At 35.2% G+C, this 60,948-nt stretch overlaps 2 protein-coding genes across 3 annotated transcripts; both read left to right on the plus strand.

The window, feature by feature from the left end:
• Positions 1 to 41,910: 41,910 nt before the first annotated feature.
• Positions 41,911 to 43,691, plus strand: LOC106454233 (cytochrome P450 94B3-like). The gene is made up of 3 exons (XM_048749659.1): positions 41,911 to 41,914; positions 41,977 to 43,127; positions 43,344 to 43,691. Exons 1-3 carry the CDS (start codon positions 41,911 to 41,913, stop codon positions 43,689 to 43,691), a joined length of 1,503 nt encoding a protein of 500 aa, XP_048605616.1.
• Positions 43,692 to 45,057: 1,366 nt separating this feature from the next.
• Positions 45,058 to 47,361, plus strand: LOC125582893 (cyclin-dependent kinase G1-like). Of its 2 annotated transcripts, XM_048749333.1 has the most exons (2): positions 45,070 to 46,904; positions 46,978 to 47,361. In XM_048749333.1, exons 1-2 carry the CDS (start codon positions 45,416 to 45,418, stop codon positions 46,983 to 46,985), a joined length of 1,497 nt encoding a protein of 498 aa, XP_048605290.1. In that variant the 5' UTR covers positions 45,070 to 45,415; the 3' UTR covers positions 46,986 to 47,361. The 2 variants fall into 2 exon arrangements, with proteins under 2 accessions (XP_048605289.1, XP_048605290.1); XM_048749332.1 differs by having other exon boundaries at positions 45,058 to 47,361.
• The last annotated feature ends 13,587 nt before the right edge of the window (positions 47,362 to 60,948 follow it).

Genomic DNA, 60,948 nt, shown 5'->3' on the forward strand with positions numbered 1-60,948 from the left:
TGCTAGACAGCTCCAGCGCAAGTGGAGGAACCCACCCATTGAACCCTCCAACTCAGGAAACAAGTCCCCATCCCTAGCCTCTTCTGATAATGAGGTTGAGATTGACGAGGTTAAGAGCCAGCCATGGTTTGGAGGCTACAGCTCAGCACCAGGTGTTTACTACACAACATTCCCACCTGACGACGACGATGTTGGGGCATCTACCCCTATTCACTATCTGTAGAAGGTACTTCATTACTTTCCCTTGTATATACCATTTCATTTTTTGCATATTAGCTTTCTTTTGGGTATCTCTCTCTACTTGACAACACAAAGACTGTGTAACTTAAGTTTGGGGGAGGTACCAAATATTTGATCATGTTTTCTTTGATGATTTTGCATTGAGTCTTGCATACATACCTTTTTGCATAAAAAAAAAATCATATAGATTACATCACTTGCATTTTTAGGAGAGTCTATAGCATATAGGTTGCATTCACTTGCATTGGGATCAATGATTTAAAATGCCTTGTAAAGAACACTACCTCGCGCTCGAATAGCTATTGCATCTCTCAAAAAGCCTTGTATGTTTCGAGCCTTGAAAACGCTTCATGAATCTCATTAGTTGCTGAAACTCAATCTTTGAAGCCAACTACAACCTTATTTGAACTGAACGAACTTAATGCTTCTTGCTCATGGTCCCTTGTGTACTGAGTCATGGCTATACACACTTGAGTTGTCACATCCTTTACGCCAATCTTTTTGACAAACTCGAGTGGTAGACCACTCCCAAAACCCTTTCCTCCTTTTAAGCTTTCATTGTTTGATGAGTGAGGCCTTTTTCGGAAAGTCTTACATGTGCATAATGTTGAGAGTATCGGGAACGACAATGTTTGATCTTCATTCTTGCTAGATTAGGCACTCTATTGTCTAGCTATAGGTGGGGGGTGAGTGTTGTGATTATGATTTGGGAGCATGAAAAGTTTGAAGGAAAAGAATAGACTCTTTGTGTTTAAGTGAATAGTCTTATTGGGATAAGTAGATAAACATCTAGCTCAAGTTTATGAAAATTCTTGGCCCCCAAAAATAAAAAATAAAAAAGAAAAAAAAAAGAGAAAGAAAAAAAAAAGGGGGCTAGCAAAGTTGTTAGGGGCTAAGAAATGTTTTTAAATTGTGAAAGAAAAAAAAAATCCCTTGTAGATTTCAAAGAGAAAGAGTTTTATGTGAAAAATGTTCTTAGGATCTTTTGGTGAGAGATGTGAGTTGGATTTGACATTGGGAAATGATTGTGTAACTTGTATGTTTGGGAAAAGGGTAGAACAATGGAGATTGAGCATTGTATGCATGAGTTGATCCCTTTCTTAGATATATTATATGCAATGTCAAGGCTACTTGTCTTGAGAGTAAACCATCTTAAAGATCATGTATCTTGAACCTCTTGACTCACTTGAATAAAAATCCTTCCCTTACCCAACCAAATGATTTGGTCCAATTGACCATTTGCAAGAATTCACCTGATGTTTATTGCTTAATGAATGTGAGAGTTGGTTAATTTGAATGTGTGGATGCTTGATGATGATTGTAAGGGCAAAAGGAGTTGAGATAGGCCTAGAAAAGCTAGAGTATAATAAGAGAGTGTGCTCATGTTGGATTTAGATGTTGAATTGAGTGGTAGATGTGTTTCTTTTGGCTATGAGCTCCCACCTTCAAACCTCTCTCCCTATGAGTTCTAGAAAGTTCACTTGTGGACAAGTAAAAGAACAAGTTTGGGGGAGTTGATATCTTGCATATTTCCATTGTGTTATCCATTCACTCATGTGCATTTTGATCATATAGACTAGGATTTAGCCATGTTTAGGTTGCATTTTGCATACATGAGTCTTTATTAGGTATTGGAGTACCACATGGAGTTCTTGGAGACATTTGAGTGCATTTGGAGCTCAAAAAAGATGATAAAGGTGATCATTGGACGAGCAGTGCATGGGGGCGACCTTACCGGAGCGACGCCATGAACTCGTTGTGCCATACCTCTCTGAGCGACCTTACCAGAGCGACCTCACGAGGTCCCTCGCCATTTCATCATTTTGGAGTGCAAAAATAGACCCGGAGCGACCTCCTAGAGCGACGACACGAAGTCGCTCCAGCTCCAGAGCGAGGTCAGCACAGCGACACCCCGAGGTCGCTCGGGTTTGTGTCGATTTGAGAGCGACGAACAAGCCGGGAGCGACGTCCCACAGCGACTACTTGAGGTCGCTCCCAACACCCAGAGCGACCTCCCGGAGCGACGTGCCAAAGTCGCTGCGCTTCAATTATTTGGTCGAACTTATGATTAATCAAGGGCCTTTTGGTCATTTCTTATACACGTTTTACACTTTCTAAACCTATGTTTAAGTACGTTTTGTAATCCATTGGAGGCTGATTTATCTTTGATCTTAAGAAAACCACCAAAAACCTCTTGGAAAGTTCATCTCTTTGATTCAATTGATCATTTTTGTTATTGCAATCTTGTTGTTTTCATATCGATTCTCTGTATTTCTCTACATGATTAATCTGAAATCCAATATGGGTTTAAGAGGAATCGTGGAGATTAGTGAGTAATCACCTTTTGAATTCATGGGTTAGGGAGATTAAGGGTGATTAGGTTAGAGATAGGATGTTTTAGTGTAGATCATTCTTAGTCCTTGCTAGTAGAGTATTCATAATGCATCTTCTGAGTTGGCCTCTCAAAAGTTGATCTTTACGCATTTTCCACCCAAAAGGTGTTTGATGAAATGCCTGAGACAACTCTTCTAAGCTTTTAGCATACTTTGCCAAAGACATTTGTTGTTAGAGGTGCTAAGATAGCCATTAGACTTGTTAGTAATGATTGCTTTCATATTATTCAACCAAAGACATTTGATGTTTGAAATGTGTTAGTAAATGAACATTCATCTAGACATAGAGGTTGTTTAGAACTGTGTCTAAGCTTAAGGTTGATAGTTTGATTGATCGTTTGCCATCCTTAGTTCGAAACTTGATCACCCAATGTCTAATCCCTATGCCCATGACTTATATTTTCCCTTAGTCAAGAAAGTTACTTCATTTATCACTTTTATTAGTCTACAACTGCATTAGCATTAATCATTATTTTAGAAATCTTTTACACTACAAGAAAACAGGGGGATTCTGATGGCCGAAATCGTCGGAAATTCGTCGGAATCGGTCTATTCCGACGAATTTCCGACGAACCCGTCCGTCGGTATCGTTTCGTCGGAAAAAAAAAATTCGTCTGAATTTCGTCAGAAATTCCGACGACTTTCTGACGAATACCGAGAAACGTCATTCTGACGAACTTCCGACGATATTACGATGCGGCTACACGAGACCAGAGTTCATCGGAAAACTACAATTCCGACGAACGTGGTTCCTCGGTTTATTCCGACGAACTTTGGGCGTCGGAATTTACCGACGGACATCGGTCGTCGGAATATACCGACGAACCACGTTCGTCGGTATATTCCGACGGAAATGAGTTTGTCGGTAAATTCCGACGGATATATGTCCGTCGGTATATTCCGACGACCGTTGTCCGTCGGTATATACCCTTTTTTTTTTACAAATTAATTTTGCATTTTTATATATTTTTTGATATTAATAAATTTAAAAAATTGGAAATTTAAAACTAATAATATTATAAAATTTAAATTCATAAAAACCGAAATAGGAAAAAAACATTCATAAAGTTTAAAATTCATACAAACCGAAATAGAAAAAAAAAACATTCCGAAAGTTTTATAAAGCCGAAATAAACTAAGATGAACTCGAAGACATCAAACGATCTAGCTTCTGCATAATCTCGGTGTTGAACTTCTTCTGGGATGCCAACTCAGCAAGGATAGTGGCATTCTCCGAACGGATAGTGGCATTCTCCGAAAGGATAGTGGTGTTCTGCTCCTCCAATGCCCCAATCCGTTCATCTTTGTCATGTAGCTCCTCGAGAATCATGGGATCGGCATACGGAGCTTGCGAAGAAGATGCCGGATACGAAGAAGCACGACGGGCCAACCCAACTAAACGGCCTCCTTTCCTTTTAGGAACCGCCTACAAAAATATTTAAAGTAAGTAAATATGGACAAGTAAGTAATCGACATTATAAAAAAAATATATTAATAAAAAAAATTACCTTTTCAACCATCTCATTTATTTGCAATAGAGACAGGTTGGTTGAAGCTCCCGTGGAGTCGCCGTCATCAGAGAGAGGCTGAGATTGAGAAACTATCTCAGCTTCCACCAAATCAACTACACCTCTGATCACGGGGTCCTGAATTTGACCCGTCGTCTTGTTAGTGTGAGCCACCTTAATGAGTTGGAGACGATCAACGGGATTACCGTCATTTGCTTCGATCTAAAAAAACCGCCATTATTAGCCAAAAAATATATAAAATATTTATTTAAAAAATATAAAGATAAATAATAATAAAAAACTTACAAGTTCATCCTCCTTAGTAGACATGGAGCAAGCGCCGAGGTTGTGCACATACATACCTTTCCCGCCACGATCGCTCTTCCGGTTCCTGGAGTTCCTAGAAGACGTCTCTGCAGTGTCTTCCCTCTCCCAATGAGCTATCAACTGCTCCCACACCCCCCCGTTGATGAACCGTGGCTTCTTGTTCTTCTGCCAAACTGTCTTCCACGCGTTTATCTGCTTTGTGTAAGAGTCCATGGCCTTTTCGTTGAATTTCTTACGGACTGTTTCCGTAAGATCGGAGTGCCAGTTGAACTCTTGCTACAAAACAAACACAATTTAATAAGTAAATATATGTAAAAAAATGTAAAAACTTAAAAAAAATGAAGGGTTACTATACCGCAAACTGACGAAACCACAACTCTCGTTCGTCGGAAGGGATCACACTCCACTTTGGATATCCAAAACGGAGCATGGAGTACATCATCTGGTTGATGCTCCGGCTAATGCCATTTTTCGACTTGGTGAACCTTTTAAAAAAATACAAGTTAGCAAGTTAATTAAAGCAAAAAATATAACGGTACAAATAAAAAAAATACTAACCAAGTGCTATGGCCTCGTCGTGGGTTGAGTTGGAGAAACGGGAGATGCTCTCGACCTGGTTGTTGAACCAATAGATGAACCGGCATGACCCCCGGATCCTGTTGAGCAGCAGCGTGAGGGGCAGCGTGAGGGGCAGAGGGAGCTGGAGCGGGAATATATGCGGGAACCGAGTCATGAGACGATACCGATGCACGGGAACCGCTCACCGAACTACGTCGAAGACGGGCTGCGGGGCGGGCTTCATCCTCGGCCCTAAAAAAAAAAAATTAACCCATCAAACATATTTTCATTTATATATTTACAAAAGGTTTTATAAACGTTTTAAAAAAAAACTATTAAACCTTTTATATATATATATATATATGTATACAAAATTATAAAAAATTTATAAATATAGAAAAATGTTGTTAAAAATTTATAAATGAAGAAAAATGTTGTTAAATATTTATATTTTAAAAAAAAAATGTTGTTAAATATTTATTAGTGGAAACTTAAAAAAAATTATAAAAAATTTTAAAATTTTAAAATTTTTACTATACATGATTTACATATATATATATATGTATACAAAATTATAAAAAAATTTATAAATATAGAAAAATGTTGTTAAAATTTATAAATGAAGAAAAATGGTGTTAAATATTTATATTTTTTTCAAAAAAACGTTTTTAAAAATCAAAAAACGTTTTTAAAAATCAAAAAACGTTTTTAAAAATCAAAAAACGTTTTTAAAAATAAAAAAAAAACGTTTTAAAAAATCAAAAAACGTTTTTAAAAATCAAAAAATGTTCCAAAAAAAACTAAAACAACAATCCTAACTTATATATCCTAAACTATCCATTCAATCCTAAAATGTTCAATCAAACAACCTAAAATCCGAGATCAACTTCCAAAACCCTAAACAATTGAAAAAAAAAAGGTTTGGGATGATTCTTACATGATTTGGGGTTTGGGGAAGAGATAGGAGGGTGAGGAGAGGATTCGCCGGTGAAGAGAGGCCGGAATCGCCGGAGAGTCGCCGAAATCGCCGAAATCGCCGGAGAGTTTTGAGAGAGAGAGAGGCCGCGGAGATAACGAAGAAGAAAGGAGAAGGGTTTTTATTTCCGTGGATTCCGACGGACACGGGTTCGTCGGTATTCCGTCGGTATATTTAAAATATACCAAATGCCGATTCGCGAAAATTTTCAAGCGGTTTGGTTCTCCCGGGCTAATTGAAATTCCGACGGAACGTGTCCGTCAGTATTTTCCGACGGACACATTCCGTCGGTATATTCCGACGGAATTCCGACGACTTAGTGTTTAGGGTGTTCTTTTCAAGTTTCTAAATGCAAAATCCAAACCTTTGATAATATATATAGTATTTGCATAAAGATTTAACAATAAAAATGTTTTATAACACGATTTTACACAACAATATTTTTTGTAGTGTAAGCTTATATAAATATGATTGTATAAGTACATAATGTTAAGATGAGATGTTATGAAAACAATGATATGCATACATAAATATTTTAATGAGTTGTTATATTTGAACGGTTGCGATCTAATACTATACTAAACACTTATTATGTGTTATTTTCATAGTTTTGGCATCTAAATTTATAGATTTTTATGATTGAAACTTTATAGAAAAACATGTCGTCGGTATTTCGTCGGAAAATACCGACGACATTCCGACGAACTCGACAAGTTCGTCGGAATGTCGTCGGTATTTTCCGACGAAATACCGACGACCTTTCCAATTTTCAATGAAACCCGTTGTCGTCGCTATGTCGTCGGTATATTGCGAGGGATTTCCGACGGACCATTAAAAAAAAAAAAAAAAAAAACTAATCAGAATCTTCTGAATCTTCATCAAACTCCCCAACCTCGGCTTCCGGCTCTGAATGTACGACAGCATCATGTCCAAACACAGTCAAATTCTCAACGAGTTGAACATTTTCCAAATCTTCAACTGCCTGGGCGTTGCTGGTAGACTCTGGTTGCAATGGTTCATCATCATCAGAAGTTCCATCCACTCGTCCTCTTGGGTTGATTTGCGTTACAGTAACCCATGGATCGTCTCTGTACGTCACCCGAGGGTAACTGATGTAGCACACCTATACATATCAATTATACAAAGTATTAGTTCAATATATAACATTAATTAATTATATTGGTAAAAAATTATGAATATATTGACATACCTGATCAGCTTGCGAACCAAGAATGAAGGGATCATAATATTGAAGTTTCCGCCGCGAATGAACTGATGTAACACCAAACGCATCAATCTTCACTCCTCTATCTGGGGTGGTGTCATACCAATCACAATAGAATACTACACAACGCAATCCAACCATTCCAGGAAATTGGATTTCCAATATTTCTTTTATGTTGCCGTAGTAGACATCGTCACCAGAAGAAGATGAAACACCAGCATCATATGTTGTCTTAGAATGACCTTTCCTTGTGAATGCATATCCTCGCGTACAAAATTTAGGATATGATTTGACCACATAGTTTGGTCCCTGCACAAATTCGCGTATCCAATCATCGAACACAAGACCTCTGGCCAAACCATCATTCACCTATAAAAAAAAACATATATGATTGCAAAATTAATTAGTTTATATATATTAAATTTAAACTAATCATTTGCATAGGGTAATAGGATATATGACTCACATAACTACGAAGCCACGCAGCAAATCCGTTATCTCTAAGTTGTCGAAGCTCATCTTCTGTTGCATGCCTGTGAGTCATACGCAACTCCGCCATATATACACTATATACAAAAATATTATCAATATGAAATAAATTTATTGAATATTAATCTAACAATAAATGAATAAATATTTTTACCTCTCATATTGTAGAACATCTTCACAGTTGGTGAGCAAATATGTTTGCAAATGAGCGTTCTCAGTGTCCGTAAGTCTCCGCTTCGTGAATTTTCCACTAAGTCGTCCTATTTCCTTGAACATGCTTGGGACAGTAACATGATATGTTGCTCTCTCCCCTCTATCATCATGCCGAGCAGGTCTTCGGTGTTTTGTTTGCACTTCTGGTGGAAAATAATTTTCAGCAAAGATTGCAGTTTCTTCATTGATCACCTGTGCCACTATAGATCCTTCCACCCTGCTTTGATTTTTGACCATCTTCTTCAGATGATGCATATAACGCTCAAAAATATACATCCATCTGTACTGCACAGGACCACCAAGTTCCAATTCTCTTGCGAGATGAATAGCAAGATGTTCCATTACATCAAAGAATGATGGAGGAAATATCTTCTCAAGGTTGCACATGCTGACTGGTGCGTTTGTCTTCAAATTATTAATACCCTCTTCAGTCAATACTCTGCTGCATAAGTCACGGAAAAAAACACTAATCCCTGCAATTGCTTCATGAACATTACGTGGCAATAATGCTGAAAAGGCAAACGGAAGGAGGCGCTGCATAATTACATGACAATCATGACTCTTCAAGCCAGTAAACTTTCCTTCGCTTCTATCAACGCAGTTCCCCAAATTTGATGCATATCCGTCAGGAAATTTCACTTTCTCTGTAATCCAATCAAAGAACTCTTCTTTTCTAGCACCATCTAGCCGATAAATGGGAAAAGGGGCCGTACCGTTCTCATCAACGTGAAGTTCAGAACGATCACAAATATCGACTAAATCCAACCTTGACTTCAAATTATCCTTCGTTTTACCTTGGATGTTAAGGACTGTGTTCATCAGATTATCGAAGAAGTTCTTCTCAATATGCATGACATCTAAATTATGCCGCAATAGATGACTCTCCCAATATGGTAGATCCCAGAAAATACTCTTTTTGTGCCAGTTATGTAGCTCTCCAACCGCATTGACTCGAATGTTTTCATGTCCACCTACATCTGGCGTCCTTTCTGCATCAAAATACCTAAACTGCTTCAACAAATCTTTCCCACTAACTTCCTCAGGTGGACCATCAAACACCTGCTTGTTCTTCGTAAACGAAGTCTTACTCCTGCGGTATGGATGATCAGGTGGTAGAAATCGTCTGTGACAGTCAAACCAACACGTTTTCCTTCCGTTCTTTAGTTGGAAAGCATCTGTGTCATCTTGACAATATGGACATGATAGCTTCCCATGTGTTGTCCATCCAGATAACATACCATATGCTGGAAAGTCACTTATTGTCCACATAAGTACTGCCCGCATCTGAAAGTTTTCTTTGCGCGAAACATCGTATGTCTCAAAACCATGCGCCCATAGTTGTTGCAACTCATATATTAGTGGTTGAAGAAACACATCTAGTGATCTTTTAGGATGATCTGGCCCGGGGACTAGAATTGAGAGAAACAAAAACTCTCGTCGCATGCACAAGCTCGGCCGTAAGTTGTACGGTGTCACAATAACTGGCCATAGAGAATACTGCCTTCCATGCTTTCCAAATGGGCTGAAACCATCAGTAGATAATCCAAGATAAACATTTCTTCTCTCTTCCGCAAATTCTGGATATGTTGACTGGAAATGTTTCCAAGCCTTTGCATCTGAAGGATGTCTAATCTCACCATTTGTGGAATGCTCTGCATGCCATCTCATTGCTTTTGCTGTGCGCTCACACTGATACAACCTCTTCAATCTTTCCGTCAAAGGCAAATACCACATTCTTTTGAATGGGATCGGAACTCTTCCCCTCGTCTCCTGATAACGAGGTTTCCCACAAAATTTGCATACATTCCGTGTCTCATCCGCTCTCCAGTAGATCATGCAGTTGTCAATACATACATCTATCACTTCATACGGTAGTTGAAGACCTGCAACAAGTTTCTGAACCTCGTAGTATGAACCCGGTGCAAGGTTATCCTCAGGTAGAATACCTTTGACAAAATCAGTAATCGCATCCATACATTCTTCAGCCAAATTATAGTCTGTCTTAATACCCATTAATCTAGTTGCAGATGATAAGACTGAATGACCATCTCTACAATTTTGATACAAAGGTTGTTTTCCTGCATCCAACATGTCAAAAAATCTCCTAGACTCGGGGTTTGGTTCTTCCCCTCTATAATGATCATGTACCATCTGCTCAGTACCTACACCATAATCTATATCCGTTCTAGATTCTTCTAACCTAATATCAGGCTGAGGTTCACTAACAGGCTGAGGTTCGCTAGTACTACCATATTCATAACCAGTTTCCCCATGAAGGTACCAAACTTTATAATTACGTGAAAACCCTTTCATATACAAATGAGTCCAAACATCAAATTCTTTTATAACCTTATTATTATTGCAAGAAGAGCAGGGACATCTTAACATACCACTTTTTGCATCCGGTTGCTGTTGAACAAGCCTCATGAATTCTCCAATCCCTTGAACGTATTCTTCCGTAAGCAAATTGGTGTTCGGATCCAAATGAGGTTTATCCATCCACGAACGATAATAAACTTCTGAAGACATGATTTTCACGGAATTGTTATGACTAAAGAGAATGAAGAGAGAATGAAGTGTGAATGAGTTGAATGAGGAGGGGTTGTATTTATAGGAAATTGCTTACGGACCTCCGACGACTTTCCGACGAAATTCCGACGGATATAAAGAAGTCCGTCGGAATTCCGTCGGAATTGTCCAATCCCAAACGGCTATACAACGGTCATATGTATTTGTCGGCAACGATCACATGGTTCGTCGGAATTCCGTCGGAAAATACCGATGGAATTCCGACGACTTTGCTGTTAATCGGAATGTCGTCGGAATTCCGTCGGAATATACCGACGAACTTCCGACGACTACAACGGTTACATTTTTTATCGGAATGTCGTCGAAAAGTCGTCGGAAAATTCCGACGAACCGTATGTCGTCGGAATTCCGTCGGAAATGGCCGACGGAATTCCGACGACTTAATTTTTTTGGATTTGGTCGGAAATTTGTCAGTATTCCGTCGCAAATGTCCGACGACCTTGGTGTCCGTCGGAAGCTCCGTCGGAATTCGGAGTGTTTTCTTGTGGTGTTAAATCACCGGTTGCACTTAGATTAAGTGAGTACTTCCATTCTCAATGCTTTGAAATCCCTTAGAATTGGTTCGACAATCTTTTATACTACATCATTTGTCTTAGGAGCCGTGAAAACTCCTAACATCACTTCTACACCCAGGTATGGGGTTCGAATCCCAGGCAACACAATTTCTACAGGAAGAGGTCTGGGTTTCAATTCCCCGAGGGCAAAATATGCAGAAAATTAGAGGAAATGCTTACAAGAGATCTTCAGCATGGCGCAAGGAGTACCGTCAGGAATGGATTTCATAGGGCTACTCAAGGTGATGCAGTCAGGCATGAATCTTCATAAGGCAGGTAGAATTGTCGGCTGTAATATCGTCTATGTAATATTTCTCATAATTTGTAATAGCATAATTAACCAGACAAAAAAAAAGACATAGATTATCTTTGCTACGAAAGTTGATTTAATTGATTGTACTGCTTTGGGTTCAAGACTTGTTCTTCATAAATCCTTAGCAATTGTTTAATTTGTGATCACTCAAGTTTTAACCCGATAAATTAACTGCAATGGCACAGTATAAAGTATTCCGTAGTAATGCGGAATCGAATCCACAAGGACCAGATATACACTTCAATTCTCAGTTAGAATCAATGTAGAAGACACAGAGATTGGTTTTTAGAGAAACTAAATAATGTAATAAATAAAGAGCGATGTAAATTATAAGATAAAATCGTTATGCATCATATAATTTTCATGAAATCAGATCACTAATGCATGTATTATGTCAGGAAATTAATGAAGGATCATTCTTGAAATCAAAACACAGTTGTATAATAGTTCCAATACCGTGGCTCCAACTATTATGCTTTATTCTATCTTTTGAGAACTTTTTGGAAAGACAAAACAAAACTCAATAAAGAGAAAAAATTTGAACTCCTTTAGTTACTCTTTTGATCTTTAATGAAATTTATTTAGAATATGATTTGTATTTTTCCTATGAAGTCTGAGTAACCCACCTGTTAGATTTAGGGTTCTTCAAATGAATGATAAATAATTAGATTGAATTTAGGGTTATTTCAAGAGTTTGCTGAGCTTCTTGTGGATCAATGTCATATTCTTTACCTAGATTGTTCTTAATGCTAGTTCTTGATTGACAACCTGAAAATAGATCTTAGGATAATTGGTAGACCAAAAGTGTTATTGATTGCATGAATTAATCGTAGGTGAGCTAAATATCTATCTGCAAAGAGATTTGATTTAGGGATTTAGTGAACTTATTAAATCTGATATTAATGCTTGTATTAACTGATTTAATTCCCAAAGAGATCTGGAATTCTAGGATCTAGACATAGATTATCTTTGCAACGAAAGTTGATTTAAATGATTGTACTGCTCTGGGTTCAAGACTTGTTCTTCATAAACCCTTAGAAATTGTTTGATTTGTGATCACTCAAGTTTTAACCTGATAAATTAACTGCAATTGAACAGTAAAGTATTCCGTAGGAATGCGGAATCGAATCCACAAGGACAAGATATACACTTCAATTCTCAGTTCGAATCAATGTAGAAGACACAGAGATTGGGTTTTAGAGAAACTAAATAATGTAGTAAATAAAGAGCGATGTAAACTAGATAAAATTGTTATGCATCATGTAATTTTCATGAAATCATATCACTAATGCATGTATTTTGTCAGGAAATTAATGAAGAACCATCCTTGAAATCAAAACACAGTTGTATAATAGTTCCACTAACATAGTTGTATAATAGTTCCACTATCGTGAATCGATCTATCTGAAATCTTGATTGATCGATATGAGTTCTTGTCATCCTTCTGCTCACGCGTCAGACAGATCACTCCTCAGTAACATTACTTTTAATACAACTCTCAGATAGACTTCAAACCAGTGGCATAGGAAAAATAACTCAATTCTATTTAGTGTGTCCAAATTTGAGCTAAAGCCGCCAAAGAAAATCCTCCATCAATTGCTAAACTTTTGACGTATTTGCATAACTCTACATCTCCAATTGTCTTTCTACGTCTAATTTAACATAAAACCTGTAAAACACAATATAACACCAAACAACTCCAAAAGACTTTAACATTCATACTTTAACTCGATAAAAGATTCAAAATATAGATTACAAACTAGTAAAAACAGTGATATATCAATTCCCCCATACTTGAACATTTGCTTGTCCTTAAGTAAAGATTAACAAAACTCAAAATCCCTTTAAACTTAGATCTTATGATTAATTGAGATCAAGCTATTGCTTGACTCAATACCTGAAAATAAACAAGTATGATCTAACTGACTAGATACAAACGAGAGTTGATCTAGTGAGTTAGAGAATATAAATCAAACATGTCTGTAAAGCTTTCTGGAAGAAGCATCGATTGACGCAGCGATAGTTCTGTCGATCGATATTTTGAAAGGTGTATTGATCGATGATTCGTTATCGACCGACGTAGCGATAGTTCTGTCGATCGATATTTTGAAAGGTGTATCGATCGATGTTCTTAACGAATCATCGATCGACACTTTCTCGCGATTAACATACGATAGTTGAAATCCAAGATCCAGATTTGATAATTATATCTTGGTTTTAATTCAAGAATAATTAATATCAATAAACCCCTAAAAACCCAAATTAAATATTTACTTATTATACTTGAGAATATACATGAATCTAGCTATTCTCTCAACTGTTAACAACCTCAAAACAAACCAATCGAGCAATACCCTTGCTCACCAATTCATTTACTACTTTAAAACCTATAAACCAATTAATCTAGCCTATTTCGAAGACCATAATCTATTGTGTAATCCTAGAATCTCTGCGGATTCGATCCCTAAGTACTACATTTGAACCTCTTATTTGAGAGAGTAATTCACTCCTTAGGATAATTTGAGTGATATCAGTTGCTTCCACCTTTGTGTGATAATTCCATTCAAAGTAAAATAATGGAATCATGAGAAATTTTCCTACCCCTTTACTACACAGGAAATCATCTCAATATTTTCTCTTATTTTTTTCAACTGAAAGGAAGAGAGATGGGAACCATACTCACACATACCCGCCTTTTCAGACCTAAACAAGGAATCCAATCTAGTGTATACCAAGGACCAAGATAAGAGAATCAAGTATGTTATGTTGGAAGCCAGTTTGGATATTTCAGACACCCTCATAAGCATGGATGTTATTGGTAGATCAATCTACTTTTTCTTTTCCATGCTGTACAGTTTGCAATGAATAGCTGGAAAAATGGTCACAATGCGTCAGTTAAATTGTTTGTTCCACGAAAATCTCATAGTTCCCGACTAGCTCTGACTGAATAAAACAACTGACTAAAGGAAAAAGAAAAAATATTTGATCAAACAAGTTAGTAACCATCAAAGACCCTCTCTAAGCTTACTTTACACTGTGGTCTCGGTGTTAATAAAAGAAGAAGGCATAAAAATAAAGGAAGGAAGTTTTTTTTTTTGTCAGACGACTTGCCTAGGAAAGATCAATCGATCTGGAAGTAAAACGAACGATCGCTATCTCACTGCCTTCTTGGATCGACCAATTCTTAGAGATGATCGGCCATTCTCAGGTTTTTTCGAAAAAATCTGAAAAACACTAAATCCAAAACCAAAAATTAGTGAAAAAGTATATACACTTAGCAATGAGTTGCGTCCCATCAAGTGCTTTTTAACGTCATTAGCTCAGATTTTGGATCTCAGATTCAGTCCGGATGAGAAAGGGAACTTGCTCCAAAACAACACCCAATATCCAAATATCTTCAGCTTTAGAACACTGCTTATGAATCGTTTCACATCATCATGTCCTTTGTCTTTAAAATCTGATGTGAGAATAGCTCGAACTTTTGCAAAAGGTTGTGAGATACCTTTGCTTTTCACCTTATTCTCAATCACAACATCAAAAAAACTCTGAGGAACCAATAACAAATGAGGATTTCCCTTGTATTTTCTATACTTCAGCTTCTTCTTGGACTTTCCACCAGATTTATGTGATTTGATAGTAATTTCTCCATCCATAACTTCCTTGACATCACTCTTGTCACCTAAATCTTTTCTAAAGCACAACTACATGCAAATGACCATCAGGCTTACCAATGCATGAAGTTAGATAGATGTCCTTGTCTTGAGAAACTGCCTTATAAAAGACATTCTCATAGATCTTTGCAAAAGATATTCCAACCTTATATATATATATCAATGATTACACCAACTGTAGCCAAAAAGACTCTTCCAAGGATTAGAGGTTTGTTTGCACCAATTCCCATCTCCACAACCTGAAAGTCTAAAGGATCAAGACAGTTTCCCATCACCAACTGAATGATATGTGGCTTGATCTCATAATCCACAATCATGGGCCGCTTCTTTGGACCATGTTGCTCAACATGAGGTTGTATCAGTGAATACTCAGTGTGTTCATGCAGTCCAGATAGTTTAACTTGTTGATTATGGTTGATGTTACCCATCTCAGCTTGTTTCTTTTTTTTCCTTTCGGTTTCTCGCTATACTCTTGCTAGTTCCTTGTTATCCAATGAAATCAAATCTTTAGAATGTTGTCCACTTCTTGTCATGCACCTGAAACACCAAAGATAAGAAGAAAAGAGCTTGTAAGTACTAAAATAAAAGAAAAATATATACTAAATCCTAAATGAAAAATAGAAGGCGTTATTCGTCCCAAGCAACGGCGCCAAGAACTTGATCACTTAGGTTTTAATCCGATAAACTAATGCCAGTGCACAGTAAAGTAAAGTACATAGCAGTAATCCGGGATCAAATCTACAAGGACCACATACACACTTCAATCTCAGTTTGAATCAAGATAGAAGACACAAAGATTGGTTTGCAGAGAAACTAAATAATAGTACAGTAAATAAAGAGTGGTGTAAACTATAATGGAAATTCGCAAGGCATCAAGTAATTCTCAGGAAATCATATCATGGATGCATGTATTTTGTCAGAGAATTGACGAAGAACCATTCTTGAGCTCAAAACCCAATTGTATAATATTTCCACTCACATGGCTCCAATCATTATGCCTAACAACCTAGAGAACAAACACCCGTTGAACGTATGAGATTAGACATGGATTAAGTTTTAGTTTTGATATGTTCACAAAGCACAATAATATCAACTCCTCCTATTGGTTAATTAAGGACACTTTGCTCACTAAGATTTATTTCAGGCAATTAAATCAATTCATGTAGTATCTAATCAACACAGATCAATAAACTAATTGGCCAAATTATTCCAAGCATGAAAAAACAATCATGGTGAAGAACTCTAATGAAAATTCCCTAATCTATCAATCCTCAGCATTCAATCTCTGCAATTATATTGAAAACCTTCAGCTCAACACTGAAACTACTCATGCATGGAAGAAGAAACGCAAATCAGTTGAGAGAACATCATTAGATAAAAGAGAAGCAACAGGGGTTCATAAGATAATCTCACGTCTCCCCTCAACCCAAAAACTTTATAAATTGCTGCAAAATAAAGTTTAGCCTAAACAATGGCTGAAAATAGTAAATATAGATCAAAAATACGCCAAGGACTAATTAGGTAATTTAGAATAGTTTCAGGGCAACGGAAAGTGTATAATTCTCTTTTTATCATTCATGCATGGACCGATCGAACTAAAATATTGATCGAACGACCTGAGTTCTCGTCAGTCTTCTGCTTGCGCGTCAAATGGACTACTCTTCAGTAAAACGAGCATAACTTGTTAACTAACTGTCATATCGACCTCAAACCAGAAGCATTGGAAATCTAACTCAATTCTATATCGTATATCAACATTTGAGCTAAATCCTTCGGTGGGAAATCCTCCATCCATTGCTAAATTTCTGATGCATTTTCATAACTATGCATCTCCAATTGCCCTTTTTCATCCAATTCGACATAAAACCTGTAGACACACAAAATAACATCAAATGACTCCAAGAGACTCTAAAACACATATTATGACTCGATAAAAGACTCAAAACATAGATTATAAACTAGTTAAAACACTGGTATATCAATCTGTAAATCTGATTTACCAGCGAGTTCCCCTTAGTCTAACGCCCTTCTCCATCATTTATATGCTCTTTTTTATTTACTTGTTTAGCTTAGTTCAAAACTGATAGTGATTGAGTGATCTGAGTCTCTGTGGTACGATCCCTAAGTACTACACTGCACTTCTGAAATTACGGAGTTGCTCATTAGTGTTAATTGAGAATATCATTATTCGGCATGCCTCTCTTCGTTGGTAAAGTGTGCTCGTCCCATGGCTATGTTGAACACAGTCATGATCGCTAGGATCAGACTCTCCTGAGAAGGATGGGATTCTCAGCTTGTCCATGTGATGGATCTTAATGTCGGTGATTTTCTTTGTAAAGGAGGTTTCTAGGGTTGCATAAAGGAAATGTTTGATCTTGTGAGCCGAACTTGTTACTTTGTCGATCTTCAAGGTAATATCATGCATTGTGCTCTGAAGAACGTCGATTTTCGGGTATGTTGCTTGATCGGCTCCCTGTGCTGCAGGATTGTCGGTGTGAAAGAGTCGCATTCTCGTTGTCTCGGGTTGGTCGTCGCCAGCCGCATGTGGCACGACGTGGTTATTATGACACCAAGGTGTCATCGGTATCATCTCCAGCCATCTTCGATCTTTCTAGGTGTTGATTTCTAGTTCTCCACAGACGGCGCCGATTGTTTAATTTGAATTTGCCATGTATAGAGAGTATGCACGACTACGATGATGAGTTATGTTAAAGATGTTTATTAATCGATCAAAGATGATTACAAGGTGAATGACTAAGACTCTGTAAAATGAATGATCAACTCGGCAAGAAGAAAATAAACTACAAAAAAAAACTAATCTTGTGCCGAATTGCTCGTGTGTGTGAATAATCCTTCTCGTTCGTCGGCCTTCTCCTTTTATACTCGACTTGTTGCATTTTCTCTTTAAGTCAGCCTAACCTTACACTGCCTTTAAATCAGTTGGACTGAGTTTTGTTTACTTTATAAGCCTTTTTCGGAGGGATACAATCTATCTCCAACACTTTTCATGACTGCAAGAATTGACATTATCATCTGTCCACCCTTTATGTTGCCATCCATATACAGTCCTCTGCTTTGTTTACTTTTGTTTGCCGGAGAGCAGCGTCTCTATATTGACGTGGCAACAAAGAAACTACAGTTTATTACCAGACTCAGAAAAGATGTACATCCTGGTTCAACATGACAAGGTGATCCCAACGACAGTTAGATCCCTCTCTAGTTCCAGACCATGGCCACACACTGCATCGACATTTTAAACACACTCTTTAGATATATCAAATTATATTTGGATGCCATGGTTCTATACAGCTATAGAGCCAAATTCTTCTCTTTATAAATAGCTGTTATATATTAAAATAAACTTTACAAGGCTGGCATTTTCAAAATATACTTCTAGTTAAATCAAATTCAATCCACGGTGGATTCCAAGTGTGGATAAAAGAGTTGCAAACGACTTTTAGGTAGGATGATATTGAGAGCATTATTTATTTGGTGACCTAAGTTATATATTTGCATAAGTTTGAATAATACCACTACGAGCTCCTAAGATTATATTTTTTAATTATTGAAGTTAGATTAAACCTAAAGTTAGATGTCGACAACAACAAAATATTAGACAAAAGTCTCTTGTATAACCACGAGTTTTTTGGACGGCGAAAGAATTATTTAAATGGAAAATAACGGCTAGTAGTACTCCTTTTCTCATGTCTTTTTCTTCGTTCCTCTTATCACATCGAACTTACTTGGTATAACATAGTTCATAGAACGGCGCCGTTGTTTTTCGGTCATCCATCATTTGTGTGCACGAGAAGATGCTATCCCTAACGTTAGTGGCTGGAATCAATTTCAAGAATATTCTTTCCTTTTTTTTTGAACTTTAATATTATTTACTTTTCACAAGTGTAGTTGTGAACTTTTTGTTTTACAAAATGTTTATACAGTTGGGCCTCGTTATTTTATCATTTTATTGTTTTGGTTTAGTTACATTCACAAAATGTAGAAAGTTTACTATGATATATGTTCTTCACAACCAACTTTATTGATACTCACCTAACTTTCTCATTGTAAATGAAATATCATCGTTTAATCATGGTTTACAACTTCGAAATATCACCTAACTTTCTCATTATGACTTATCAAACTAAAGCAAGAGGTTATAAGCTTAAATAAATTGTAACATTACATAACGCCCTGACTACCCACGACTGATGGACCTTCCACGCCCGTTCACTCGGTCCCTAAGTTCTAAAAGTATTGTTTACTAACCATGCAATCACCACATGATCTTTCCTCGTATTTTGGGTTCACTTGCACGATATCGTGAATCACTTCCCGATATGTCACTCATCCTTCCACTATTCCAGATCAAGCACGCTTAACTCTGTTGTTCTAAATGGATATGTGTCGACAAAGGTAAGCGCACTTTAGTGACATAGATAACCAAATCAATTATCTTAAGTCTCACATATACCAGAAATCATGATGATACAATCCACACCCACTCACAGAGCGTAACGCTCTGTTGCACACAATGACAGGTCTCAAGACACCTCTCGGTTAGAACCGATATGGCTAACTAGCTCTGATACCACTTGTAATGCCCCGACCGCCCAAGACTGATAGGCCTTACACGCCCGCTCACTCGGCCCATGAGCCACATTCCGTGCGACGGACGGTGTGTTAATTTTTTCAAGGCCCGAAAATCTTGTTTACTAACCTTGCAATCACCACATGACATTTCCTCGTGCTTCGCCTAACTTGCACGATATCGCGAATCACTTCCCGATATGTCACTCATACTTTCACTACTCCAGGTCAAACACGCTTAACTCTGAAGTTCTAAATGGATGTGTATCGGAAAGGTAAGAACACTTTGATGACATAGGTAACCAAAGCAACTCTCTTAAACTTTTCCACATATAACAATGAGATAACTTTCACGCAAATATCTCTATAAAGTTTTTTGAAAAATTCAGTATTATTGTTTGCACAAAAAATATCAGTATTCTATGTCTTTATTTTAAATCTCATAACTATTTAATATATATGTATAAATAATTAACTAAAATTACTATGGTTAATTTTATTATTAATAAAAGAAACCTTTATTTGACCTTTTTAATAACAAAAATAATATCTTATTTTGTAATATTATTATTGTGTTTTATGTGTCATGTTTATGTGAATTCCCATAAGATTTATTATACAAATATCTTTAATAAAATAAAATCAGTTTAATAATTAATTTATTTATTTTAATATATATATATATTTATATTATGTCTTTAAAATATAAACAGTTATTCATGCATATATATAATTTATTTTAATAATATTCTTGTGTTTCTTTCAAAAATTGACTTTAAATATTTATCTTAATAAAATTCATAAAAGTAGCTACACAAAAATCATTAATATATATTTTAATATTCCTATGAACTTCAAATAATATAACAGATTTTAAAATAAATAATTTTAAATATTTTACTATGAATAAATTATTAATCAAAGAATTAGAAGAATAAAAATAGGTTAAATAATTTGATTTATTTCTGTAACTAAGTTGTTATTGCTTGGCCAGACAAACACAAGACGATGTCTTAAGCCACATTTAAAATATATGGGGTACGACTACTCATTTATACCTATTTGGCTCGTTTATGCAACTCAAAATTAACTGAAATTTTCTAATTTTTTTAAAGAACATATATCAATTAATTTAAAATTTACAAAATATATTTATAAATCTAATATAAGAATAAAATAATAATAACTAAAATTTATTTTTACCTTTAGCCTAATTAGGACTAAAATAATTGTAGTTTTTTTAGTGCAGGCAATAATTGTAGTTTCAGTCGGAGAAACTGATCTTGCAACTCAATAGATTCAAAAATGAATAATCAGACCGATTTAAACCTGATATCATGGGTCTAACAATAATAGCAACATGAAAATATTAAGACAATCTTCAATTTATTTTTATATATTTGAATAGCAATATATTCGTAGATTGTTCTTTTTAACTGAAATGACATACAAAAATATTTAATGTGGATTCTAGGATATACAATAAAAAATCATATTTGTTACCAACTTTATAAGGGATATAATTTTGACATTATAAGAAGGTCTTATAGTAGACATATTTTCTCATCCGTAAAGAAAAACATAATGTCGATAACAAAACAACGGGTGATTTGTGGACGCATGTGATTGAAAATAAGCCATGAATGAATCCAAGCCTAAAGAAGAACATGCAAAAATGTATATGTGTTATGAACCAGATTGTGGATGGCTTATAACCAAGAGATTATGATTTGTAATATTTTCATTTATCTATGACGGTGTAATCTCCTATATAAGGAACCTCTATGTTATGAATAAAGATAGACTTTTCCATTACTTTCACAACACGATATCAGCACGAAACTCTAAATCCCTAAGCTAATACTCAAATCGAAAAACCCTAAAACTCTAACCCTAGCCGGCGATCCGACGAACCCTAAACTCTGATCGCGTCTCTTGTTCCCGCATTTGTTCCAGCTCGCGTCCCCGATCAGCTTCAGCCCAAGGCGTTCCTGATCCTAGCTCAGACGTTCGTGACCCGAGAGCAACTCCAGCACGCGACCTCTTCCTCGTTCGCGACAGCATCAGACAGCTCGCGTCCGACGATCAAGGCATTCCCGATCAAGCAACAAAGGATGTCCGCGACCCGATAGAAGCGACTCGATCCATTCCAGCTCGCGTCCCGTTCATGTCCAGCTCGCGGCTCAACTCCTTTGGTGGTCCGATTCAACAATCATCTAAGTTTAAAAGGTAATTCAAAACCTAAGAACCCATAATCGAACATGGATTAATTGATAAAGAATGAAACCCGAAAATCCTAATCTTTATGAATCAAAACCATAGGGTAATAGATCAAAATCCTAATTGAGTAAATCGAAGCTCTAAAAGTTCGATACCCCAAACCCTAAATCATGTTCCTACATGATTGAAACCCCAAATCGGTTTTTACAAGTTAAAATCCGATAAACCCTAACCCTATATCTATAAACCCTAAATAATATAAGTATCAGAATTAATTTTACTATAATTATTAAATCACATATTAAAACCCTAATCGAATATTTTGAAATCAAAACAGTTTTCGGTTTTGATCATTGAGGTTTTAAATCTGATTGAATTTGATGCTATGTTGCTAGAATTGTTTGACCGTTAAATTGATAGATTTATTTTCTCATCATGCTTGGTTAATTGTTCATCTGATTTAAAATTGTTTAAACCGACCAGCCTGTTAAAACATTGATTGAATCCGATAGGTTGCTAGCTTGCTTTGCTTATATAATCCGATAGGTTGATAGATTGATTGAGGTTTACTTGTTTAAAATCCGAATGATCTGATTGCATGATTCTTGAGGTTTAATATCATCTGCTAGGATTGATAGTTTTGTAATCTGATCTGTTTTAAATAGAAACCCTAAATAATATGTATGATAGGTTATATTGATCTGATTTGGATGTCTTTGAGAATTGAGAATCCGTATGCTAGGTTGATAGATTCATGATAAAATATAATGTCTTGAGGTTTAAGATTGTATGCTAAGTTCGATTAAATTGATTGATCTGATTATATGTTTTTGAGGTTTGATAAATTCAGATACTAGATAAATTATTTACACATGCTTTATGCTAAATACCAATCAGCCTTGAAACTGATTCATTGAAATTCATGCTTGAAATCTATATTCTAGTATTGCTAAAATCAGCCTTGAAACTGATTCATTGAAATTCATGCTTGAAATCTATATTCTAGTACTGCTAAAATCAGCCTTGAAACTGATTGAGTGATTAAAAAATATTTTTACAAGTCTTGCTAAAATTCATTGATTGTTAAACTCTAATTGCATGATTAATTGAATCTGTTTTTGCTAGTCTTGACAAACCATAATATTATGAGCACATAGAAATAGTATTGCTGAGACTTGCTAGAAATTGACTGATTGATTAAATGCCTTTAAGATTGATAGTCTCATTGTCCTCACAAGATTGAAATCCGAATTGATTGTTTTTAAGAGTAAGGCCGCATGAAAATTATACCTAAATATTGAGTGATATATGATTTGAGATGTCGAAAATGAACCTGGATTTTGCTGCCATAAATCTCTCTAGAGATAATTATTTACGGTGGGCATTGGATACAAAGATTATCCTAAAGTAAAAAAAAAAAGACTTGGTGAATGTATTATAGAAGACAATAATGCCAATGAGAAAGATTGATACATGGCAATATTAATTATTAGCCATCATCTTATTAAGAGTCTCAAAGATCAGTATCTAACTATAGAGAATCCTCTAGACCTTTGGACATAGTTAAAAATCGAGATATGATCACCAAAGAACGGTGTTATTACCAAAGGTCCTATTTGATTGGAGGAATCTCAGAATCCAGGACTATAAGTCTGTGGATGAGTCTATTGCTAGCTGGGCAAAATAATGGATTACTGATGAGAAACAGTGAATTGAGACCTCCTGAATTAACCCCATTATCTGATACCAATAAGGCCGCAGAAGAAAAAAAAGGTAACCACATCCAGAATTATAGACCTCACGGCCATGCCGTGGAGGGTGGAAAGGACGTGGCCATGGCCACTATAACACATTAGGTCGTGGGTATCAACCCAATTTGAGCCATGGTCAAGGCAGTGGTCGTGGTATATCCTTTAAACCACAAAGCTTGACCAAATCAGTGTGCCATAGATGTGGAATGGGGAACCATTGGGCTAAGATATGAAGGACTCCCAAACATTTTGTGACCTCTATCAAAAGAGAGTCTGAAAGGGAAGAATCCTGAAACCCACTTGGTCTATGAAGATGGTGAAAATAATTTCGAACATGATCAAGATGATCTTATGGAATATGAGACTTATGATTGCCTAAAAGAATCAAGTTGATAATCTGATTTCGACATCAAACTTGTGTGATTGCTTTGCTTGTATGCTTTCTCTGATTTTTATCTCCTTGAATTTATTTCTATTACATTGGCTGCTTAGATTAAATGAATGAATGATTTTTCTATATGAGTACACTGAAAAATGCCAATATAAGTACTAAAGCAGGTATCGCCAGTCTGAAAGAAGACTATGGCTAGGCTGATATATTATTGCCTATTGCCTAAGGGTATGCATCTAGAAATCAGTGATGCCTTATATTCACCCAGCTCTAAGAGCAAGAGCAGCCTATTGAGTTTTAAAGATATAAGAATGAATGGTTTCCATATTGAAACAATGGGCGAAGGATACAAAGAGTTCCTTCAGATATATGTATAAAATCGCCCAAGGCCATAATAAGTCCTAAAGACTATACTTGCATTCTCTACTGACCTAGACTATGCATAGATCAGTATGATAGAGGCTAAAAGCCTGCGAAAATATACACTTTATGACACGACCGGATTGACCATCCTGGTCCAAACATGATGTGAAAATTGATGTTCAAAAGACTCACATTAAAAGATAAGAAGAGTTATCCCAAAGAATCTCACGTGTGTAGCATGTACACAAGGGAAACTCATTAGGCCATCACCAGTAAAACGGCTACGAGCCCCTTTTCATAAATAAAGACTATATGTCTAGATAATACTGGTGAATACATGTCCCAAGCGTTTAAATGATTATGGTATGTCCATGGGGGGGTAAGTGTGGACAATTATGTGATACATGTCAATACCAAGAATGGCTTGGCCGAAATCTTTTAAAACGCAAATAGCTGATTTATAGACCATAACTTATGAGGTCAAAACTCTCATTCACAGCTTGGGCCACACGAAATTTACATGCACCTAAGTTAATACGCATCAGGCCATTTAGTGAGCATAAATATCCCCTATCACAATTATTAACGGGTCAAGAGCCAGACATACCCCATGATAAGACATTTGGATGTGTTGTATATGTACTAATTTCTCCACCACAGAGAACTAAGATGGAACCTCAAAAGGAGGATGGAGATATATGTTGGATATGATTCTCCCACAATAATAAAGCACTTTGAGCCAACTATGGGTGATTATATTTGAGGCCAGGTACACGAATTATTTTAAGACCAGGAGGAGAAGAAAATAATAAAGCTGGTAAAAGAATGGTTAAAGAAATAGAATGGAATCAACCATCAATGTCTTGGCAAGATCCTCGGACTAAAGAATGTGAAATAGACGTCCAAAGATTATACATTTACAAAGCTAGCTAATCAAATGCCAGACACATTTGCTGACCCGAAAAAGAATGACTAAGTCATATATAAACCATCTTGTAAAGCACCAACGAATTTGATGTCCAAGAAGAGACACAGTCAAGTTGCTACAGAGTCTAGACAATGTATGAAACGTGGTAGACCAATAGGTTCCAAAAGATAAGAATCCTCGGAAACAAAAGAAAGGTGCAGAGAATGATAATCAAAATCCAAATCCGAGGTTACTAAGGAAACCATCCCAGACATGGAGATAAGGCCGGCCGGCTCTAAGGTACAGGTACCAAACAATGTAGCTTGGGACGCCAAGCTGCAAAGTATTAAAGGTCCTGATAATAATGAATCTCAATCGATTATATCATGTCTGGAACATAATGGAACCAATAAGGAATGTCGACATAAGATGATTTATTTGCATACAAGGTAGCACTTGAATTTATGAATATAAGCGAGGATCATGAACCCACGTCAATATAAGAGTGTGCACTCGTAGAACAGATTGGATTGAATGGAAACGTGGGGTTAAATAGTTTAAAGAAGAAAGACGTATTTGGCCATATGATTAAGACGCCATATGATGTTAAAACCAATGGATATAAATGGGTCTTGTGAGGAATAGAAATCGTGAGATATAAAGTTGATGTTGCACAAGGATTCTCACAAAGACCAGTAATAGATTATGAGGAGACATACTCCCATGTGGTGGATGCAACTACTTTTAGATTTCTCATAAGTCTGGCTATATAAGAGAGAAAATTAGACTTGCAGCAAGTTGATGTAGTAACTGCATATTTATATGGTCCACTGGATAATGAAAGTACTAGAGGGTATTGAGCTGAAAGTACAGCAAGTTCCCGAGAACAATATTGATAATCATCAAAGTATATGATATGAATATCCTAGGAAACTCTGGATACAATTTCCCAAACAGTTGAATATCTCAAGAAAGAGTTTGAGATGAAAGATCTTGGAAAACAAAGTTTTGTTTGGGATTACAGCTAGAGTACATTAACAATGAAATCCTTGTGCATCAAATAGTATATACAGAAAAAAGGTACTCAAGAGATTTAATATGGACCAGTCTCACCCATTATGTAGTACATGGGCGTGAGATCACTTGTTTTGGACACTGATCCATTCAGTCCAAAGGTGGACGATAAAGAAGTCCATTTAGTCTTGAGATGGACGATGCAGAAGTCTTGTTTTAGACACTGATCTGATTGGTCCATAAGAATGACGATGAAGAAGCCTTTGATTTTGGTTTATTTTATACTAACCAACCCAAAGAGGGGTTATTTGGTTTTGTTGATTTGTTTTCAGACAGATTATGTTTTACACATGGTGGTACACGCATATCACAGCAACATCATCCAAGATTTCGTGTGTGTGTATTTGAGGTCGCTGACTCAATATGTTCGATCAGATTGTGGCATGGCCGATGGTAAAGAAGAATCAACTATCATGTTCGAGGACGAAGCATATTCTGCCCAAGATCTTCATCACCCACGGATTGCAGAAAATTGGAGAGGTCCAAGGGACCTTCAGTAATGTCCAAATCAGGGGAATAATGTGTGTTGTACTCTTTTTCCTTCACCATGGTTTTGTCCCAATTGGGTTTTCCTGGTAAGGTTTTAATGAGACAACATTAAAGTACATTACAAGCTCTAAATGGTTATGACATCCAAGGGGGAGTGTTATGACCCAGATTGTAGATGACTCATAACCAAGAGATTATGATTTGTAATCTTTCCATTTATCTATGACGGTGTAATCTCTTATATAAGGAACCTCTATGTTATGAATAAAGATAGACTTTTCCATTACTTTCACAATAATCTGGTCATTTTTATCAAAAAAAAAAAAAAAGAACATGCAAAAAATGAAAAAGCACGAGGGGGAACTTATCTGGTCATTCTTCCAATCAGGCTCGTGTAAAAACTTCTTCTTTTCAAAAAAAAAAAAAAAGCTTCTTCAACGTCTACTTCCTACATTTCGGCTCGAGTTTATTTAAAACCCGACCATTTGATCAAAAGTCTGAGCGTTCAGTTGTTTTTAAATACGTTCTGATAGGAACACGTCGTTATGTAAAACTGGAACTATTCTACAAGTTTGGATGTTCCATAATATTTTAGCCATTATTGGATATATGGAAATGTCGTATATTACTTGAATTTTGCTTAAACTTTTTAAAAAATATATGCATTTGCCAACTTCATAAGTAACAACGTACAGTATAATATAGTGACTTTATATAGACAATTTTTTCCATTTGGCGTCACAGTTTATTTCTATAGTGGTTTTGTGACTTGTTGGCGAATATGCCACGTGATGAGCTTTTGACTTGCTTTCCAATTAGTTTAGAACACGTCACATTTCGGTGACAAGTTTAACTCGGATGGACACTCCTTTTTTGACAACTGGACTCTCCTTAATAGTATACACAGTTTCTGTTCATAATTTTCATTAGATACACAGTTGGACAATATATTGATATGGACCATGACCTGTGGTAAATCAAATGAGCTCAAAGAAATGATGGGCTGATGAGTTGAAGAACTTCTTTAGAGATGTACGGAGTATTCCTAGGGTACGAACCTAACTCATTTTAATCTTTTTATATTGATATTAAATAATCCTAACCGGTGTTTTGAAAACCAAACCGGACCGGCTGGTCGAACTGGTCCGACCGTGACTCATTGAAAAAGCCAAGTCTGGTTTGGTTTAGAACCCGGATTCGAGAATAACTGATAAAACCGTCAAAACCTGATAAAACCGGTGACCCGGATCAATTTTAAAACTCGGTTCTAAAAATCAGTATGTAATTAATGTGCTTTTAATTGTTATTAAAATTTAATATTTTATAATCAATGTTTAACTAACAATATTTAATTGTTTTTCTATTTAACTTTATTTTTTAAGAAAGAATATAAAAACAATATATTTTTGGCTTTCCTATATTATTCTCATTTTACCATATTCATAAAATTTAGAAATTAGTTGTAAGAATAAATAATACAATTATTGAAACGGTTAATCATTTGGTTTTATCAGTTTACCTTTACATAGTATTCACTCGTTTACAGTATTTATAGTTAGATTTACGTTTACTGTTTATTCTTTATCTATATATTTCCCTTGAAAGTTTCTTTTTATTCATCATCATCCCTACCCTACACTATCCACCATAGTTTCTACTCCTAGGCGCTCAGAGACATCTGCTAAAGATTTGAGATTGTGTTAAATAAAAGCCTCCATGAAGAAGAAGTCTCCTATTTTGTGTTACCTTCAGGCATGTCCACTATGAACGACTCGATGGCCATTGTCGTATTATTCCTTCTGTTTTCTCCGGGTCTAACGAAATGATTGATGAATAGTTCTGGTTTAGGAGAAATACAATAAGATTAAAGGTTATGACTTATGAGAGAAAACCCATATTCTCTCAAAGGCAATCGCATTAGGAAACCCAAATCCAGTTATACATTGAGCCTACGATCGCCACCAAGAATCTGTAACCTCTTTGTGCTTTTAGCCTTTTCTTCAGCCTGAGAATCTTATCCACTGTTGCTATCACCAGCATCGGCCACTCCGTCATCACGGGTCAGCATCATTTCTATCAGAAGCAAAGGTCTAATAAGTTTCCACCGTCGAGTTGCTTCTTTTTCAAACATCTTCTTGCATATTCTCTTCTGACTCGTTTTCTCTACCATCTCTATCTCGTCTCCGTTTCTGTCGCGAATTGCTTGTTTTTGTCGTTAATTGTTGAACTGATTTTCACGTAATCATCTAAATAAGTCTATTGTGAATGTAACAACTCCCTGAATCACCAATCCGATAAACATTTAAATGAAGCAACGAAGTTGAATTTCATTTTTGATCTTTGTGGTTCGATCTGATAGCTCTTACAGCCTCCTGCGATTTTCTCTGTGGAAAAATCATCTAGGATTTCAAATTTTCAATTATTGTTATTGAAATCTCAACTCAAATACCATTGAAGAATAATTGACAGTTATCAAACATCTCCAGAAGATTGAAGCAAAACCCCAATAGTCTATGAAGAATGATCGCTGATTATCAAACATCTCCATAAAATTGAAACCTGAATAGATGGAGGAGGCTCTATAATTTTTCCGTGAGAAACGACTTGGAAGAAAGAGAAAAAGGTCTCCAACGAAGTTATTGTAAAGTCCAACGACACATTTTAATTATTTAAGGTGTGACTAGTGGCATTGTATTATAAATAGTGGACATTTGCTAAAAACAACCTAAATATTCAAGTCAAACCTCTAAAAGTGTATCCCACTTTCAGTCAAATGCAAAGTCAACTTAAAAAAATAGTAAAAATACTATTTAACCCTTATGACCAAACAAAAAAATAGAAATATATTTTACGTTTTTATCCTTCGGAAGTCTACACTTAATAAAAGAAGTCTACATATATATAGACTTCCTACGAAGTCTACCTTATAGATTTATTTTGGAGTCTACACTCTAATTTGATCTAATAATTTAATTTTGAAAAGGAATAAAAATAATTATTGTGATATTTTTAACTAATCATCAATATAATAGATAATATGAAGTAAATAAATTAAAATTTCATATAATTGAACAATTTTGAAGAATATATACTAATTTGGTTATCATGTGTTAGACAATGTTCATAGTTTATAAACAAAAGGTTCTAACATGTTATGTCTTTTAGTGGTTGATTTCATAGGGTTAGATTTTAGATTTTGTTTTGATTTTGTTTTATTAACTTAAATCTGCATATTGATGTTTAGTAGTTTATATTTTGTATAATTGAGACTTTTTGATTATCAAGCAAAACATTTAGGGTTTGAAATTTGTGGTTTAGGGTATCGTAGACCTGCAATAAAGTTTATTTATTTGAAGACGTCTTTTTAGTTTATATTTTCAATTTTGTTTTACAAAAAATCATTATATTTAAACTAAGTTAAGTTCCTTAAAATAAAAAATGAAATCATAAACTATAACTATTAAAAAATAAAGAAATAAATTTAGTAAATCATATATTAAAATTATTAAAATAATAAAGAATAAGCAACAATAATGAAATTATTATAGTAGACTTCTAAAAAGGTCTACTATGTTATAGTAAAATCTACTTCAAAATTTTAATGTTATTAGATTTCAAAAGAAGTCTACAGCATCGTAAATTTTAACCTAGTTACATTTTTGTCTCCCTATATAAACAAAATTAATACAGTCTCTCTCTAAAGTGGCTGCACAAGTTTTTAAAACTCTCTCTCTTCTCTCTAAAACTCTCTTCCTTCTCCCTAAAATTCTCTCAATTCTTTCAAAAACTCTCTCATTTCTCTTCTTTCTCTCTAAAATTTTCTCAAGTCTTTCTCACAATGTTATCTTTTCATTTTAGATATTATGATTCATGGTTTTCATCTTCTCCATTAAAAAATGTAAGTTTTAGATCTATAGATTTTAAATGTGTATTTTTATGTTATTTATTTCTAACAATATTGTCTTTTTTTGTAGGTATTATCACTTATGGATTTCATTTCTCCTCTAAAAATGTAAGTTTTAGATTAATAGATTTTAAATATGTATTCATATGTTTATATTCAAATAAATTTATAGATCAAGCTCTGTGCATTAATTTGCTACTAGTTTATCTTATAAATTATATTTTGAAAAGTATTTTCAGATCTAAAATTATTTTCAAATTTCAAAATGTATAGATTTTTTTCAGATCTGAAAATTATCAGACAGTGTAGACTTCCAAAGAAGTTTACTAAAGCTAGTAGACTTCAAAGTTTACTAAACCACAAAGTTTAAGCAGACTTCATTGGAAGCCTACAAAAATATGACTTTAATTCTTTTCTATGTTTTTTAATAATTTTATCTTGTTTTTCAGTTATTTTTTTCCATAGTTGTTTTCTTCTCCTCCCAAAAATGTAAGGTTTACATCTATAGATTTTAAATATGTGTTCTAGTATTTATATTAAAATAAAGTTACATATTCAAATTCTATGTCTTAAATTATTACTATTTTATCTATTAAATTATATTTTTAAAAGTTTTTTAGAATTTAACTTATTTCAGATCTAATTTTTTTTTTGATAGAGAAGACTTCAAATGAAGTCTACTTAAAAGTTAGGGCTGGTATACTTGAAAAGAAGTCTACAAGCCTTGAATTTTAAGCATATTTCATTAGAAGCTTACTCAAAATATGATTTTAATTTTTAATCTTTTTTTGCAGGTATTCTCTTCCAAAGTTTTAAAATCATCTTCCCAAAAATGTAAGCTTTGCATATATTCATTATAAGATATTTTGTGTTTATAATGAACTAAATTTAAAGATTCATACTTTATGTTTTTGCTTTGATACAAGGATGACAAAAAAAACTATTTTTGAAATATCTTCCAGAACAGAATATTTTCAAATTTTCTAAATGTACACTTTTAGATATGAAAACATTACGTCAGTGTAGACTTCAACTAAAGTCTACTAAACAATAACTTTACATAGACTTAATAAAAAGTCTACTAAAATATGATTTATTTTTTTATCTTATGTTTTTCTCATAACTCTATCTTATTTTGCAGGTATTTTTTTCAAGACTTTATTTGAGGCATCAAGATTATGAAAAATCAAACATACTCAAGAATGCTTTTTAATAATTGCTCTGTAATAATTTCTCATAATAAAATATTAATTTTTAAATAATTGTTTAATGCATAATCTATAAAGATTGTATTCATTTTTAGTTGTGTTTCACTTGTATGATATTATTAATTTTTTGTTAGATATCAATTTTTTCACAAGATCTAATCAACCAAACAAGTAAAACCACCATAGGCTAAAATAATAACTAACACACATGTGAGAAGAAGAAAATCTATACAAAATTCTCAAAAAGTTTCAAGAGTAAAACTAATCAAATTTTTTTGCAATAAGTTCCAAGTGTATAATTATAACACATTAACTTTTGAAATTCACCCAAGACCATTAAATTACTAACATACACTGTAAAATAATTAAATCATGAAAAAATATGATGAATAATACACAATTGCACTTTTAATAGAATTTACGACGTAGACTTCATCTGCACTCTACCTTTGTAGATTTACAAAGACGTCTACACTTATTATCTAACACCAAAAATTTCTAGTTGGCTCTGACTTGATACACAAAGGCGTACAAAGTGTGTCTTAGCTAACTCGATCAAGTTCTGCACTTGTCTATCATTCGTGACATGCATAGGAGGAGTATCCAAAGCCATTTTGTTGTAAAATGACGTCTGGTAAGGAATATGTTAGCACCACCTTCTCGATTTTCTTGTCCAGACCATAATCTTCTAGTGCCATTTCAAGAAGTTCACCATGTGTAAAACCACCCGACATAAGAAACATTCTCCCTCATTTCCGATTATTGACCACAAACTCCCGCAAAGAGCCTTTCACCACCCATTCTCCGTATACAACAGGTATCTGATCCATTTCCTGCAAAAAAATACAAGTTTACATAATCAGCAAAGAAATATTTCATGTTTCATAAAACTATAAACGAAGACTTACAAATACGTCTACAATTATTAGCTAACAATATTGTCAAATCAAATGAATTACACTTTCATAATTATAAAACATTTTCTTTTCAAAATCACTCAAACTCATTAGGATTAACTAACACACACTGTCAAACAAAAAAAAAACTAAAAAAAACTTAATGAATAATACACAAATTCACATTTTTATAGATTTTTCTATGCAGACTTAATATTCAGTCTCTGAAGATCTAGACATTCGTTTCAGTTTACAGACGTAGACTGTCAAATATGTCTACTCTTTGGGTTGGTTTTTGCAATTGACCATTTTACGGGTTGCTTTCTATAGTTAAAAAAAGCTGTGATTTTGTACATGTAGACTTTCATTTCAGTCTACAATTTAAAAATGTTAGTTTTTGCAATTGACCAGAATTCATCCAAGATTTGACGTTCAGAACCAGACTTCATATGCAGTCTACATGTTTGAATTTTTTTGAAAGAGGTTAGTTTTGCAATTGACCAAGTTTGACTTCCAATCAGTAGATTGAAATGAACGTCTATGGGTGTGTAGACTTCTTGTGAAGTCTACTCTCAAATCTGACGGGTTGGTTTTGCATTTGACCAAAATAAAAAAAGTAGACTTTATATGCAGTCTACATTTTTTTTCTAAGATAAGAAGACTGCATATGAAGTCTACAATTTAATAAATTTTTGATTGCTTTTTAAACTTTTTGGTCAAACACAAAACTAACCTATTCAACAAAGTCAAAGTTTTGGTCAAATGCAGAACTGACATTTTATAGACTTTGTTGGCAGTCTACATTTTGTAGACTTTCGTTGAAGTCTATTTTGAAAAGTCAAAATTTCGGTCAAATGAAAAACTAACCGCTTTTAGGTAGACGTCTTAGTAAGTCTACCGAAAGTTTTATTTTTGTTGTCAAAGGTAAAGACGGAGACTACTGGGGAAGTCTGCGTTAGAAAAAAAAATTGTTTAGTCAATTGCAAAACTAACCCGTGCGTTGACAAATAGACTGCATCGTAAGTCTCCACGGAGGCGTAGACATACAAAACAGTCTACCGTCGCGACACAGATCTGAAAAAGAACGAAAACCATGTAAATAGTTACTTTTTCCTGTGTAAAGCTTGTTTCCAACTTTTTCAACCGTCCAAACTCCAAATATGAGCAAAAAGAAACATCTTTGACTATTCACTAATGAAGAAACTCGAAAATATGAAGTTTGTGATTATGAAAATGAAAGCTATGAGAGTTTTTTAGATGGAAATGTAGAGGAGATGAGAGGAAATGAAGTTTTTTGGGTTAGAATGAGAAAAAAAGTGGTTGAAAATTGAATTCTTGGGCTTTAGAGCTCAAAAATGGTGGTTCATGGTGGTTGAAAAAATTGATGGTGATGACATTTTTGTAAATAAGAAGAAATAGTTAGGTTGTATTTGGTTTTTTGTTAATTTCGAAATTAATAAAAAATTAAATAAAAATGGCAATTTTGTGAATAATTCAAAAACATAGGGATAGTATGAAAATTTTATTGATGAATAGTAATGACAAAAAAAAAAAAGTTAGTTTTGGATTTGACTAGAAATTGTGGGTTGGTTTTGAAAAACACCATAGTGGGAGAGATTCTCATGCTGACACATTAGTATAATGACACTTCTGTGAATAAATTACATTTGTAAGGTTACTCTTTAAATTTGCTTTCTTATTAATAATAAAGGGATAAATCAGATTTCGGTTTCGTGCAGTAGAGAAACAATGTAATACACTATCTTAAAATATAGAGAGAGGAAGCTATTTGTAGAAAACGTATATAATGGATGTATTTTACAATGTGGTTGACAATAAAGTTGTATTTTGCAGTGTTGTCCAGCTGTCTTAATTAGTTTACAAAATTACCTCACAAGTTTAATTTTCTCATGGAGTTTTTAATTAAACAATCGAACATATCTAACATTATTATTAAATAATAATATAAGAGTAAATAATAATATAGTGAAATATTAAAGAAATTTTTAAATTAATACCGTTAGATTAATAGCAAAATATCAAACATCAGAAAAAAATATTTGAAATTTTTTGAAAAATATACAGTGTTATTTTATTTAAATTATGTATAATTATTATGTTTCCTTATATATATTATTCTTTATCTTAACAAATACTATTGAAATTATCTTATATATATTTAAGATATAATTTAATATTTTAAAAAACATTATTGAGTTGAGACATCTTGTAATTAAGATCAAATTTTGTTGTAATTTTTTTCTATATAAATTACACAAGAAGTAAAGTTTTTTAAAAATAAATGGATAATATATTAAAAATATTTACTAGATATTTCATCAGTAAATAGAAAATTTTAGCTAAATTTTCAACTTAAATTACATTGAACTAATATTGTTATATATGTGCGAAATTTGATGAATATTTCATCAATGGACATAGAAGTTCTCTTAGAAATTCAATACAATTTTATTCTTAAAAGTAGCATATACCTACGTTGATTAAATATTCACATCTTTTCGTTAAAAACATTCCTACAAGACAAAAAAAAAAACACAACTAATAATAAAAAGATAGCATCTACCTATCCACACAATGTCGTGTCATGTGGAATGTAGATCAAACTATAATAATTAACACGATATCCTTTTTTGGCAATTGCAGTCAAACCCGCTTACCTTCTCCCTTCTATAAAACGGACGCAATAAATCTAATCTATTAAAATAGGAGTAAGAAAAAAAATAATCCTGAATTTTTTTTAATAATTACACTAGATTTTGATCTGCACAACCGTGCGGGTGATTATTTTTATTTGTACACACATAATTATTTGTTTTACGTGACTAATTGTAATATTTACAATTATATTGTTTGATATAATATTTTAAAATACAGCAATTTTATAGTACACATACAATAAACTTTTTTTTTTAATTTTCAGTGATAGCATATTTTATATTATGTGATACAAAATTCTGAATTGAAATATATTATTGGTAAAGGATCAAAATTTTAATTGAAAATTATTATATTAAATTAATATCACAAATTTAATACAAAATTCTACATGATTTTAGTTATAATTACAAAATTAGTTAGATATTTAAAAAGTTTTTTATTGAAAATGAAATATACATTAATTTTTTAAATAAACAAGAAATTAACAAATATTTTTTATAAAATATTAGGTGAAAAATGAAATTTACATTTATCTAAATAAATACGAAATTAATTAAATATTTAAAAGGTTTATTTTAATGAAAATGAATAATATATTTATATTGTAAATAAGAAGATATGAAAAACATTTATTCATATACAATTTCAGAGAAAATATAAGAATATTTATTTGATTTTTTTTTTTAGAATAATTAAAATAATTCATATATGTATAAAAATTATAATTTAAACAACTTTCTAAGTGGTGGTCCAAATAAAAAAATCACACATGAACTAAGTCATGACTTCTATTTTAATAGATAAGATATCTATGCCACTGGATTTATATTTATACTATGTCGTGAGGATTGACCATCATTTGCAAGTTATTTGGAGGATATAAACAGCTTGAAGGAGAGTTTTTCCTGTGCAGAGATTATCTATGTCCCAATAACGCAGAACAAGTAGACGGATAGCTTAGCCCGTAGCGGTAGAAAAGAAACGTCTTTTGTAGTTCACATGGATCAATATCTTCCAATTTGGTTCACAGAGTCTATATGAGTCTATAAAGTAGATGACAAAAAAAAAAAAATTATACTATGTCGTTTAGCATAAAAACAAAAGACAATCATGATCCGTATAACCCAATAGTTGGCTGGTTTGCAACCGGAATTATAATGTTTTGGGCTTATTAATCATGATGGCTCAGATCATAATCAGAACTTATATTTATTCAAAATCAAACTGAATAACCTCTATCCAATTGTCTTATAACGAACCTAAACCATTACAAACTAAAACGTCAAACAATTTAATTTAGACCAAGATGAGATGATGTCGTTCACATTCTGTATTTAACCCTTTCTTAACATTTTTTTGTTTCTTAGTTGAATATGAAAATCAACATTCTGTATTATATGATATAAAATACACACACATATATATATATATATATATTTTTCAATTAATACAGTATTTTTAATAACAAATTATGTTCACACCGTATATTAATAGATAGTTAGATTAAAAAAAATATTACTAAATTATATAGCACAATACAATAAAAACAATATGGTCCGACTAATATACTAAAGTATCACACCTGAAACCATATATTTTTTGTGTTTTGAAATATATTTGTAAATATCGGAAAAATAATATTATCAAAAACCAAAAAATGTGTGCGGACATCTGATCTATGTTACATGGAAACGAAATCGGGTACGTGGAAGCGGAAGCGTATATAAGCGCAAAAGTGAGATTTAAAAAAAAAGGAAGTAGCTACGTGTTGGAAGCGTATATCCATATATACATATATATATTAATATATAAGAATTTTTTAAAAAAAAAATTAAGACTAAAGTTTATATTATTTAAATTCAAAATAAAGCATTTATTCATTTATTATAATTTTGAAACGATTTCAGATTAAAACTGTAAAAAATACACATAAATTAAATTTAAAATAAAATAACATAATAATTATTTTTAATACTTCATAATTAATTGACACAATATATTTGAATATACGATTTATCTTTAATAAAAACCTCAATGCATAAAAATAATTTATAGTATTAATTTTAATATTTGTATATTTCTATTCTCTCTATTCAATACTATTAAAATTTGAATTTTATATAAATTAAAAACTATAATTTTATATTTTCATTGGTATACGGCATTGTGATTTTTTTTAAAGAACAGAAGCGTGATTCCGAAATGGAATCGTAAGCTTCCAATGTGTTTCTACATAAAATATTTTTAGAAGCGAGATTTTGTAAGCTTCCACAAGGTTCCGATTTCGATTCTGGTTCCGAAGCGGGAAGCGAATGTGTGATATAAAACAAATATGTAATATATTTAAATGTATTTTATTTCTTTATTCTATAAACAATTTATTCTATGAAAAATATGCGCGGATCAAAAGCTATCGGATCAAAAGCTAGTACATATTGAAATCACATTCACAAATCCTCTCAAGCCCACAACGAAAAATAAACAAGAAACAAAAAAAAGAAATGTCCTTTCTCATGAGCTTCTTTGTTATAGCGTTTCTTATAATAATCAACTCAATCTTTTCATCGTCTTCAACTTAGAAAACTCAAGAAACAAATGTAAATGGACCGCCGTCGTATCCACTAATTGGTTCCATACTCTCTTTCAACAAAAACTGTCACCGTCTTCTCCAATGGTACAGAAAACTCCTCCGTCTCTCACCGTCGCAAACCATCACAATTCCTCTCCTCGGAAACCGTCGTACCATCGTCACAACAAACCCATAAAACGTTGAATATATTCTCAAAACAAACTTCTTCAAAGCTCATGAGAAAGGACATTTCTTTTTTTGTTTCTTGTTTATTTTTAGTTGTGGGCTTGAGAAGATTTGTGAATGTCATTTCAATATGTATTAGCTTTTGGCCCGCGCGGATCTATATTTTTCATAGAATAAATTGTTTATAGAAATTAAAAAATAAAGATATAAAATACATTTAACCATATTACATATTTGTTTTATATCACATGCTACGTTGCACAGAAGCTTCATCGGACGTTCGCTTCCCGCTTCGGAACCATAATCGAAATCGGAATCTTGTGGAAGTTTACAAAATCTCGTTTCAAAAAATATTCTCTGTAAAAACACATTGAAAGCTTACGATTTGATAGGCCATAGATTATACCCACTTTTAGCCAAGATTTATAAGTGTTTTAATATATGTTTGCTACTATATAGAGTCTATTTAGAGTATTTACAGGTTCAGAGACGATTTAGAGGAAAGTGGTGATTTTGGTGTCTTTTAGAGCTTTTTTGAGTGCAGAGCTGCACATACGCGTCAGATTGTTATCTATGGATGGAGACCTTCCCACTGTTTAATTGATCCCATCTTTTGACACAAGATAGAGCTTTGAGTTAGCTTTCCAATGCCACTGGTATGAGGTCAATCTGCATCTTGTAGCAGAAATTATTCCTATTTTACTGAAAAGTGGTCAGTCTGCCTCGCGAGAGGAAGCTGTCGAGGAGATGAAGGACTGTCAATCGACGGTACACCCTTGCCATCTATCGACGGTGATTCCAGAACGTGGGCCAAACATATTTCAAGACCGACTGAAACCCAGAAGCCACACAAGTTACCAAAATACCCATGGACGACCAAAAACTCTATTTATGTATTTCTAAGCCATTGTTGACGGCTACAAGCTTTCTATTATCCTATTCTATTGTTTTCTCTTAGGTTGGGAGAGAAGATCAATTCTCCTTCAGAGATTGATTGTGACTCCATTGGTTTTATATTTGTTTTCTTATCTATTATATTATTCAGACTATGATTTGTGTTATTGCTTGCATGTCCGAGTAATACATCTTGTTAGGTTTCGGGATTTCATGAGCTTAATGTCAAACTTATAATCAATTAGGATTGCTAGATTATCTATAGATCTCTACATCAGGGTGATTTGTAATACTAGGATCTGGAATATATAGAATAGTACGACAGTGTGACTAATTGTTTGAATCTAGAATCATAGGATAGTTGAGAGGCATGAACGTGCAATCAATTAACAGAACCCGAACTCTGCTGGATTAGATACCTAGGCGCATACGAGAGTTGATCTAGGAATCTAGTTGAACATATTCGATCAGATCGATAACGCTTGCCTAAGGCAGTGTCGATCGACGCTTATATCATAGCATCGATCGACGCTTATATCATAGCATCGATCGACACTCATACCATAACATCGATCGACGCTCATTCCTTGTTCGCATGCAAGAGCTGGAACAAAGACTTAGTCAATAGATTAGACTCACAGTGAGAGCTGGTTGTCTTTTACATAAGATATCGAGTTCTAGAATTGAATCTATAAACCATTAGCATCCTTGAATTGTAGTTTTGAATCTCTTGATTGATAAATCCCTAAGTCTAGCGCTTTCATCCTATTGTTTACAAACCTCAATCAATCAACCAAACAACTGTCTTGTTCAACCATGTTTTATTTACTACTTATTAAATTGTTTGCCTAGCTTTACCTAGATTTCTATAGTTTATTGTGTGCCCATGCTCTCTATGGATTCAATCCCTAATTACTACAATTGAACCTCTTATTTGAGAGAGTAAAATCACTCCTTAGGGTAATTTGAGTGATATCACGATTCCATTTCCGAATCACGCTTCCGTTCTTAAAAAAAAAAAAGACACAATGTCATATATCAATGAAAATATAAAATTATAGTTTTTAATATATATAAAATTCAATTTTTAATAGTGTTGAATAGAGAGAATAGAAATATACAAATATTAAAATTAATACTATAAATTATCATTATGCATTGAGGTTTTTATTAAAGATAAATCGTATATTCAAATATATTGTGTCAATTAATTATGAAGCATTAAAAATAATTATTATAATATTTTATTTTAAATTTAATTTATGTGTATTTTCACAGTTTTAATCTGAAATCGTTTCAAAATTATAATAAATAAAGAAATGCTTTATTTTAAATTTAAATCATATAAACTTTAGTATTAATTTTTTTAAAAAAAATTCTTATATATTAATATATATATAGGTATATATGGATATACGCTTCCAACACGTACCTACTTTTTTTTTTTTTTAAATCTCGCTTTTGCGCTTATATATGTTTCCGTTTCCACGTACCCTCTTTTGTTTCTATGTAACATAGATTACATGTCAGCGCACGTTTTTTGGTTTTTTATAATATTATTTTTCCGATATGTACAAATATATTTCAAACACACAAAAAATATATGGTTTCAGGTGTGATACTTTAGTATATTAGTCAGACCATATTTTTTTATTGTATTCTGCTATATACTTTAGTAATATTTTTTAAATCTAACTATGTATTAATGAAAATACTGTATTAATTTGTTGTGAACATAATTTGTTATAAAAAAACTTTATTAGTTGAAAATTATATATATATATATATATATATATATATATATATGTATTTTATATCATATAAATACAGAATGTTGATTTTCATTTTCAACTAAGAAACAAAAAAATGTTAAGAAAGGGTTATATACAGAATGTGAACGACATCATCTCATATTGGTCTAAATTAAATTATTTGACGTTTTAGTTTGTAATGGTTTAGGTTCGTTATAAGACAATTGGATAGAGGTTATTCAGTTTGATTTTGAATAAATATAAGTTCTGATTATGATCTGGGCCATCATGATTAATAAGCCCAAAACATTATAATTCCAGTTGCAAACCAGCCAACTATTGGTTATACGTAGCCTTGGGACGGATCCGGATATCCGGGAAATTTAGGGTATCCGGATCCGGATCCGGATCCGTCGGATCCGTGGATTTAATATTCGGATCCGGATTCGTGGTTTCCGGATATCCGGGTTTCGGATATCCGTCTCGATATTCTATTATCCGCGGATATCCGGATCCGGATCCGGATCCGTCAAAATAAATAAAAATAATTTTTTTAACAAAAAATACAATTTTTTTTAATATAATACATAAATTAAATATTTATAAATATATTTATATATGTTTATAATATTGTAAAAACTAAAATATAATATTATAAGATTAATTCATGTATAAATATTAATATATCAAATATAAATATTAATAAAATATTAAAATTTAATGTATTTTCAAAAATACGGATCCAGATCCGGATATCCGGACCTAAAAATTAAGATATCCGGATCCGGATTCGGTTTGCACGGATCCAAGATTTTACTATCCGGATTCGGATCCGGGCACCCCGGATATCCTATTTTCGGAGCGGATCCGGAGCGGATCTCGGATCGAATCCGGATCTCGGATAATAAGTCCCAGACCTAGTTATACGGATCGTGATTGTCTTTTTTTATACTAAACGACATAGTATAAATATAAATCCAGTGGCATGGGTATGTAATTATTGAGAAAAACTCAGGATTTTTTTTTTTGTATTCTTGTTTTAATATATTAGACCTCCTTGGTGATCTCCTCGGACAAGGAATTTTCAATGTAGACGGTCACTCATGGAGCTCGCAACGTAAACTCGCTAGCCACGAGTTCTCGACTTGTTCGCTAAGGTGTTTTGCTTTCGATGTTCTTAGAGAAGATGTTGAAACCCGTATTGTACCTATTCTATCTACAACAGCTGATGTTGGTACTACCATGGACTTGCAAGATGTTTTCAAACGTTTTGCTTTCGATGTTGTTTGTAAAGTCTCGTTGGGTTGGGACCCGGATTGTTTGGATTTGACCCGACCCGTTAACCCACTTGCGGAGGCGTTTGATACCGCGGCTGAGATTAGTGCTCGCCGTGCCACGGAGTCTCTTTACGCTGTTTGGAAGGCGAAGCGTGTGTTGAACGTGGGAAACGAGAGGAGGTTGAGAGAAGCGATCAGGACAGTACACGAGTTGGTTTTCGAGATTGTCAGAGCTAAAAGGAAGAGTCTCGAGATTGGGACCGGACAAGAAGCCAAACAAGATCTTCTGTCAAGGTTTCTAGCAGCCGGACAAGACAGCGAAGCGGTGAGGGACATGGTTATTAGTTTCATCATGGTGGGAAGGGACCCAACATCAGCGGCAATGACGTGGCTGTTTTGGTTGTTATCTGAAAACGATGATGTGGAAAATAAGCTATTACAGGAAGTGGAGCCGTTGATAAGTTTAGGGCTAGGGTTTGAGGAACTGAAAGAGATGAGTTACAAGAAGGCTTGTTTATGTGAAGCCTTGAGGCTTTATCCACCTGTGTCATGGGACTCTAAGCATGCTGCGAACGACGTTTTACCCGACGGGACTCGTGTCAAGAAAGGAGATAAGGTGACTTATTTCCCGTACGGAATGGGGAGGATGGAGAATTTGTGGGGGGAGGACTGTGAGGAGTTTAAACCTAACCGATGGTTTGATTCTGAACCGGGGATTACAGAACCGGTTTTAAAACCCGTTAGTCCTTTCAAGTTTCCGGTTTTTCAGGCAGGAACGAGGGTTTGTATAGGGAAGGAGATGGCGTTTATGCAGATGAAATTTGTTGTTGGTTCTGTTTTGAGTCGGTTTGAGATTATACCGGTTAGTAAGCACAAACCAGTTTTTGTTCCTCTCTTGACGGCTCATATGGTTGGGGGACTCAAGGTGAAGCTCAAGAGAAGAGAATTCAAGCGATATTCTTGACTACATTTTAATAGAATAATTTAGAAGAATGCAAAATGAGTGGATTTATATATTATAAACAAGAAACTAGCGGTCGGTTAAACACATAACCAAACAAAATTGGATTGATCATAACCAATGCAAAAGCCAACTGAAAATTTGAATGAAATGATCTTTTGCATATAACTACTTTAGCAGTGGGGGAATGACGGTGAGGAGTTTAAACCTAACCAATGGTTTGATTCTGAACCGGGGATTATGGAACCGGTTTTAAAACCCATTAGGCCTTTCAAGTTTCCGGTTTTTCAGGCAGGACCGGTTTTAAAACCCATTAGGCCTTTCAAGTTTCCGGTTTTTCAGGCAGGACCGAGGGTTTGTATAGGGGAGGAGATGGCATTTATGCAGATGAAATTTTTTGTTGGTTATGTTTTGAGTCGGTTTGAAATTATACCGGTTAGTAAGCACAAACCAGTTTTTGTTCCTCTCTTGACGGCTCATATTGTTGGGGGACTCAAGGTGAAGATCAAGAGAAGAGAAGTCAAGTGACATTATTGACTACATTTTAATAGAATAATTTAGAAAAATGCAAAATGAGTGGATTTATATATTATAAACTAGAAATTAGCGGTCGGTTCCAAACAAAATTGGATTGATCATAACCAATACAAAATCCAACTGAAATTGAATGAAATAATCTTTTGCATATAACTACTTTAGCAGTTGGTATGGTGTTCTCTAAAAGTCTGGTTAAACTATGTTTTTCTTTGTGTTTCCTTTCCTTTTTTTTCATTAGATAACTTTTCCCAGTGCTGAAAACTTCAGAACCTATATTTGTGGATCAGAACAGAGAGCGAAAGGGTATGTTCCGTGGATGTCTTATGACTATTAGCCATGTGATGTGAGAAATACATGACAGCTTGATAGAGCAGCTTGAGATGCTTTATGAATTCGTTTTAGCAGTCATGTTTAATGTTGATGATTCATATATTCTTTTAAATATTGTTTTCTGCCTCCAAAAAGACATCAAATACTATGTGGCCGCAAGTTTTCCTTGCCTTGAGATCAAACAAGAAAAAAGTAGTGCTAAAAAAAGTCTTACAATGCAATTCAATGTTCCTTGGTGGGAAACTGTCAGATTAAATCAAGAAATGATGCAACTAAATATGAAACACTGTGTTAAGTATTCTCCAAAACAATCTGTTGATCATTTTAATACAAGAGAACCTCACAATTCTCCCATCGTAAATACACTGCTCTACAGAAATTTACAAAAATAGCTATAGTTGACTTTTGTTAATATATATATAAAAGTAAATTAGTACCAACTTCCGACCTTAGCTCAGTTGGTAGAGCGGATAGACTGTAGTCTGTGACAGAAAAACTTTAGGTCGCTGGTTCGATTACGGCAGGTCGGTGTTTTTGCTTTTTCACTCGAAATTTTATCAATGGTTTGGTCAGCCAATTAATTAACCAAATATTTATTGAGCCCAACAAAATTAAAGCCCTAGACTAAACCGAGCTCAATATAGATAGTTTAGTGTTGTTATATATTTTTTAAGTTTTCTGACACAAAATAAAAAGTAAATATATACTTGTTCAAAAAGAGAAGTAAATAAATATTTGTAATCCTCATAATTTTACTTTTTAATTTATATTTAATTGGTAGAAAACCAATCTTTTTAAATAAGAAAAAGATCTAAAAACAACCTTTTTAAACTGATGTGTCGGTAGTTAATATGGAAGTTAATCTTATGAAGATTTGTTTCTTAATGCGCACATGGGAGAAAGGAATATTGAAATAAAGTTGAGCGCTTCTAAACGTTAATCGTTGGATCAACAGAAGAAGGCAAAATCTACACCGTTGATTTGGATTAGGAAAAGAAAAATCGCGTATGGCTTACGGAGCCCTCTCGTGTATAAAATGATAAGACGATCAACGAGAGCCGCAAAAGAAACGCGTCTTTGCTTTCATAAGATTCCAGATCTGCGCTGCGATCGATCTCTTTGGCTCGTTGATTCAAAATCTTCTCGATTCCCAATTCGCCGTCTATCGTCTACGAGAATCGGCGGAGAAGAAGGAGACGTTATCTGTTCCCGGAGTTGACTTTTAGGGTTTCCCAGATCTGGTTTGTTTTCATCGAGATTCTATCTTGTTTGATTGATCTGATTTTGATTGCCATCAAATCCTTGTGTTCTCTTTGTGGCGATTCTTGGTGATTTGGGATTTTTTTTTTTGTTGTATCGTGATTTTTCGATTGGTTATTGATACGATGGCGGCAGGAGGAGTTGAAATCTCGAAAAGCTCTGTCGTCGTTGATCGTGTTCGTGATTTTTATCCTCGTCAGGGTGGTAGGGACGGTGAGAGGCGTCAAACCAAACGACCCAGTGATTCTGATCGCTGGTTGAAAGATGGGCGACGTGATTTGTATCAAAGAGGAGAAGCCCGAGAGGGAGATGTTGGTCAGAGACACCCTGAGAAGAGGAGGAAGCGTTCTCCAGTTTCACCTGCACTTGCTGAGAAGACCATTGTTGATGTGGGTTCTGCTAGGAAGATTTCATCTGAGGATCATGCCGGTGTTCTGAAGTCAACAGAGTATGTTTCTGCAGTGGCAGTGACGCCTCTTAAACATCCTTTTGATGATCTTGAGGAGGGCCAGTTGGAGGACGAGCAGGTGGTTCAGGCACCCAATATTGCTACGTCTAAGTGGTGTTTGGAATCTCCAAAGGATGAGGCAGTTCATGTTGTCAGGAATAGCAGATGGAATAGGAGCAGCCTTACTCCTGAGAGCGGTGAATTTCAAGTGGATTCGTCTGATGAACATCGGTCCAATTCTTCTGGATCTCGCAGCTTAGAACCCATCAGTGCTCATGAGGATTCAGAGCATGAGTTGGAGGGTCGTATTGACATGGATGTTGGTGAAGAAGAATGTTGTGCTTCTGATTTTAACGACTCGGAAGTTGATGAACCAGAGGGAGGCCTGAGCATGCTATCTGGCAGTAGAGATGTTAATGAATACCAGAAGCTAAGCAAGATAAATGAAGGAACTTATGGTGTTGTCTACAAAGCCAAGGACAGAAAGACGGAAGAGATTGTGGCACTTAAAATGATCAAGATGAACATGGAAGACGAATATGGATTCCCATTGACATCTTTGAGGGAGATCAACATTCTTTTGTCTTGCAATCACCCGTCGATTGTGAACGTCAAGGAAGTCGTGGTGGGAAACGGTGACAGTGTTTTCATGGTCATGGAACACTTGGAACACGACTTGAGGGGTGTTATGGACAGGATGAAACAGCCTTTTAGCACCAGTGAGGTCAAATGCTTGATGATTCAGCTGTTGGAGGGTTTGAAGTACCTACATAGCAACTGGATCATCCACAGGGATCTGAAGCCATCTAATCTTCTACTGAACAACAGTGGGGAGCTGAAAATATGCGATTTTGGAATGGCTAGGCAATATGGGAGTCCTATCAAGCCCTACACGCAGTTGGTTGTCACACAGTGGTACAGGTCCCCGGAGCTTCTTCTAGGAACAAAGGAGTATTCAACCGCAGTTGATATGTGGTCCATCGGGTGCATTATGGGTGAGTTGCTGTCTCTAAAACCTCTTTTCCGAGGGAAAAGTCAGAATGACATTGACCAGCTTCAACAGATATTTGCGGTTCTTGGAACACCGAGTGAGACAACTTGGCCTGGATTCACTGCGCTGCCAGGTTCCAAAGCCAAGTTTCGTAAGCAGCCATACAATTTACTGCGTAAGAAATTTCCTGCTGCATCTTTTACCGGAGGTCCAGTTCTTTCAGAATTGGGATTTGATTTGTTGAACAGATTATTGAATGTTGACCCTGAGAAGCGACTAACAGTTGACGAGGCTCTTAACCACGCCTGGTTCAATGAAGTACCTCTCCAGAAATCCAAGGAGTTCATGCCGACATTTCCTTCAAAGCGTAACTGAGAGATCTAAACTTTTTGAATTTTTCATGTTTACTCTTTACTTTGTGATTCTTGACATGGGTTTTCAAGAATGAGGAGTTTGGTCATCTTTGTGGTGCGGGAAGCGTTACATCCATGTGTATATATATGAATGGTCCATGAAACTGCAAGGTGTGTGGGTCTTCCCTCTCTTACTGTCTCTCTTCTCCTTGTCTTTCTTTTAATTCCCTGTGTACCCTACAGTGTTAAAATTAATTGAGAGAGATGTTGACTTTTAAATTTCTTTCGTCTTCATTTTCTTTTGTGTTATCTTCTTCACGAGGTAAACTTTGGAAGGAGACTTGCCATCTGTAAGTTACTTTACTTTTGTCATCTACAACATTACGTGAACTTGTGGTCTTTTTATCCAGTTCATTACCATGTTGTTTCCTCATTTATTCTCAAGGATATATTCAATTATGCTGATCGATGGTTTGGAAGTAACCGATGCATAAAGGCCCCGTTATTTTCTGATACTTATTTATGCTTCATGCTAATTATATCTGGACTAGACTCCAAAAACCTCCATGAATTTTTTTTTTTGTTACTGAACCTCCATGAATCAAATGTTGCCAAAGTTCGGATATTTTTCTACTGCTCACAAGGCAGTAACCTCTGTATGTTATGTTGCATCTTTCTCGACATAATAACCTCTGCTATGTTGTGGTCACTCGAGTGGCTTTAATATCACGTTTGTTTGCTTCAGCGTGCGCTTGATACAGATGTTGTTATTTACTACTACTCTGCTGCTGCATACGTGTCGTAGACAAGGCCTCACTCTTACACCACAACAAATACGACGGTTTAGAAACTGTAACATCTTTTGAACGGAAGTGAGTTGTGTTGATTCTGATCATTTGTCTACCAAACGAAAGTCCACTAAATTCGTCTTATCAATAAATAAAGCCCATCAGTTCCTAACGTTACTTTTACATTTTATTATGTTTTAAAATGGTAATCTGGACAAAGACCTTATTACAACAATGTCTTCATGACCAAATCTAAACTTGGACTATTACAGCGCACTTTTTGCGTATATGCCCATTAGGCATTCTTTTGAGGCTCCTCTTGATATAGTTTTTAAAACAAAATTATGGTGTTCATCTGATCAAAAAAAATTACGGTGTTTAAAACAAAAAAAATCGTGAGTGTTATAAATCATTAAGTAGATGATCCATAACCAATGACCAAGACAAGGCCTAAACCGTGGTCAAGGAAGGAGAGAGAGAGGCGGTCGTCCGAGGAGAAAGAGACAGCCGGTTTAGACCGTCTTAGACTTAGGACGTTTTCCTTTTCTGTTTTAAATCTTTCTTAGACTTAGGAAGTTTTCCTTTTCTGTTTTACATTTTTTCCTATTTCATGTTATATTAGGTTTTGGATAATTTTCTTTTTCCTATACTTTGTAATCCTTATATAAGGAACCTCTATTGTTCATTAATAATACACAGAAATATTCAGTCTCTAAACTCTCTAATTACAACACGTTATCAGCACGATAGACTCCAAAACCCTGAGACAAAACCTAACCTAAAATCCGTCACACATAAACCTAATCCAGGCGCAACTTAAGATCGATCTATCTCTCAAACTCTGAGGAACCAGACGACGAGCCACATATAAAATTGAAGCTCTTGACGAGACGAATCCATCAGCGAAAACCGTTCGTCGATCCGTTCTCAGACGTGCCCACACTCGCAGAAACAATACACGGCGCCGTTTTGATCTTTTGGAAACCCTAATTCCGGAAAAACCCCAAATTGTTCTTGCTTGCGTTCCGGCTTACAAACACCCGATCAGCTCCAGCCCTAAGGTGTTCCTGATCCTAGACGACCTCAGTTTCTAGTTCACATCACAGCAAGCTTGAGTTCCCAATCAACCAGCTCGCGAACTCAAGAAGAAGACGCGTCCGACGTCCTCGGCGCACATACGCGACCAGAAGCCAAACCATCCGATCCCGATCAGACGCGTCTCGCCTCAGCACGCGACCGTTCCAGCTCGTCCCATCTCGTGTCCGTTCGAGGTTCTCTTGGTGGTCCGGGTTCTACAATCTGCAAAACAAAGGTAATCCTAAATTCTGAGAACATGAATCGAACCTGATTGTTTGTAAAGATTGAAACCCTAAAAACTAATCTCTAAGATGAAAGCCTTAAGACATAGATCAAACCCTAAAAGAGTAAATCGGAGCTCGAATAAGTCCGGTCCCCTAAACCATAATTCGAGATTGATTCATTGATCAATTAAAATCAAAGTCTCAATGATTTTGAATCTCAAATCAAACTCCCTTGATCAAAGATCAAAGTTTTCGAAATCCCCTGAAACCCTAATTTGGAAAAACGATTTTAAAATTGTTTGATTTGAAATTTGATTGTTTGTTTGATCACCTAGAGATATTGATAGGATTGTTTAAACTCGAATCTGTATTGCTTGACATGTTTAAACTAAAAATCCTAATTAAACTTGATAAAGATCTTGATTATATCATCTCATGGCCGTGTGGCCTTATTGCTTTCATAATCGAATTTGATCATACCTGATTGATTGCAATTGAACCTAGATATTACTCTAAGGATGACATTGAATTGAACTAAATAGCCGTATGGCTCCTACTTGGCCGTAAGGCATATACCTTGGCCGTGAGGCATTGTTTGAAAGTTTAAATGTTTAAAACTCTAAATCTCGTTTTAAATCTTAAAAGGCCTTGAAACCTTAATCTTAAAACCGAATCCTACTAGTGTTTGAATCAGAAACCCTAGGATTGATTAAGGATTTCTTGCATACATATGAATCTGAATATGGATTGCATTCATACTGTTTAAATAAGAATCGACCAGCATGTAGTTTATAAAATCTTGAAACCGGTTGCATTAGATATAACTGCATGGCCGAGTGGCTTGATGAATTGATCGCACCATGATCGTTTCTAGATTTATTGTTTTTCATAAATGCGTAAGACATGTTTGTGGCCGAGCTTGTTAATATATCTTGCGGCCGCATGATCACATTGTGAAACTCAATTTTAAAAGATGATGTGATTCAGATGTCGAAAATCTCAAACAGAGACTATGCGGCCCTTAATCTCTCCGGAGATAACTACTTGCAGTGGGCGCTAGATACAAAGATCAGTCTAAGGTCAAAGGAACTTGGTGATACTATCATCAAGGGCAACAATGAGACCGATAAGAATCGGTACATGGCTATAAGTATTATACGCCATCACCTCATTGAAGGTCTAAAAGATCAGTACATCACGATGGAAAATCCACTAGAACTTTGGGATGCTTTACAGCATAGATATGATCACCAGAAAACGGTGTTACTTCCAAAGGCTAGAAACGACTGGAAGAATCTCAGATTCTTGGATTATAAGTCGGTGGATGAGTACAATTCAGTCTTATTTAAGACGGTCTCGATGCTGAGACTTTGTGGTGAATTAGTAACCGAAGAAGAGTTACTTGAGAAGACTTACTCTACATTCCATTCATCGAATGTGATACTGCAACAGCAGTACAGAATGAAAGGCTTCGCCACATATACTGATCTGATCTCGTGCCTGCTTCTGGCCGAGGCAAACAATGAGCTCCTGATGGAGAACAGTGAAGCTAGACCTGTTGGAACAGCACCATTACCGGAGGCTAATGAGGTTGAAAGGAAATATCCCAACGAGTCCAATTATGTCCAAAATGACAAGAGATCACACAGCAAAGGCCGAGGTGGATACAAGGGGCATGGCCGTGACAATTACTCGAACAGCCGAGACAACTACTCGACCGACCGGAAAGGAAACCACAATAACCGTGGTCGTGGTTCCAATTATGGCCGTGGCCGAGGTAGTTATGGCCGTGGTCGAGGCGGCATATCCAAACCGTCTTACTCGACCAAATCCGTTTGTCACAGATGTGGAATGGGAAACCATTGGGCCAAGAACTGTAGAACCCCTAAGCACTTATGTGAGCTCTACCAAGAAAGTCTTAAGAACAAAAACCCTGAGCTCACATGGTTCACGATTCCGGATATGAGGCCGATAATGATTCAGACATTGCTAAAAATGACCAGATGGACTTTGAGACTTCTGATTGTCTCAAGGACTAAATTTTCGATACGACTTGTCTTATTGCTTTATGATTTGCTTTGATGTTTCACGATTTTATATATATATAATAGAATTGATTTTGAGTTCATTATCTTGCCTGATCTTACTTGAACATATAAATGATTTTAAAGAGTTGCCTAAAGAGCATAAAACCAAGTAAGAAATCATGAATGGGTATAGTAAGCCTAGTAAAGAAACTATGGCTAAGGCATTGCCTATAAGACATTATACACACCCAATAAGATGTGATCCATTGAGTTATGATAATATGGTTTCTAAATAGAAACAATGGGCAAACAAAAGGAAACAAGTTCCTTCAGATTTTGAGAGAAAAATCGCCTAAGACCTTATAAGAAAGTGGTCGAGACTATACGTAATGATCTCTACTGATTTAAACTATGCTATAAGATCAGTATGATGAGAGGCAAGAACCGTGGTGACCATATTGAGATACACCACGAAATTTTACACTATATGGCATGATAGGATTAGTCATCCTAAAAGTCTAAACTCGATGCAAAGATTGAAAAGGCACAGAGTTATCCCGTAAAAGATCTCACGTTGTGAAACATGTACACAAGGGAAACTCATTAGGCTTAATTGTCCCAAGCACCACGACCTTATAGCATGGTCATGAGGGGGAGAGAGGATAAACCCATGATCAATACTACAAGTTCGTGTACTATTATAACGCCCAAAAAATAAAGGCCATGAGAGACAACGGCCTTTGGTCGAAAAGGCAATAACCAGCCTCGTATACTACTATGGTCTAAAACCATGTTTAGGACGGCCAAACCATAAAGGCCATTACTTGGCCATGTTATAAATGGCTCGGCCATAAAAGGCCATTCCTTGGCCGTAGAGGCCATGTTTTAAAACGGCCAAACCATAAGGACATTACTCGGCCAAAGAAACCATGTTATGAACAGATCGGCCACAAGGGCCATAACCGGCCAGAGAGGCCATTACCATAAAAGGTTCGGCCAAGGAATGGAATAATCTATAAGACTAAGATTCTAAAGTCTATAAGCTTGGAACATTATGAATTTACATGTATAGAATGATCATATGCATCAGGCCATATAAGTGAGCGTAGATATTCCCATCTCATATTGAATACGGGTCATAAAACCAGACATACACCATCTTAAGAGATTTTGAATAAACCACCACATACATATATGTGCCGTCTAAAGATGGAACCTCAGAAGAGGATTGGGAATATATGTTGGATAGGAGTATTACTTTCTCCCACGATTTATAAAGAAAACTTGAGCCAAACATGGGTGATCATATTGTGGCCAAGTACACGGATTGCATCCGTCTATCCAAACAATAAAGGAGAAAGATTATAAGCTGGATAAAGAATGATAAGAATGGTTTTAAACCATTATTGTCTTGGCAAGATCCTCGGACTAGAGATTATGATTTAAGACGTCCAAAGAAAGATTATATAAAGCTAGCTAACTGAGAAGCTAATCGAAATACCAGACACTGACCCGAGAAATGACTAACCAGCTTAGCACCAAATGAATGTCCTAGAAGAGACATAATCAAGTTGCTATAGAGTCTATACAAGATAGACCAAGTGTTCCATAAGAAAAAGGGATCTCGGATAGAAAGGAATGGTGCATGGGATGATAGATCCGAGATCATACTAGAAACCAAACAGGCATTGAGAAAAGGCTGCGCAGCTACACATCTAAGGTACCAAACCATGTAGTCTTGGGACGCCAAGCTACTAGGTAATAAAGGTCCTGGATAATAAGATCTCAAATCTATAGATCATGTCTGGAACATAATGGAACCACATGAAAGTGTCGACACACACACACATTTGTATAAAGATACATAAAGTTATAGCACTTGAACATAAAGAGATGAACGAGGATCATGAACCCACGAAAGAATACTCATAGAATCATAAAAGATCATAGAATCATAAAAGATCATAGAGATTAGAAAAGATAAAACGTGGAGGTTCAAAGTATCTAAAAGAGAGATGGGCGTATTGGCCATATACATATACAGAAACGCCATCTGATAAACCAGTGAAATAGATGGATCTTGTGAGATAATGAAACCGTGAGAGAAGACACATAATCACGAGGTCTAGAGTGTTCATGTCTTCCTAATAAAAGCATTAGATTATAGCTTGTTACATTAGATTATAGCTTGTTACACAAGGTACTCACAGAGATCAAAGGAACAGATTATAAGGAGATAAACTCCTATGTGGTGGTTGCTGCTACAGAATTTTCGAAATTGAAAATGGTCTGGTCATAAAAAGAAATTAGATACAAATGATGTAGTAAGCAACATATGGATCACTGGATAAATTGAAAGAACAGCTTTGTTCCTAAGCTGATTCATGGACTGAAACATAAAGCAGCTGCATATAGTATGTAAGAGAAATTGATCACGCATGATCATTGATCTTGGAGTTGTATAAAAGACAATCCAATACAGTCCATATATTTGAAATTCCTTGTGATTATACTAAACCTAAAAGAGGTTAGTAGGCATAGAATAAATCTATGTGGGTGTCCGACCATAAGCGTCCGGCCCCGGTCCTTTAAACTAAAGATGTCCGACCCTTTGGCTAAAGACGTCCAACACTCCGACTAAAGACGTCCGGCCCATCGGCTAAAAGGCATCCGGTCATTATCCCTTGATCACGGATTAGTAGATCAACCATCAGGTTGCAATCCGACATCAGATCCCCTAAGTAAGGATCCGGCATAGCAGAACGGTCTGCTGCCGTATAAACTCCACAAGGCAAGTAATGGACACTTATAGACGAGGTCTATGACCCGGTCATGATTCGGCCAGATTGATACATGGTCGATGGTAACCATAAATCGCCAAAGTAAAGAGCAGTTGATAGTAGACGATCACGTCTAGACTATGGACATATGCAAACACGATTTGCAAAGACCAAATAGTGATCTCCGAGGACAATATGGTTCATATTGTTTAGCACACATGCTTTACCGGGACACTCAATGTCAAAGGACATGAGAAACGACCTAAGAAGTCGAAATGGTCTAATTACGGTTCAGTAATGAAACTGACCGTTTACTCCCATCCTATACATACAGGAAATATCACGCACCAAGATGCGTAGAATGTTGAACCTATTGTGAGGTTCAGATCAGGGAGAGTAGTGCGTGTTGTACTCTTTTTCCTTCCTCATGGTTTTGCCCCACTGGGTTTTCCTGATAAGGTTTTAATGAGGCAACATGAAACGTACTACGAATCCTGTATGGTTATGGCATCCAAGGGGGAGTGTTATAAATCATTAAGTGGATGGCCCATAACCAATGACCAAGACAAGGCCCAAACCATGGCCAAGGAAGGAGAGAGAGAGGCGGTCGTCCGAGGAGAGAGAGACGGTCGGTTTAGACCGTCTTAGACTTAGGACGTTTTTCTTTTCTGTTTTAGATCTTTTCCTATTTCATGTTGTATTAGGTTTTGGATAATTTCCTTTTTCCTATACTTTGTAATCCTTATATAAGGAACCTCTATTATTCATTAATAATACACAGAAATATTCAGTATCTAAATTCTCTAATTACAACAGTGAGTTGTTCTCATTCTAATTTCTAGAGGGAGAGATTTCTCTCTTTTCCTCCTCCTTACCAAATCAAGATCATTCAGGAGGAGGAAGAGACGTTTGTTCTTTGTTCTTTTTGTTGTGAAAATCTTCGATCTGTGTGATCGATTTTATGCTTCGCTAAGTGATTATAGTTTCGTTTAGACGATTTTGTTGTGGTTTGTCAAATCAAATCAGACCTGTTTCTTCATGTTCTCACTTCTGTCTGATTTGGTTTGATTTGGTTTGATTCAATAAACTCTTGTCTTCTCTTTTTCCTTGATTTTATTTTATATCCCGATTGAAGCAAAGGATCCTACCGGTCGTTGGTCATGCTTGATTGTTTTGTTCAGAAGGGAATCAATCTTTGCTTGGTATTGCAAAGTATCTATCCTCAATGGACAAAGCCAATCAATCTTGCTTGGTATTGCAAAGTATCCTCAATGGCCAAAGCGTTCAAGTTTTTCGATCTTATGTTGAAGTGTTTGAACAGATTCAGCAGAGAAGGAGCTTTCTTAATGAAGGTGTTCCATCATAGGATCTGTGTCTAAATCTCTTAACAATTTCGCTAAGTTCAACCTCCGACAATTCGGTGAATGGAGTCTTCAGCTTCAACGGAAGTACATGAGAAGAGAGTTTACAAGCTGTTAGGGTTTGGATTAACGCGTGTCTCAACACGTGTTGTGAGATGAAGCCAGAAGATAATACGTGGCAAAGAATTAGGTTTAAGTCAATTATCATGTTTGTGCTCAATTTTAAATTTCTCTGATGTAATATATTGACCTGTTCATTTTATAAGCCCAAACACTTGTAAGTCTGCCCATTGGACTTCTCTTTAATAGAGAATTATGTTGACAAAAAAGAAAAAAAAAATTAACTTGCATGTTTTTTTTTTTGCATTTACTTAACAACGATATACACATACTTTACATAGCGAAAATGAATTACATATTATACCAATATTAATATAGTAAATTTTTATATACACTTAAAAATTTACTAAAGTACTTCTAAACATTGAATTTTCATCAATATTTTTTTTTCAAAATGTACTTATTCAAATAAATAAGAAATCTGTACCTGATAAAAAATAATTACATATTTTAAGAAGAGGTAATTTCGTATACAATTAGAATTAATTACCAAATGTTTGTAAACAATACATTTTCCTAGTACTTGATTCACACAAACAAGAAAATTGGTAACTAAAATCATACGAAATTAAAACTTAATAAAAAATAACATATACAGTTAAAGATATATATCATCAAATTAGACTAGTATAAATCACCTAAAACTTGTTTACATTTATATCAAAATTATTTAAGCTGATTGATATAATATACTGAATTTTAAAGTCATCGTTTATCATATAGTATTGACGAATCAAGTAAATTAGTTTTGTTGGTCAAAGTTCAAATAAAGAAATAAATCAAGTTTGCATTTTTAAAAATTGTAAAATCTTCATGAAAATAAGAGATATGAGTCTAGACATTTCAAAATTAGTAGAGAAATTGGATTACATATATAACCATAACAATTCTTTGGCTATGATATTTGTATAATATGTATAAAAACAAAAAAAATATCTTTCATCCCACTATTTCATTCTCATTCTCATTTCCATCTCTGATCTCATTCTTCTAAAACAACTTTTTTTTTCCAAAATTTATATTAATTTTTGTTCTCTTTCTTTTATCCCATGATCATTTACGAGTTTTATGAAATTATTGGAAAGTGATACTTTTCGTGCCATGTAGTCATCTGATCCAACAACTGTGTCTGATCACTTTTTTCATATCTTTATTTGTGTTTACAATTTTACTACTTTTCGATATGTGGATTAAGAAGCAGATGATGCGTAGAACTATCGGAGAAGATGAACATCACACGTTGCATTATATTATATTATAATATCACCCTAGCACGCATATATGTTCAGCCGTTGCGTGCCCACATAAAACAAATCAAGCAGCAACTTAAAAAGATTCTCAAAAGAACACTCTCCTTTATAGCGTATACGAGAAATATTACCAGCAAGGCTAATCTTCTTGTGCTTCTTGGCTCACCAATGGAACATGAAGATCTCCTGGACATGATCACTGATGGTCTTAATGAGGAGTATCGAGCAGTAATCAACATGGTCAATGGCGAAGACACTCCAATCAGCATTGAGGAACTCCATGAGAAGCTTCTCCATAGAGAAAACGCTCTTGCATCTATCGAAGCACCTACATCTGCGTTTCTTCCTGCTACTGCCAATGTTGCAGAGTATCGCCCACCATACCAAAACCAGAACCCAGCTCGTGGGGTATACAGAGGAAGTTCTCATGGAGGATACATAGGTGGTTATCAAGGAAAGTGTCAGATTTGCAGAGTATACAGACACAGTGCAAAGCGATGTAACCAACTTCAAAACTCGCAACAACATCAATATCGTGGCACATCACCACACTACAACCATCCATCCTCCACCTCAGGCACACTACACGACATCATCACCACATTCATTGGACCCTTGGCTACTGGACAGTGGAGCATCGTATCACATACCTTCTGACTTGCAAATCTCTCACTCCACAACCCATACAAAGGTCACGATGATGTCACCATTGGCAATGGCACATGACTTCAGATCACTCACACTGGTTCAACTCAATTGCCCTCCAACTCTCGTCTTCTTAACTTGTCAAATGTTCTTTATGTTCCAGATATTAAAAAGAATCTCATTTATGTGAAAAAGTTATTCAACACTAATAATGTAATGTTTCAACTATGTCCTTATGACTTTCAGGTGAAGGATCTCGAGTCAGTAGCAACGCTGATAAGTGGACCATCCAGTGATGGAGTCTATGAGTAGCCTATTAAATCGTCCTCCTCTGTTTTTCCTATTTCTGCTTTTTCATGTACCAAGTCCTCTCTTGTCAATTGGCATTCGAGGCTTGGTCATCCTTCTTTAGCAATATTTAAACGCATTATTACTCATTCTAAACTTCATGTTTCAGATTTTACTTCTTCTTTATCATGCAATGCTTGTTCAAGTAATAAGAGTCATAAACTCCCTTTCTCTTTTAATTCTATGCAATATATTGGACCCCTTGATCTAATATACACGGATGTTTGGACCTTGCCCACTTACTCTGTTGATGGATACAAGTACTATGTGATATTTGTTGATCATTATACACGTTATGTCTGGTTTTACCCTCTAAAATTGAAATCTCAGGTGATTCAAGTCTTTGTTCCATTCAATAATCTGGTGGAAAACAAGTTCAACTGCAAAATCAAAATTCTATACTCAAACAATGGTGGGAAGTTCATAGCATTGGCGCCCTTTCTGTCTCTCTAAGACATCTCTCACTATCAACTCCTCCACACACTCTGGAGCACAATGGGCTTGCTTAAAGACGTCACATACACATTGTGGGAACATGCTTGCCTTTCCTATTGCATGCCAACTTACCAAATACAAATTGGAGCTATGCCTTTGCCACATCAGTTTATTTGATCAACAGAATGCCCACATTGAACCTCTCCAATCAATCACTGTATGCACTTCTGTTTCAAGAAGAACTAAACTACTCTAAACTCTATGTATTCGGGTGACTGTGTTATCCATGGTTGTGTTCTTACTCTACTCATAAATTAAGTCCACGTTCTACTGCTTACATCTTTTTGGGCTATTTCTTAACACAAAGTGCTTATCTGTGTCTTGATCCTTCCACTTCTCGAGTCTATGTTTCACGTCATGTTGATTTCAAAGAATTCATCTTCCCATACACACATTCCATCTCTTCCTCATCTCATCATAATAATGTGTCTGAAACAGCTTCTACACCAATGTCTTATGCTTCTTTAGCTCCTATTTCCACGTTGCCACTCACGGCTCTGTCACATGATGCTCCTCATGCTCCTCGATCTGAGACTCGTCAACCACCTGAGAAAAAGCTTGAACCAGAGAATCCGGAACCAGCAGCTCATGAAACATATGTTGTTGATCCAGTGACAACATCATCAACTGCGGACACTGCTCCAAACCCACCAACTCAGCGTATGAAATTTCTCTCTATGAATCATATATGGAAACCAAATCCAAAATATGGTCTTACTGCAATTCTCATAAAGATTGAACCTGAGATGATTAATCAAGCACTAAAAGACAAAAAATGGTGTGGGTCTGCTACTGGTGAATTCAACTCACTCATCGACAATCACACTTTGGAACTTGGCCCTCCATTAGAAGATCAGAATGCCGTTGGCTGTAGCTGGCTCTTCTGCACCAAACACTTGCCTAATGGGTCCGTACGCAAACGCAGATCTCGTCTGGTTGCAAAAGGATATTATCAGTGACCAGGAATAGATTTCGACAAGACGTTCAGCCCGGTTGCCAAGCATACTACTATACACACTGTTTTTGATATTGATGTCACAAGGAACTTGACTCTCCGCCAACTTGATGTGAATAATGCTTTCTTGCAAGGTACACTCGAGGACGAAGTTTATATGATGCAGCCGCTTGGATTCATTGATAAAGACAGGCCAGATTATGTTTGTTGCCTTCGCAAAGCCATCTATAGACTCAAACAGGCACTCCGGGCCTGATATAATGAACTTCACAACTTCTTATGCTCCATCGGATTCATGAACTCATTGGCTGATGCATCCTTGTTTGTTCTTCACGTCGGCTCAATGTTTGTCTATTTCCTTCTATACGTTGATGATATTGTCATCACATGAAACTGCAATGCCACAATCACAAAGATCATTGAGCTCTCTCTGTTTGGTCCTCTTTAAAATATCTTGGAGAACTCTCTTACTTCTTTGGTATTGAAGTCTACCGAACACCTAAAGGGATGCATCTAACACAACGGAAGTACATAACAGACCTTCTACGACGACTGAACATGGTGAATGCAAAGCCAATTGTGACGCATGTTGCATCCACACAGTCTCTTGTTCTTGCTGGAACAAAACTTGAAAACCCAACAGAGTATTGTGCAGCCGTGGGGAGTCTTCAATACCTAACAGTCACTCAATCAGACATTGCATTTGATGTCAATCGTCTGTCTCAGTTCATGCATTGTCCCACGACTGATCATTGTGAAGTTTTCAAGCGTGTACTTTGCTATCTTGCTGGTACTATCACCCACAGTATCTACTTTCTTGCATTTTCTCAACTTAGTCTTCATGCTTATTCAGACGCCGACTGGGCTGGTGACAAAGATGATTATTCCTCTACTGGTGCATACATTGTGTATCCTGGCAAGAACCTTATTTCTTGGTCTTCAAGGAAGCAAAAAGGAATTGCTCGATCATCGACAGAAGCAGAATACATGACAGTCTCATCAACAGCTTCTGAGGTCAAATGGATTTTATCTCTTCCGTCTGATCTTGGTCTCACTCCGACCCATGTTCCCACCATTTACTGTGATAACATTTGTTCTACTTATCTCTGTGCCAATGTTCCACTCACGTATGAAGCATCTTGCACTTGATTATTACTTTGTGAGAGAACAAATACAGAATAAGACATTTCGTGTATCACACATTTCCTCTCCTGATCAACTTGCTGATGCTCTTACAAAGGCTCTCCCACATACACGATTTTATGATTTGGCAATCAAGATTGGAGTAACCTCCGATGATCCATCTTGAGGAGGCGTGTTAGGATATGAAATATTTTGTATAAATCGTATGTATATTTTCCATTTACTTTATATTCTAGATAAGGCGATACTCGTGTATATATATATAATATATTCTTCTATTTATTAATCAATAAGATATATTCTCTACAATATTAACACGGCTCCCCATAAAGTTCTTATATGATTATCTTTTTAATTTTACAATTCATTATGTATATTTCGTATATTCACCCAAATTATTATCACTAGTTAAAATTAACTAACATTAGTTTGGCTATATCTATAACTTATGAATTTAAAACTATCTTACCTATGTGTGTACAAATATAGTCTACGAATGTACTTTGCAAGGTACACTCGAAGACGACTAGTATTAAGAATTTTGGGAGTATAGATTTAAAATAAGGGGAATTTGCCAAATATGACTCACAACTTGATTTTAAATACAAACATATACCCAAACTTGAATCAAATGCAAAAAAAACCTAAAAGCC

The sequence above is a fragment of the Brassica napus genome, chromosome C3, assembly GCF_020379485.1.
Source record: "Brassica napus cultivar Da-Ae chromosome C3, Da-Ae, whole genome shotgun sequence".
Classification (NCBI taxonomy): domain Eukaryota; kingdom Viridiplantae; phylum Streptophyta; class Magnoliopsida; order Brassicales; family Brassicaceae; genus Brassica; species Brassica napus.

Bases quoted from the DNA above. Each gene is read 5' to 3' on its own strand.
- LOC106454233 (XM_048749659.1), top strand. The intron at 43,128-43,343 runs GTGAAGCTCAAG...CTACTTTAGCAG, and splicing joins ATATGGTTGGGGGACTCAAG to TGGGGGAATGACGGTGAGGA.
- LOC125582893 (XM_048749332.1), top strand. From the start codon at position 45,416: ATGGCGGCAGGAGGAGTTGAAATCTCGAAAAGCTCTGTCGTCGTTGAT.